This window comes from Ptychodera flava, chromosome 8 (assembly GCF_041260155.1).
Source record: "Ptychodera flava strain L36383 chromosome 8, AS_Pfla_20210202, whole genome shotgun sequence".
Classification (NCBI taxonomy): Eukaryota; Metazoa; Hemichordata; class Enteropneusta; family Ptychoderidae; genus Ptychodera; species Ptychodera flava.
The window spans coordinates 15256825-15322287 of NC_091935.1; the positions used below are offsets into that span (position 1 = coordinate 15256825).

Sequence of the window (65463 nt, forward strand, 5' to 3'; positions counted from 1 at the left end):
AAATTTGTAGCAGAGGCAAATCACAGTTGACTGGAAAATGACCGACCAAATGCAGAAACGATTAAGAATTTACGGAGCACCTTTATATAAGTTTCCAGTGCAGTGATGTCGTTGTTGTAATGGAGGACAAACTTTTTTAATTGATGACGATTCTGTGAGCGAGACTGCTTTCCTCCTGTACAGTATCGAGTGTATGAGCGATATGAGTTTGCGCGATTCCACCAAATAACCAACAAAAGCCCACCCACTAACCTCTAAAACTTCTCGAATGTTCAATAGCGACGACTACTTCGACACGGGTGAATCCAAAATGGCGAACCGTCATGAAGTTTATTACTGTATTTTTCATTGGTCTGTTCCAAGAACAGCTTCCGTTTTAGACCAATCATATGAGTGCTTATAAACTGATATATGGCATTACGTCATATTAAGAAAATGCCGCATCATGATGACGTCAGAAGGCTAACCCATCTTTACATGAATGTACGTTCGGAAGTGTCTATTACCTTCATGGGGGTAGCATCCAAAAGTATAAGACAGTACTCTGAAACAAAAGCTAATATAACCTATTATGCCGGAAATTGTCGATCCGTTCTGATTTTCATTTGTCCAATCAAGTTCGTAAGGTGTATGCAACTCAAACATCCATATACTATTGATGTACTGCGCACTCCAGCAGTATTTGCAGAGTTGCATTGTAATATTGAGATTTGTACTACGTGAAATTATTTTTTTAAATCAGACTAATGTTTTTGCCTGTGGAAAAAAAAATTGAAATTCTGATCACGAAGTTTGATGATTTTGTACAGTGAACACGACATCACATAAAATTGGCCATAACATTTTAAAGTGTTTAATGGCTGATAACAGACATATTTATAATATTGCATTTATGGCATTTGCAAGAGAGGGCTTCTGCAAAGGCAACATGAACCGTGCAACTATCCAGGAAAAAGAACAATAGTTTCGGCAACACATCCTCTTGAGGGCGCTAACAAAGTCTAGCTGAATCATTGATTACTGTACAACAAAGGTCTGTGATTAGTAGCATGTTTGCGTTTTATTATGTATATAACTTGGACTTTTAATTTTTGACTCACTGCACTCTTTAAGTGTGTTTTTGAACAAAAAGTATTGAAGTATTTGTGGGCTAATGTGCAGCGTTGAATAAGCTCTTTAAATAGAATTAAAACAATACAAATAGACTCCCTAAGTCGCTGTGAATAGTAACAATGGACCAATCAGAGAAACAGCTTATTCAACGCTGCACATCAGCAGGTATTTGTACGGTGTTGTAGGCATGAATTTGGGGGTGACTGAGCAGTTTTGTTTGCCATTGTATGGGTAATTGGGTACAAGGTTTAACCCACTGAAAATATCACTGAATTTGCACATGTTGAGCTAATATATCTGCTTTAGTTTCAGTTTTATAAACAAACGTTTTAAAAGATTGATTTCTGTCTTTTAATAAAAAATCTTATCAACCTTCTGTGGGACAAACTTTTCAGTTTTCCCATTTTGCTTTACTTTTTTTCAGCACGCTGTACACTTTCGATAAGCTGAATGATTTGTTAGCATGCTCAGATTTTCATCGCCATAAACAAGATTTTAATTTTGCTTAAAAAAACTTCCTACCCATAGTAAATATAATGAAAAGTTTAAATTAGCCACATCTTAAATTAGCGAATTGACATACTCAGCTAAATTCGCTAGAAAGGATACTAGCGAAAAAGATGTTATAAAATACTTCTAACACAATTCAGTGGTCCTTTCCATGTTTGTTGGTTCTTGTCACAAAAATATCTGAAGTTGTTACCAAAACCACAGCCCTGGAGGGACTGTGCATTAACCAGTTATCGAAGAGCACATAAACATTTCATTTTTGTGCTGCCATGCAGAGATATATAAGATGGTTTACAGCTTGAGCAGTGTGAACAATGTGTCATTATGGATGGTAATTCTAGCAAAATAATTAAATCAGATACATTGAGTCATTCCTTTCACGGGACATGTTTGTTTTTTTCTTGTTCTGTAACTCCTCTACAACAGCAGAAGAAATGAGATTACGTGAAGAATCAGCGAGGATAAAGAGGGTGCCAATCTTGACATCTACTGGTGATCAGACTGGGAATCTCCAGAAAAGATCGATGACACAAAACAACTTTCCATAATGCCCTGAACACTTTATTTAAAGGGACGATAGCTTTAACTTTTTGGTGGTATTTGCATCATTTTTGCTACAGAAAGTGAAAACATTTTTTCCTCTTTAAAGCATGTGTTGAAATATAAACTATCAACCTTGCAAAAACAATGCACTGCATGCAATCTGAGTGGATTGTCGATGAATGAATTCTAGTTTGGACTACAATTCAACTGTCCCGAAGAACATTGAACATTACATACAGACAAGTTGTGTTGAAGAGTTGAACACTAGAACTTGACATTTAAACATCATTTTGGGAGCAAGGCAAAAAACTATTATTTCATTCACCATGGAAAATTCATAAGTTCAAGCTCATAAAATCAAATTTTAAATCTTGTTGACTAAATATTCAAATAGCCCTGTTACAAGAGTAAAAGCCCTACATCATAAAGGTCTTCAAAACAACCGTCCCTACGTGACTGAAATGCATCACAGCAGTCTTTTGATATCAGTACATAACATCACTTAACCTGACTTCAGATATTCAAAATGTTTCATACCAATGCAATAAAGAGAGAGAAAGAGAGAGAGAGAGTACTTGCAAGACTGAAATATACTGGGTCTTTATTTTACAAACCAACATGATCCTTAGAGTTCACATTTAAATAAATTATGTGGGGCCTCTTAAAACCATATTCTTTTTGTAACAAAGATTGGGCCCAGGGCAGTGCTTGAATCTCAGAGTTCATAACTGACTTGCACAGCATAACATTGATTTGTGAAAAGCCATTGTACATATGAAGGTACATCCTACTTTCCAGATTTATTTGTTACAATATGGAAACTATTTCACAGAATCATTACGCAAGTCTGATTTTCTTGAAATTAAAATAATGCACTATGGAAATCACCCTGTGGTGTTGAAAGGCAGTTCTACCATGGTGGTGTCATCGGTTGTGGATTTTGAAGATATGACATTACAACAGCTGATATTGACAACCTGTAAGACAAAAAACACACATTACAAACATGATGATGGTTAGTCATTTACAATACTTATCACAGAAAAAAGCTTTCCTTGGATCGATTCAAGTGGTCAAAAATGAAAAAAGTATGTATCCAGAATTATCATTTGTTTGAAACTTTTTCCATGAGTTCCTTCACAGAGTCATTAAAAGCAAAGCTTTACACAAGAGTCTGGATAAGAAAAATATTTCAAAACAAGTTCTTCAGTCTTCAGACAGAAATTCCTCCTGCTTTTGGCCAATGGCTTGCTGATTTAAAACCAATGTCTATATTTGGTGTCCGGTTTTGCTTTCATATCAGCAACTTGGTGACCATTGTTTTGTAAATCCTACACAGTGAATACGATGGTTTTCAATCGGGCTCTAACCCACGACGCACGGTACCCAATCACCTAGCGGCAGAGGCCACAGACAAAACCGCTCGGCTAAATCCCCAATCTCAAAAAAGATTGGTTCAATAACCGAGCTAAGGATGTTATAATTCTGACTGCGCCCTCTAGTACTAGTACACACACTATCATACATCTCACACAAACTTTATCGAAGCGAAGCAATGAATACAACGCTTAAACTGGGCGGAAGATAGCCTCGGGGACAATTCTGTCCACCAGCAGAACTATCAACCCAGGGTAGAGAGTGAAGTTAGCAAATACGGAAATCCCTTTGTTTGATCTCTCATACATAAATTGTTTTGCTGTAAGTAAAAGAAAATTCACTTATCTCAATTGCAAAGCAATACCTTTTTTAGGTCTCAATGGCCTGTTAGATTAGTTTCCTTTTAGCCCTTGTTTAAAACTTAAAAACACACCAGATCTAAAAGTCTCTGTTAAAATATTTCATGAAAATTTGCTGCCCGTACATTCTCTATATAGGGAGCCTGACAATTTTTATTTGTTCTTACAAAATTTAGAATATTATCAACAGAAGCAGTTGTCTTCAATCTCACCATATTCTGTGTGATAACTTACATAAAACTGCTGAGCATTTGTTTTGTATCCTCTGATGATCTGGAATTTGCATAACTTATAAATGAACAGTAAACCGCAATCCACGCACACCATTTCATCTGTAAAACAAAATCATGAAAAAGAAACATTTCTTTTAATTTGAAATTGCTATGAATATAGCTAATACCATATGTTTTCTGAAACTTTGAGTCAATTTGGAGGATTCTACTATTTCTTTTAGATGTTTTTTGTTTATGCGTAATAGAAAAATTTCCTGCATCACAGACACATTTTACATCAGTGGTACATCATATTGCCCCGTTGGGCACACTGGTCTCAACCAAAATGACTCACCTTTAGCATTAGTCCACACATACTGAATATCATTCCAAGTAAATTCATATAATCAGAAGTTGGGTCTTCCAGTCCACTAGTTTCTGGAGGTTTGTACCTTGATTAGAACAAGTGACATAAATTAAATCATATCATAGATTTTGTCATATAATATTTTGTAGTATTCCATTTACAAACACATGTACCTGTTCATAATTATATTTAACCGCCACTGTTTGCCGTTAATAATTTGGGAACTGTCTCAGAAAGTGGATCAATGCCCCTTTATAATTGTGACTGAAAAGAAATGTTCATTATGAGCTTTTAATTGTTCAACAGGCGTTTTTCTACCCAGTCGAAAGTCTGGTCAAGCGCCTTAAGGCTATCTCCATCTGGCACAGGCAAGTGAAATTAATGATTTGATAAAAACGTATCCGATGTGTAATACAAATCAGAAAAACTACAAAGTTAAAAATTCGAAAAGAGGGTTTATGACCAGCCATGAATGTTTTTTGTACGTGACGCTGCCTTGTCATGCACTGGCCCAGCTGTGCGATCATTCACTGCAATGTGTGATAGCGGCGATACTCTTGTTCAACCTACCGCTATATCACATTGCAGGCTTGCTGCCCATATCTCACTAATGTTATCTTACCTCTGTATTTTGTTAGGTCTTCTAACATCTGTGGTTAGTGACGAAGACATATTTTGTACGCCCTGTGTCTTGCGAGATGTGATGTTTTTGTGCTTTAAATTTTAGGAGAGTGTGTTGACCCTGCCCTGACTTGGCTTCGTGGTTTGGTTGTTTGTACATTCGCTCCTCCTCGATACGAGCATTCCGAATCCTAGTGACACAGGACGCTGATCTCGTGATTAGCTAGGTGGCACACTGCTGCAGTAAATGACCGGGTTCTTTGAAATCTCTCTGGAACAGCGTCCTTGTTGATGGTTCAATGGGTCGGGTCCAAAAGAACACCTCTTGACCGCATACAGGTACTCTAGGATCCCTGTCTGATCCACGTCAAGAGTTAATTTGTCGGCATCTATTTACGCAGTCAGATCTTGAAAATGGCAGAAAACAACGTCAAAGAAGAATTTGAAGACGGGCCCGACGATACGGAGGAGGTGAGTAAAAAGAGGTTGAGAAATTCCAAAACATTAAATGTTGACAGTGTGATTGAATAAAGCATACAAGCTTTGAGAACGGTGAGTCAAGCGCTGTTTTTGAACTGCAATGTGATGCCATTGTAGGTCGACGGTAGATAACAATCATCCTGGGGGCCCATTCAGTGACAATCGAAGTGTAATACGCAATACCAATGGAAAATCGATCAAATTTGAAAACAGTCCCTCCATAGGTGCTGCTCACTAGAGACGTCTTGCGAAGAAATCGACCTCGTCTTACCCTTTCAACTTACAAGAACCCAATTTGCTCAGCCGTTCTCTGTAAATGTAATTTCCCCCTTTTACGTTACTGACAGATCGTCCATCCTTCAAAATTGACCCGTTGTGGGCGTTTCTTCAATATCTTTATCAACCTACCTCATATTCGCTTCACTGAGAAAAACCGTACTTTTTTATTCCTTTCCAGTTTCAAAATGTCATTTTTTGTCATTGCTGTTTAAAAACATTTTATCGTCTTTTGGCATATGATATTGATGAGAACTTTAGAATTATTACAATGCTCATGAGATGAAATGAAAATGATGACGATGATGATAACAACAACAAAAATAACAATAATAATAGCTGTTGTTGTTGTTGTTGTTGTTGTTTGCAGTAGCAGAGTTTGTTATTACTATTGCCATTGTTGACCTATCTCATTTATCTATTTATTTATTTATTAATTTATTTATTGCAACCCTTTTAAAGCAGGGGCTCACTGAAAACAAGAGGAGCAGCAAATTACACTTGGCACTGGAAATGCAAATAAAAACTTACAGAAGAACTTAGAACTTAATTTTCTCAAGCTCTTCCCTAAAAAGGGGAATGTCCCTTTTTGAAAGTCAAATGTAGAGATCGTATGCCCAGTGATTACCATCTATTTAGTCATTTGTCCTTCATTCATTGCAGCTATTATTGTAAAGAGGAAGTGAAAAAGCTAAATGTTTTGTCTGATTTAAGTCAGATTGATTAAATAAACTGATATTTTGGAACAGGTCAAGCAAATAATTACTAACCCTCGGCCTCTTGGCATTGCTATTGTATTTTTATCATTGATTGTCTCTCTGTTCTCCCTACCCACTTGTAGTTAGAATCTAGACGTGACAGTAGCTTTGTGTATGCTTGCAGGCAGAAACATTATATGTGTGTCATTCTATTGTCATCTGACAAAAAATGACAATTTTTATCATTAAGACTGCCCTTAAGCAGTTAATCCAGTGTCTAGCCCATGATAAGAGTTCAAAACTATAATAAAGTACATGATCCTAAATACAATTCTGAAATGATAGTGAAACTCTTGACTAAACGGAATGTTACACATGATTAAGCCGACTAATTTCCCTAAACATGGCTCAAACATATAGGGTTACATTCTCACATTTGCTCTATATTGATTTGTAGCATAGTAATTTTGTGCTTGGACTGTGTATCAAATTTTAATTCAGTCATTTGATATTTTACACATTGACAAATATTGAACATTTCAATTTTTACTTTCAGTTTGAAGATGCCTGTGATGAGATACCTGTGTGAGTATAAAATAATTACCATTGTGCTGTGAAATACTTCCTTCCCTTAATGGACTTAATGAATCCACTGCTGTGAGTTTGCTCAAGTTTTTTCCTTTTTTTGAATATTTCCTAAGGGCTTCTGTCAGCACTACTTTCACCAGAGGTTATCTTCGCAATTCTTCTTGTAACAAATTTATAAAAGTTGCTGACCAGAGTGTTTGCTCAATGAAATGCCCTGGAAAATTCACTGTTTTATAGAAGTTGTCCTCTAGACATAGATTTCAAATTTAAGCCAAGAGCGAATTATTTTTTGTGATCATGGTGATATTTATACCCTGGCTTATCCTTTCATAAAAAGAGCAGAGTATTCAATGCAAATTAAACTATCACCTCATGGTCCATAGGTGATATCAACTGTGTTAGGTTGCTCCCTCTGTTAATGCTGTGCTCAAGATCCATTGTAGGTTTCATCAAAGTTCAACAAACTTTTATGAGCATCATTCCTGTGAACCCATATAAACTGCGCCCTCTCTGGTCAAAGTGACAAGTTGAATCATTGTTATTCTGCTGCAGAAGATTGCATATTGAAACAAAATGTGAAATTTGTAAAGTCGTAAGGGTCAGGCCTTCCTTCCCACATATAAATCAACATAGTCATAGTCTTTTTTCTTTCTGTGCTCAAGACCATCATAGTTTTAATCAATGTTCAAATTTAAGAACATTCATTAGCATGAATTCCAGTGAACCCCCTATAAATTGCGCCCTCTCTGGTCAAAGTGACAAGTTGAGTCATCATAGTTAAATTTAGTTCAGCTTGCTGCAGAAGATTGCATTGAAACAAAATATGAAATTTGTAAGGGTCATATGCTCCTTCCCACATAGAAATTAACATTCACCATGTATCTTTTTGATATTTGACCAAAGTATTATTGATACATGTACATACACAAATTATTTCTGACTTAAAACTGATCTGTTGTCACCACTGTATTTGATTTGACATAAAGTCTAAGTACCACTTACAAGAGGGCACACATCAATGAAGTGACAACCTCACACATCAACTGAATATCACTTCAGAAAGACATTTGCCAGAATACTGTACCATCACCGTAGTGTTGCATATTGTTACAACAATCAACAGAAAGGACAGAGACTTACAATAGAATTGTCAAGGTACAACACAGATATGCTAAAAATTTACTAAATGACCTATTTAGCGTATTCCCTTGAAATTATTCTTGATGAACTCAATCATGTGGGTCCTCATGGCTGCCAATGCCATTGTCATGTGAATCACATGTACATTTGAACTTTGTTGTAGTTATGCAAACACACAATAAGCAAACTTGTCTTTCATGCTGGTTCTGAGTTGTTCAGCATGTGTAACAAATATGAATATTAATGAGAATCATGAATGTTAATTAGAGTCATGAATATTAATGAACCAGCATCGTTGTACCCCTGCATAGTAATTGATGACTAATGAATGAATCAAAAATTCCATTTCAAGTGATCATGAAGCATAATCATGTCTGTTGACCTTTGCTGTAGATAGGACTGGCAAATTATGATAATTTCTGAAAAAACAAATTATCTCCGCGTTTGTTTCATTAGAGGGCATACATTTCTGAAGGACTTGAATTATGTTCCACAGATTCTAAAAAAAGATTTAACTCTTCCTCATGCAGAATGATTGTAGGATGAGAAAGTTTGTTCCCAGTTTAAAGCTTCATAGCATTGTTCTCCTTGTTTTTTCATAAATAGTGATAAAATTTCAGTCTGAGCTGCCAAAGATAGATTCATTTTCATGTTCAACCATTATAGCCTGAAGTACCATTGAAAAAATGGTAAGTAATGTCTACTTGGTCAATAGATGTTTAATTTGTGTCTGATTCTCTTTAATGTGATATAACTCACTTTATCTATAACCAACATGCCTTTTAACTTGTAAGAATTCTGAGATCTTTGAATCAGTTTACGAGTTCCCTGAAATTTTGATCCCTATGTTAGGACAAGTAATATGAACAGAGAGAGAGAGAGAGAGAGAGAGAGAGAGAGAGAGAGAGAGAGAGAGAGAGAGAGAGAGAGAGAGAGAGTGAGACAGATAACTCAATGAAAGTAGGTACTATTTCCAGTGGATAACCGCCGAGACACATTAACAGATGTACTTGGCCCCATACTGTAAGGTCCAGCTTATCTATTTGAGATGATATATTTATAATCGCCAGTATTCCCACAGGAGACATAAGTGCCTTAGAAGAATTCTACTATAGTCAATCAACAGTACTTCTAGGTTAATGAGTTACCATGAGTAAAACCTGGGCGTTGTCTGTCTCCAAGGTAACAGAGTGAGTGTGTAAAATGCAAGGAGTGTCCCTATGTCCCATTTTTGATACTTTGTGTCGTGGCAATAGCTATGTTTGCTCGCATACTTTAAATTCTGTTTGGCTGATCGGTAACTGATGCAGTATGCGTGTATATTCATTGATTAAGTTCTGTGTACTTTCTTTATTTGTGTTGTTTTTTAGTGTACACCCATTAGTGTCTGAGTCATAACAATGATTTTAAACATTGACAGTCATTGCCTGCAGTCTGCAGTTAAAACAGTTAAAGTATCTTTTGTTTAGGTTTCAGTTTTACTATTTTAATATCCCTGACTTGTTTCAGTGAGTGTATTGTTTGATGGGTATCTACGTAAAATTCCACAAAATTTAATAAAGTTGGTAATTGTACCGTACAATATGCCAATCGGCCCAGTTTTTCACAAAACTTAAAAAGGAATCTATGTGTTAAAAGTCAGTATTTTTTGGCAAGTTTATTTGATATTTTTGTTTACTCATTTTTGTGTTGATTCCGTGAAATTTCAAGTTGCATTCACCGTACTACAATGGCCTGGGTATCGGCGACTGCAATTAAATCGAAAGTGTCCCCATCCCATGCTATTTCCAGATGGCCTGTCCTGGACATGGGTGTGGATACGATCGCATCAAACAGGTGGTTGTCGTTCCAATTCACGAGCTTGCCCCAAATGTGCAATATGTTTTATCACAATATTGAATCATTCCAAAAATATGTAAAAGCAGTATTCTATTACTAGTCAATGAGAAAGGATTAAAAAGACACTAAACGAAAAAAAACCAGAAATGAGGCACATCCCATACTAATGTCAAACTCTTTCAATGCCCTCGATTCTAAACAGATATGACCTTCCATGAGAACCAATTCTGATAGTACATGACAATTTATTTCACCGAACCGATAATTAGACTGGTTCCAAATACAAGATCACAGAATATCATATTATTCCTGTCTGCAAAATATCGTGTCACTATTTCAATGTCACTATGAATTATGAACCCAACAGAAAGTACAGTCCAATGCGCGTGATCCGTATGAATGAAAATTACTGTGATACAGAAACTATGTATGCAAAGGCCATCACTGTACATAAATTATACATGATATGTTGTATGTTTTTTCCCATTCATTTCGTCAAAAGTAGTTTCATTTATTGGTGCGCAGGGAAAATTAAAGTGTCACGCGTCTGACGCTATTAGTTTTATTTCTGTATGGTATTTAACTGATGAAAAAATAAATATTGATGCTAAATATGAAATGATAAAACACCCATAGCTTCATACAAAACAAACCTTTGTATATCAGTGGTTTGTCTCAACAGAGGCACACAATATTTTTTCAATGTGGAAATGAAAAAATAGAAGGAGAGGACTGACCCTCTTCAATGGGTATTTATAGTGAATATAATACCCATGATATGCACACAGATCGGTATAAAACAAGTCAGGCTGCACACCCCACATTTCGCAATGGTATGTGCTGGTGATGCAAGCACTATGGAAAAAAATTCTATTAACATATTATAAATATGTGGGTAGGCCCCGCACGGTGTGAATGGCCCTCAGTACTCATTGTGACATCTACCAACTAGGGACAGATATAGCACGGAATTCACAGAGTTACTGGTCACTGCCTGAGACAGACTGCGTCTTGTTTTAGCTGTGGGACTGTAGAATTAGCCAGAGAGCCAGCGGAAGCAGCTGTACTGAACACTCGTTTTCCTGCAGCTTTTTTTGTTGAAATTTTTCGCCGACGTTCTGAAAAAGCAGTATTGGTATTTCTACTTTTTGGGACTCATAAAAAAATAAGATGAGTGAAGATAACCAGGTTGGCGGTGGAAATGCCAGTATGAGCTCCCTCAACAACGGTGAAACTGAGTAAGTGGCAAATTGAACATTTCCCTCAACAATCAATCCAGAGAATTGAAAACTCAACTTCAGTATCTTTTTTTTCACATCGATGTACAAGAACCATGAACTGATTATTTAGGCATTACAACAGTGTAGTTTATTGAAATTCTTTGTGTCACTGTTCACATGTATATACATATAGTCACTTCAAGAAAAAAAAAATGAAAAGGTTTGTTTGATTTGGAGAAGCCACAAATCAAATCAACATATTGCAGCGTGCAAGTTGCATTCTCATCTGTTTCATGCGGTCATCAAACAAAAATGTTATAGCCACATCATCATGTAAGGAAAGCTTTTCCTATGCATATTCTGAAGACATACATGTACTACGTCACCAACTCTCCACACTGCTATTTGCATATTGGACCATTTGAATCGGCTTCATAATTGTCGTGATGATCAGAACCAGTTGATTGATACCACCATATAGAAAGGACCAAGGTCATAAATTGTCACAGCAAACACTTAAAAATGCTCATAATTTGAATTTTACCACAGCTCAGTGTCATTATCTGTCAATGAATACCAGGCTCTACACAACCCCACTGCAACATTTCCATAATTTATCACAAACTTCACTTCGTGGCAGTGCTCTAAATGCCATGTTTTTCTCTACAAATTAACTATTTATTGTAATCCTTTTCTGTTTGATTGACTCAGACATAAAGACAAGTGCCGCTAAACTTTGAAATTCCAATATGTTTCACTCAATAAAAGTATAAATTCCTTTTACACTATCCATGAATACGTGATATGTTGTTTTTTTTTCAAACAATTGGTATCTTTTCTCAAAATCTTTATATTTTTTGTCTTTTATAATTGTTTGCATCCTCTGTCTATTTTGTATTAAATTGCACAGAGTTATGTAACTGAATCGTTTTTTTCAGTTTGTGAAAAGATGTATGCATATCATGCCGGTAATGGGAATTGATCTTTTGTGTAGGTATTAAAAGATTTGAAAAACGAAATAAAGTTTTCAATTTTGGCACTGGCTTACAAAAATGTCAATTTATGGCTTGTCTGTTTCAGATCACTTTAGAGTTATATTTGCAGGGTTCTTTGACATTTAAAAATTATGTTTCTGACAATATCTACAAAATCTAGTTGGTTGATGATTTTTCTGCAGTATATTGTGGTGCTGTTTATCAGAGTAATGGATACACGATCTGTTCACCAGATCAGGAAACATTCACAAAGTATATTTAGTAGGTATATTATTCATTATTATTCATCTGTAACTGTGTTGCTCAGACTTCAGGGTATCAGATGAAAAGAAAGTCAACAACATCGTACTGATGTCAGACACCGATATTGTAGTGAGTGTTTAGCAGTGCTGAACATGAAAGAAATTTCAAATAGTTATTTTATCAAACATTTGAATTTTATTGTAAAAGCTATTTGAAATTGAATTTTGTGTTACAGCTGTTAAATATATGTCTGCCAATCCTATATTTTGAGTTTCTTGTGGCGTATTAGGCCAGCATTTCTGTCTCGTAGACATGTTCTTACATGAAAGCAATAATATTAATCTTCAGCTTTATGAAAATAGATATAAATAGCAGTGGACCATTGCATTTATTGTACAGCATTCAATAGAATCTTTGCATATCCAGGAAGGAACAATACAGCTTGTTTTCTAGTATTCTTGACAAGTGCCGTGATGAAAAATGAATTGTTTATCATATCTAAGGTGGACGATTTCAATATTTACAATTGATATTAATGCTCCACTCTGTGTAGCTATCCTATTTGCTCTCATAAATTTGACTCACTTGTATAAAATGTTGTAGTTATGATTCAAGATATTTTTGTCGCAGACAATGAGTAACTCGCCCAGAGGATAATGTGATGTTGTCGTAAATTTTGCATTTCACTGGCTGGGAAAATTTACTAACAGGTATGAATTTTGGAAATGTTGCTTTTTAACATAATCTTGTCACAATGTGTCATATAGCTCGGAGACTGAACAGCCCTGTGGATCTCATGCAGATTTTTTTTTGCGGAGGACAACAGCTTGCTATGGTTTTTGCCGACAGCTAAAGAAAATTTTTTAAACCATGAGCTGAGTTATTGAGCACCACTGTTCAGCAGTAAACATCAAATGGAAATCCGTAGTTACAATGATAGGATAATATATCTAGAGCTCAAAAAAATGAAATTTGGTGAAAAAAGTTGTCACATTTAAATGCATTCTATCTGTCTGTACATGTGACTAAAGTAAAAAATATAGCAATATTAAATTCATGCTTTTGAAGGTGGATATTAATGCATTCATGAATTTCATGTGTGCATGGATGGACGTCTTTGTCCTGTGTCCCTCAATTCTGTGTTGAATAAATAAACTAGTTCTATTTTTGTAGCACTAATGTTGGGCCTTGCAACTGCATGGTACTAAATTGAAATAGTGCGTCTTGTTACTGAATTTGCATGTTCACAAAAATTTCAACTATTGAAGTCATGTTTGAGTCTGGTTCTGTATAGTTATTTGTGCCCCCAAATTGTCAAATTACAACTGTGTGCCTGAAGTTGTACCTAGCTCCTGTCTTTAGAGTAATTAGGGATTCCGATTTACCTAGTCATTGAAATTGTCTTATTCAGGATATTGGTGGTTTGTTAGTTTGTGTTTCTGGTCTCCAGTGGTATTATTCCGTCACAGGTGACAGTCTGCAGGGAAAAAGTTACATTTTGATATTAAATGTTCACTTATGCTCAATGTCAAACTATAGTCAAATCGTTATAGAATTCAGCTTGATTTATCCATGTATATTAAGGCAGAATTTGCCTTACGGACAGATATTTAGACTAAGATCTTTTCAATGCTATTGATTACTTATGGAGCCTCGGGCTTATTTTAAAGCTTTTGAAGTAAATAAAATGTTCACCTTCTTGTTTATATGGAATTGAAAATGTATTTTGTCCATAGAGCTAATACAGGGATAATTGCCATTTTAAATTTTAAACCTTGGTAAATCTTAGATAACTTGTTTCTCTAGGATCAAAATTTACACAATGACCCTAATTTTTCTCATTGATTTTGAAATCTGGTTTAAGTGTCCTTAAGGCAAGTATGAGCTGAAGTTTTAAGTCTTTCAGTTTTGGAATGCATACTACACTCATCTAACGTCACAGTCTGGTTTATCCTTGCAGAGAATTCATTAAACTGATATAAATATTCGCCAGGAAACACAGATTTTACCACTTTGTCATGGAGTGTTCATCCACCATCTGATGATAGGACCAGGGTTTGAGATTCAAATTAGTTGCTCAATGCTTCCAATTCGTTAATGTGATATTTTTCATGTACACATCAGTGTGTGCTGATGAAATTGATCCAATTCATAATCGTAACATTTTATTAGATAGTGAATGCGTCACTAACACGTCAAGTAAATTAGACATGAATTATGGACAATATTGTTCAGAAATCACACACACCAAGTACCACTACTGTTTTTATAATCTTAGCAGACCAGTCTAAGCTTATTCTTAGCCCTTAATTTCTGTTCCATATGTGAAATATCTTAAATCAGATAAATCTAGTTTTGTGTTCTCACAGTTTAGATAAGTATAAAGCGTCCATCATTTGTTGTGTCTACATGTACCATAAAGATCATGAGGAAACATCGCATTTTCAATAGTTACGACAAACCTGGTTATACCCTGTCTCTACTCTCTTAGCCTGGAAATTCTTGGTGAAGGTTTTCTCACTCAAGTGTATCTAAACACCTCTGCACATCCGTGTCCGATCCATTTCTTTTTAAATAATCTTTATCAGACGCACTTTTCGTAGAATGCTCCTCTGCCATCATCAGTGGGCTTCCATGCAGTGAGTTCTATAAAAATAGAATTTTCGGTCACTGTAAATATATTAAATTGCACCTGTAACCATTTGATATTAAATGATTGTTACGAAAGTATAATTAGGACAAAAACTGATTTTGTGTGCCTTTTTATGATCATTTTCATTATCTTTATAAATTCAGAATGAAAAGCTTTCATCTTTCTACAGCCACTTTCTCATCGACCTTCTTTAATTTATTTCCCAATTTTAACTTCTATGGTTTTCATCGTTGCAATTGCTGTCTTTTTAGTGCAATCGTCACTTTATTTGAATACCAGCATTTCATCTCTTCAGCTACAGCCTAATTGAAATTCCTGACACAAAGCAATTTCCTAGCCAGACGTTTTGTCTTAAAATCATGCACATTTTGACTTCACCGTTGAAATCAAAGGTAACTAAAGGGAGTGACACAGTGTAGTACACATATCTTTTAAGGGCATGTACCGGAAAATCTAGAAATATTGCATTGATATATGATGTGCATGTATATCACAGCATTTCCTTAGAAAAGAGTGAGATGGGATTCAATTATAGACATTAAAATTTCTCAATGCTTCCCTACATGTTAGTTCCTATGACTCTATTATAAAAAGAATTGTATATTTATGAATATTTATCTCATAAAATTTCTGATTGATATATTTTATGGGTTGTGTTATTTGATCCATTCAAGCCAACTTTTGAACTTACCATGATATGGTGCGATGATACATGGTCGTTCATATTGCAGGGATTTGTAGAAAGATATGCGAAATCATAAACTTCTTTTGGTAAATCCGTTTACAGTTCTGTATTAAAATCAATATGACTGTAAAGCAAGCAAGTTATTGTCCTACAATTTTCCTTTTTAATTATATATCTGATAATTTCATGAACATTCCCAAATCAGCCTCAGACAAAAGAAATGACAGATCATTAGAACTCTCATCAGCTCCTTACAATGTTAACCCTTTGAGGGCTGTAATTTTTCCCACCAAAATTTCAGCACAACATTTTACCAATTTTTATGAATTTTTCTGTAATTTTTTAATAATTTTTGATCAAATGGATATCACATTTCATTGGCTCGAGTTTTTCACCAAAATTTGGCAAAAATCTGAAAAAATTTTACTGGAGCACATTTTATAAAGGTGACAAAAATTGACCTTTGCTCTCAAAGGGTCAATTAATTTGTCCCTCTTGAAACAAAGCTAATGTGATTTAATAGCTGGTTTGGTGTTCAAGTTGTCTCTCGAAAGTGTCTACCTATTCTTTGCGTAAAAGTCATTTTGAGTTCTATCATGAAGTTCAATTCTGTGTATTTGGTCTCAGTCGTTGAAGGAACAAATACATTTTAACTGGTCATTAACAATTTCTGTATCAATTATTAAATTTATGTTGTCCTTCGTGCAAATCTCTTCAACTTTGTACTTTGTGAACGTGTAATGACGGTAATACTTCTGGCTTTTTGACATGTAAAATTTATTTGAAATGCTCACAGCTGTCACCGTGGATGTTATTGAGGTATTTAAAAAGTCCCATCAAGGTAATCCTTGTTTATATTTTATATGGAGTCATTAGATAGGGTTGTTGTGCTACACCTAGAAATGATGGCCTTGAGGACAATATTGTCCATATTCCCTGCATTACATCATGTTATTCAATTGTCATACAACCGGCCGGATGAATATTCTTTTATCTTTCCTGTGTCAATCTTCTGTCATTATTACAGCCATGTATGTGTTGGCGTATTTACAATTGGACTGTTCCAACTCATGAATGCGTCATGTACAGCAATGATAATACACATTTGTGTTCAAGCATACCATGCCTGCAAAGCTAAATGTGGTTACTGCCCAATCATGTCTTTCACAATGTGGATGGATCAGAAGATTGAGAAGATCAGGTACCGACACACAGTCAGTTGAAAGAAAAATTCAGTTTTGTAGTTAATTGCAAAGAACCAGTGTTCAGATACAATAATTGACTGTCACTATTCCTAATTCTTTGACAAGTACAAAGTAATTATCAGAAAAATTTCTATATATGGACATGTTCTTTTACGATGTTAAAATTCCACTGTCTGACAATTTAGCATCAGGAGGGATCTAGTATATCTGTAGAGTCAATAAAGGTGAGAAAGTGACTTGGGTTTTGAAGAAAACAGCATGACAGGTAGACGGGGTAGAGGTGAATTGACAAGAAATTTCTATCCAGCTCCATCCATCCCTCCCCAATCCACCCACTCACCCCCCCCCCCTCCAAAAAGAGAGGAGCTCTATACAATAAGATATTTCAAAGTTATGAATGATTAATTTTGTTCTCACTCATTAAATCATCTCATCAAACCTGTGATAATGATTGCTGTCAGCAGCAACAATGCCAGCCTGTCTGTCTGTCACATTTTGATTAAACTTTTCATTGATGAAACATTTACCATAGAGATTTTATTATTCAAGAGCAGATTGTACTCGGTAAAATTGATCTACAAAAGTCAACACTTCAGTTTAATTCCAAAAAAACCAACACAGGGCATGTGAACCTAAATGACCTTCTTCTTGTCTTTCATCTCCAGCTTCCTCCCACTTTCTTCCTCTCAGTGACGCAGAAGAATCATTGTCATCAAACTCACTACACCCACGCTGCCACTGCAATAACTTCATTCCCTGATCTCTGTTTAAAATAGACTTTTACGGTTTCCCATTCTTCAACCGTAATTGATTATTTTGTTTCTCTCATGGGGATTGAAATCAGGGCATATGTCCCCGTCTGACATTTTCCCTTAATTTCATTTTCTCAGACTGTGAGTCTCAAGACAAGTGCTCTCATTTCACAGTGTGCAAGCAAACAGGGAATCTCGTTAGTCAAAGTTTGAACATTACGATGCTTGATACATTTTCGGCCTTCATGTATCTCCTGAACACATATGTTTCATCTATCTTAAAAGTTTGATTAGTTGTGTAAATTTTCAAGAACTTTTACGCTCATTCACGAATTTATTTATACCATTTAACAATAATTAATCACCCAATATCAATATTATAAATTATGTTCACTTTGTTTCAATCAATTTGTACATAGTTGTCATGTCTTTTTTGTTGGTTTGAAAGAAATCAAAGAGAGTAATCAGATATTCCTAATAGGAGTTTGAAATTAAGCGTTGGCCGGAAACTTTCTCATTTTCAATTGATTATTTGGAAATAGATGGAAATGTGGATATCATGATGCCTGAATTCATACAGGAAGTCATTTTTAATGTCAATTAAATGTCATAACCATGACAACCCAGGCAATATTGGGTGGGTGTAAGTGTGGAGTGAAATTTTAATACTACTTGGATGGGTATAGTTCCAGAACTGTATAGCCATTGCGGCTATTTAGCTGTGGGTGTATTATGGCAGCCATAGTCAAAAGCTAATTCAGGCTGGGAATTTTAATTTTACACGACATCACAGCCAGCCAGTCTCCCAGAAAAGCGGTTTCATCGAATGCAAAGTTTGCTGACGTCAATGTGGGTATCTTCTGAATGCTAAGTTTTTTTCCCCACAGTGTAATCCATTGACTTTCAGGAAAGTACCAGGTGCTGATGGGAAGTGGAATTTTAACAAGAAATACTGTAGCTATTGGCATTGTTATTGGCTATCAGGTTTTAGCCAATTAGTAAAGAACATACAGCGTATCCTCATAAAGCTGACGTGTATATACTTGAACATATGCATATTTTGGCATTTAGCAGCTGTAAATTTTGAAATGGCAGTAGAACTGACAAGCTGGTGAAGTGTTGACTGTTAAACAGTGAATATGCACCTGTCAATGAGGTGAAATCTATTCCAAATATAGAATCAGTCATGAGTTCAAAAGCTGATGTTTCCATTACATATCGTATTTGACATTTTGACTGACAAATTTTAAGGAAAAATCCCTGAATACATCTCATGAACAAAAAGTACAGTGATGTTGAGCTAGTACAACAACAGAAACTTACAATTTGAACTAATTAATATGTATTGAGTATCATTTGATCTTTAATTTGCTAAGCTAATAGCTTAGATTGAGCTACATTTAACCAGAGCAAAGTTAAATTATTATCGTAAAATCATAATCTAAATTGTAAGTAAAACAAAATCACTACTCTGTAGAGAGAATGAAGTAGTAAAATACTCATGCTTTATTGCTTTGATCGTTTTCAATGGACAGTCCTTGTGGAAGGTGACCATTCAGTGTTCTTGACAGCTTGGAAAAAGAGGAGGGTAGCTACTTTACATAACAATATATAATTTGCATACTCTTTTGTTGTTAAAATGTATTCTCTTGTGTGGTTATTCACATAAAAATAGATTGCTGAAAAAGAAAACAAAGGGATGGCCTACCAATTTAAATTCCCTTATGGAGAACCCTGATCATTACATGAGATACATGACAAAAAAAAACTCAAATGTTATTTAATGTTGTCTTTACTATAATAGGAAACAGTTTGAATGTGATATAAGAAAATCTGGCAAATTTATAAGAAAAATGCCCTGTAGATAGAAATTTGGCAAATCAAGAAATTCTTTGGTGACTATAGGCTTTGAAAATCAAGCTGACTTCACATTCCAGCGTTGTTGCATTGTGATATATAGACATTGTGATGCCCCCAGCATGCATTGTTAAAACCAGTTGAAAAAAATTAATATAACTTGTTAATTATAGATTATCTGTCAGTGATGATTTCCAATTTGCTGATTTAGGAAATTCCTGCAGATATCTATTCCTGGCATGTTTTCAATGGAAGCGGAATTGAGTTATCCTTTGTTTCAATGATCAGTAAAGTTATAAATCTGTGCGTTAAGTTGCTCATGTTTTTTCATTCACATTCCAAAAAAAAAACTATTTTGATTCATGGATTTGATAGGTGTACAGGAAGTGGTATATAATTACACATGCAGGCGAAAGCAGTCATGACAGAACTGCCGTCCATTGTCACTGTTCTCATCTACATTTACTTGACATTGAAAGGAATAAAAACCCTTATGTCATCGCTGGACAATGCTGGTTCCTCACAGTGGCATCGCATTGTTGTTACATGGTAATAACCATCTGCGTTGAAACTTGTTCACACATTTCTCATCAAGGGAGGGCTGCGGCCTTTGTAGACTTTTGAATCCACTGAAACGCTGGGTTTTTCGACACTGAATGGTATAGTGACAGTAGCACTGCTGTAATATTCTTCCTGGCTTGTTTTGCTGTGAACTTCACTCACAAAGTCCCTGTGATCTGACTTCTGATAAAATAGCAATACAGTAAGTTGATAATAGTTTGTGATCTTTATTATCTTACATAGTTAAATAATGATTGTCTCTCACCATTGGCTGGTTATTCTAAGTGTTTAGTTAATCTGTTTGGCACAAAGATCAGTGCCAAATTCCATTTTGAAATATTTCATTTTTCAGGTTCTCTTCCTGACAAGATACGTGTGTAGTTTCAAGCTTGCTGCTGGAATAGATAGTGAATCTATGGGATTTCTTTGAGTGTTATTATCAATTTCAATGTTGATATGGAACAAATTCATATTAACTCAATTTGCTGATCATAATCCTATCACAGAGGTAGAATATCTCCAACCTCTTTGATCATGATCATGTCGTACTGTTCGTGCTTATAGTCAATTGAAACAAAGTGGGCCCGGACTGTGGTCCAAACATGGAGGTACATGTGTAAGCACCTTACATCCATGATCCAAGCATATATAGGATTACCAATCATCCTTTTCAATTGACCATGTTGCTCTATAAGCCCCATTTTGGCTGACAACATTGCTGCTAAATCCAAAGTTTATCCTCAATTTTAAGCATGCGATGAAGTTCATTGACCTGATGTGAAGGCCAAAAATGCGTGAACACCCTCGTGTACCTGTGCATGCATTTATGTAACATGTGTTTTTGTCATCGTGTCTCTATGCAAATGAGTTGTCAATTTCAATTACTGGTATATGTGAAGTCATTTACGTGGTTGTGGAGGTGGCCATGCTTTGTGGTGAAAAGATTCTCTTTGAGTTAGTCAATGGCAAACGATTTGTTTTCACTGTCGTATCTTGCTATAATCCATGGTCATTGGAATTTCTCATTGGAATTGATAACAGAATATTAAAATTATACCCTACTTTTAACCCTTTCACCCCCATGTCCCTCTCTAGAGGTCCAACTTTACCATAGAAAACGATGACATTGGTTCAAACCATTGTGGTGAAAGGGGTAAAGGACAGATGAGATCAGATATTACCTTGGGTATGGTATCTTACTTAGGCTATGAATGCAAGTATGTTTCAAAAATTACATGATCTTCATTCTATATCTTAGGATGTCTAAATATTATCCTAGTTTCACGGTTTGTAGCAACAATGTAGTCTCAAAATGAAATTCTTAAACTCATGCCCACATTTTGCACTGGTGCAGAAGACTGATGGTCTCCTTTCCCTTTCAAATCAAGAAAATAAGTTAGCTTTTACAGCTGACTGCAGTCATCTTTCCAGTCCAGGGGGAATTCAAAATGTATTCAGTGGAATCATCTCTGTGTACTTTTGTCAGGCTCTAAGATTGTGTTTTCAGATGGCTTGAAATCAGCCTCAAAGAACTGTTACGTTGCATTTTTCTTGGCAATCATGTTTTTTGTTTATTTGTGGTAAACATAATTCACTTGTTGTCCCAATATCACAGAGTAACCTAACTACTGTAAAATTTACTCAAGGAAATTTACTGATTCTTGAAAAAGAAATGAATTCACTGTGATATGCATCTGTTGTTTGACTCACCTGGCTTTTCATCAAGATTTAATTGATAGAAAATGCAATGGTTCATAGAATCCTTTGACAATAAATGAACGCAATTTTAATGTGCAATTCGAAAGTGTTTACTGGATCAAATGTGCCTTAAAACACCACAGAGATGAAAAAGGGTCTGGCAATGTGATTAGGACTGTGAAGCATTTCATCATGAGAATTGAAAGATAATTTGTCAGTTGTGGATGATAGAATACATATCATCCTTTGATTAATCTTTACAATGTGTGACGGTGTGGTTTCTATACAAGTAATAAGTGTGATATGCATTGATCCATGTAGAAGGGATACAGATTTAATTGTGACTATAAGAAAAGCTTTATTTCAATAACAACAATGTGTCATAGTTGTTTGTTTATAATGACATTAAAAAGTCTTATACTACAGGTGTGTAATCTTGTTAATGGAATCATGTTTTACCATTATACCAATCCTTTCATCTTATTGAAGATTACAAGTCATTTTAAATCCAATCAGAGTAATACACTATACTGCCATGCATTAAATTCACAGTTGTAACAACCAGAATGTATTGTAACACACCTCATCAAAGGTATCTGTTGTGATTGGTTGATTCATGGTCACAAGCACAAAACAGAATCTGTCCAAAATCCTGTCTGCAGACACATTACAATAATCAGTGCTCCATCCTATATATGTACAAATGATCTGTTCACAATCTTTTACTGATTTGATTCAGAAATATTCCATGGATGTACTCTGCATCCAGGCCTGTAAGGCTTGGTTGTGCTTGACACACAGAGATTTCAGACAGTTTTCCAATGATATATTATCCACCTTCGGTAGAAGCTCGCGTCTCATCCCATTAAAATCTGGAGGAGGGATTGTGACCAAGCAGATTATTATCAGATGTATAGCGATGGCATACAGCGGTACGTTTGATGAGAGCGGTGATGCACAGCTGGTTAGAAATAAGCCAAGCCAGGAAAGGTCAAAACGTGATTCTACTCAAATTGAAGATGTTTTTTTCATCTTTTATAGTACTTCACTTTCATCAAAGGTGACTGCCCTTTCACATCTGTTTTCCTGCTTCTCTCAAAGCAATTAGATGATGGAATTGAAGTGCATTAACCTAGCGCAGTATACACATTGAAAGCTAATTTCTACACATGGTTTTCGGTCTGGTTAATCTGACTGGCAATGTAATGAATTATAAAAGACCTTGCTATTAAAGGTAATTAAAACTGATGATGTACTTTTCCTGTTGTTTTTAACCTTTGCACCCAGACCCCTGCTACTCTATGACGTCATCGGACATTTATGTCCGAGCCGGGTTCAAAGGGTTAATTACAATTATTCTGGCTGAGCAAAATTACCTATTCTCAGTACATTCAAAATTTTTATACCTTTTACCGCAAAATTTGATACAATTCTGATAACACTTATGGATATAAAAGCTGTACAGATGAATTGAAAGAACAAATATGTCATCCAGAACAAAGTACACTTTTTAGACCAAAAGAGATTTTAAAAAATTTGTAGTTATACCTCTTTTTTTTTCAGCTTCCAAGATACAATCAGTAATTTCCTATTTTTTATAATCAGTTCATAATTTCATAAAAATCTGTAGTCGTCATATGTACTATCCGTTTCATATATCAATGATGATATTGAAAATTACAATGGTTGATGCAAGAAGAACAAAAAAGAAATTCTTCAAGCACTTATCGCATACCTTAGGCTGTAAAATATTACATTCCTCACTTTGCATGGATATGTCGCCGATTTTTTTTTTACGATCACATGTCCCTTAGTATGCCAGCAAGTCATTTGTTTGGTGTCTGGGTTCTTCACAAGGTGATTTTAAGGGCTGGGCCACCCCTCTGTTTTTGGAGCGATCTTTTCATATTTTAATACTATACAAAAAAGACATTTTCATAACAAAAGAATATGCAAATTAAACATTGTTATGTAGATTGGCCAGTTGTTTTCCCAAGTTGTGGAGAACACTCAGAGGTGTGCCGCCGTATTTGTAATGCCATATTTGTAATAGATCTGCGACATCGCATCAGAGTTGAAAACAGACAGCTGATGATCTGTGCTGTGACCTCAAACACATCAGAGGTCAATCAGTCAGTATTCATTTATTTATAGTCAATCTACATCTCATAGCATAGGGGTGATGTTCAGTTTACAGGCTGCTGTTTGTGAAAGTGCATCTGGTACATCCTGTTTTTGTCCATTTTGCAGTTTATTTTGATGATTCAAAGTCTGAAAATTAGTGTAAAATCTTAGGTACATGACCTTACAGGTTATTTTGCTATTCTATATTGCTGTAAAAAAAATACTGCATACATTATTTGTCGTTGATTTTCATACAAGGAGTTTCTGGGTTTCGCCTGGGCTCTTTGAGGTTGGCAGCCATCTATTCATATTTCAATAACTATATTAAAGAATACATTTCAACAACAAAAGAATATGTATATTATGTATTGTTATGTAAATTGAGAACACTGAGTTTAATTTGCTACTGAACTGACCTCTGACCTCTTGTAAGCTTACTTGTTAACATTTGCTCTTGTGTTTACGCTCCAAATTCTGTTACTTCTCCCATCACTTGCAAGAACACTATACACCATTCTTAAATATCATTCAACCATAATTTTCACATCAGCTTCTCGCAAACATTATTATTTTGACCCCTTTAAATTCCCAGTGATATTAAAAAACCTAGATCTTGCCTTTAAATTTAAATTGGATCAACTCTCATTCCTGACAAAAAATGTGCATCTCCTCTTACAATTATCACCCTATTATAATAACTACGGTACACTATCTGGTTAAAGACCAAATTAGTAATCCTTCTTTCTTGTCTTTAAAGGCCAAATTTTCAATCTCATTACATTTTTATAACTCACAAATTACCCCATACTTTGTTGTGCCATTAATTTTTCATATTCGGTAAATCAATTTCTGAGAACTTTATACATTTTTTAATCCTCAACTGGCTCTTTAAAAGACCCAGTTCCTCATTCAAGACACTTGCCCCAGAATCCAAATATTCAATCTTTTGGTCTTGTGTCATTCAATTATCATATTGCTCATAAACACTTATTCGATAATTCACTGTATTCTTGGCAATTAAAGATTGAAATCTTATGATACTCTGACATTTTCTATGCTATTTTTTATTACCTTGTGAAGTTCTTTAAGCACGGCATGTGTGAGTTACAATATTATTTTGAGTGTCAGAGTCATTTGCTCAACAGAAGATCCTTAATTGTACTTTCAATTAATTCTTGATTTCTAAATATCATGATTATTCTTGTGTGAAGTGAAAAAACACGTAAGTATATGAAAGTATAAATTATATCCTTTCTTTATTGATTGAAATGATAAAGTACGTCACAACTCTCTTTAGCCCATATATTATTCTATACCTCACTGATAAACGCAGTAATTTATAGTTCATATCCACTGATCTCAGATGAAATGAAAGTAACATAGTCGCCCGGGGACGTGATAGATATCACTTTAATGACTGTTGTTATTGACCGATACAATTATTTTCCGTCTTTCTCCTCTCAAATTAGATCGTCCACAATGGATCTGGACACGGCCCTCGAAGAAAGTCACGTTGCAATTAACTTATTTCTCAATAACCACTTCAATGAAGCCAAGAAACGAATGGAACCATGGTAAGGAATGTTGAGTTCATTATTAATTTTGCATGAAGTAGCGTATGTAAATATGTCAGTGTATATAAATAGAACATTACAATACTCTGCATGTTTTTCTTTATACAAATGAGATGGTATATTTTTGGCTGTTTGTTGCATTTAAATTGCTTCATAGACTGAAACCTGAGTTCTGAAGGTCATGTGCACCTCAAAACTGAAAAGTAAACTTTTGCTCAAACTTTCCTCAAGGTAACTTTCAACCAATTCTCTTTCAAAATCAAGAATAAAAATCCTGGTCATTGGCAACATGGAAACACCTCAAAGTTTTTGATCATTGAAATTCAAAATGTCTACCATCGCTGTGTTCATTCTGTGAAATTTCGATTTTCATAAAAATTAGATGGCAAAAAACTTCATTTATTCCAAGAGCTTCAAGATGAGTGCACACATAAGCAGTAGATCAGAAAGTATTATAGAAATTTGAGGGTCCAAATATCTGTCCCTGAATCTGTCCTTAATGTCTGTTGTGTATTTAGGTTCAATTTGGATGCTTTCTGCCTTAGTTTGGTTTGTCTTCGTGGTAACAGAGGAAGTCCTGTGTTGTTTCAGCATTTCACAATGGCGTGAGAGTTCTTGAAAATTCTAATAATAAGCATGCATTTTATTACGCAAACATAAGATGGACAGTAGAAGTATCAGTGTAATTCTTATATTTTACTCGGTAAAGTACCCCAGTTCAATAACCTGTCTGAATGCGTCAGAGGAAAGATTAGTGTGTGTTTTGTAGAAGGCAAAATATTATTGTGTCATTTCAGTGGAAAACGTGTACTTTCAGTGGAAAAGTGTGCTTTCAATGTATTTGACAAAGTCTAGAATATTATTTCCAGCATTCAGATCTGCCAGTGTATTTATAAACGCTTGTAATGTTGACAATCAGACATGCAAGGTGCTTCATTGTGTAGGATCTGGACTCTTTATTTTGGCCGGAGTATGAATGAAGGCCAAAAGACAGAGTCAAGATCCCAGACAAGGTGGTTGACTGACATGTACCATAGGTCGTCTTGTCATGAAAGAGAGTTTTTTGAGCAAGTCACTTCTGCCAAGCAGTGGTGTTGATTGTCAAAGCAATTGTCTATACGCTGTAAGAACCAGGACATCATGCCTGGTGGCGTTACATCACAAGTCATTTCAAGTGTCATTTCAGTTTTGACCGATGGCTAGAAAACTCTACTCCGTAGCTTCAGTAGTAGATCTTAAAATGCAGCAGTGTTCACACAGGCTACCGTCTGAATCAGCAAATGCCATGTGTATTGAACCCACTGTATCATTGAAAGATTTTTTCGTGACAAGCTTAAAAGCTTTACAGGCAAAAGTAAGTGAAATTCCTTGAAGGTGCAAATCCAAAATGACAACTTGCACTGTAAAGTTGGAAATGCAAGAGAGGATATGTGATACATTGCGTGTTTTTATATCACTCAAAACAATGTTAGCATATTAGTGGAAGTAAAATAATATTATGAATTTTCAATGAAATGTAAATCTGATATAATTTATTCTAAGTTATTTATTTCTAAGTCTTTGTTTGGTCTTGTAACAGATAAATTACCATGACTAGATATTGTCACACACGATTAAAGATTAAAAAAGTGAATATTTGTATAATTTCTAAAACAGTGCCAAACCGTCAGTTGTAAGTCCTGTTTTGAGAAAGTTTAGATGTCACAGCTACCTTGAGAATAGACAATGAAGCAGCAGACCATTGTCTATGCCTTGACTATGAAATCTGTGACTGTCACCAAATTACCAAGCTCTTATACTTGTTATTTTAACACCGATGGTTAATATATTTGACAGCTGTGCATGGATTATACAAAATGAGAAAAACTTTAGTGTCTTAGAGAAATTTGTATTTTCTAAATCCCAGTGGATTTGAGCTCAGGCAAATGAACTTTTGTCACTAGTATTCTTGTAAACTCATGAAGGAGGATGAACACATTGTAAAACTAGCCAGTGTGGTATGGTTGCATGTATCTTGCTTTGTTTGGACTCCCTAGACTAGTGTTAAACAGCACAATTGCAAAGCCATGGATTGTTTCAGAGCAGAATCAGAAACAGAAACCATGAATTTTTTTCTTGATTATTCCCCCTCTTATAATTGCAAGCTCAAATATTTTCCATTGGCATTGAAATAAATTTCCTGGAATATATTACAATAAGAGAATGCTACTGTAAACCATAGAGGTGCATTCAGTACTTCAGGTAGACTGTATAGCCATCAACACATTATTTACCAGCCTATGGAATATTAGGAAATAAAGAAATACTCAGTTAATTTTATCACCACTTTATGCAGGTAGTCAACTCATTTGAATTCGTCTATTTTTATAAAAAATTTTATTGATAGCAGGTGAATTGCATTATGACTAATGTTCAGTGCATTGCATGTTGTATCCAAGGTCAGATAACATCCAGTAAATGTAAACAGCTAACTCTAAAAACTTAAAATTTTACTACTATATATGATTGCATCATGTCAAATATATTCACCAATACTGATTTTTTTAACTTCTATTTATTCTGTTGTGTTATGCGTCATAATGTTTCACCGTGATATGGAAATATATCTCAACAACAATATGGAACATATTTTCATTTAATATTTTGGATTTTTATGATGTGCCGTCAGCAGATTTTAGCTCATTTAGTGTTGCCATATTTACAAAAATTGCTAAATGTTCGTGTGGCTTGATCGGAGAATAAAAATGTCATGTTGGTCATCGAAGCCAGTGTGGTAAAGTTGACTTGACAAAAGTGCACAAGTGGGGGAGTGTACCCCCAAAAAATCTCTGTAAACAATGAGTAATATTTTATTATCCCTTATGTGAGTCATACAACTGTGTTCACTGTCTTAAAGTGGCACTCCCATTTGGTAACATTTTTAAAACACATTTTTTTAATGCCAACAGTCGATATTTGACTTGGCGATGCGCGTGGATCACGGGATATGGATAAAAACATGTTCTCAAAAAAGAAAAAGTTTGAATTCTGGTGGTCCACCTAAATTCAGCTTCCGAACATGAACGTTCGGCACTGGGGCCATTGTCAACTAAGCCATGGAGTACGAGTCTACGCTTACGCTGCTGTACGCCACGTCAATATCGACCGTTGGCATTAAAAAAATGTCTTTTAAAAATGTTACCAAGTGGGAGTGCCTCTTTAAAGGACCAGTAGCTGTATTAAACTTGACGACATTTCCACCATTTTTGTTTTTAATGTCAACTACAGTTTCTTGTTATACGTACCAAAGCATGTTGAGATACACAGTATTCAGCTTGTCAGCTCAGCCCATACTTGTTTAAACTGCATTGTTATTGTTGACAAGTTAATTCTGGTCGGCCTAGAATTCAAATGTACGCAATAACAGTGTATTTTACACGTATAGATACTGTATTGACAAGCTATAGTTTGTGTTTCAACATGCTTCAGAGAGTGGAACAAGAACTTGCATTTTGCCATAAAGAACAAAAATAGTAAAAAAAAACATCAAAAGTTACAGCTACAGTGTCCTTTAAGCAACCATGTCAGTTTCTCTGAAAGAAACCAAATGTACTGAAATGCTGTTCCAATTTTTCCCCAGCACTGACAATGTAACGCTACTCATCTCAGCCTGTCACCACAAGACTTGGTTCATTCCATTTCTTTCAATAGGGTGGGAGGACCTATTAACAGTGACATTGGGGTGAAAGGATGAAATTCCTTTTCAGTTTCCTTTGTGAATATAAGTCAATAACATACATGAAAGAAAAGATAAACAAGCACACTTTTGGCTGCTACAGCCAATCTGTGACATATATCAAGTAATTATTTCAGATGCACAGCTGTTACTGTGAATAACAATATTGAAACCTATCTATTGAGGACACTGTTATAAGGACACCATGAGTTATCTATATATATATATATGAAGTACAAGAAGTTTCACATTCACAAGTTCATCAGGTCTGATGGTCTTTTAATCACTTTGATGCGTGAAACCTTGACATGACTAATGGAGTTATTAGTTTATACTTGAAGTAATTTTAAATGCACGTCCTTTGAATATTTTTAAAGTGTACTTTATTTCCTGAGAAGACACCCGCAAGTTTAGTATGTGTTCTGTACGTGTATGTATGTATGTACCGAGGGTATGTATGCATAGTCGTCATGTGTTGTGCATTCATATAAATGGCATTATACTTGTTTCTGGTATGATCATGATGTGTATGTGCAAGGAATACTGCATTATTGTACTTTTTCAGGGGGGCACCATTTTATGAGTGTGGCAACCGTTTATTTAACCTGTCAAAATGCGCAGGCATGGTCCAAATCAGCGAGCAGTGATACTTCTGAACATGTCCTTCAGTTAGCACTTTTACACAAACCAACGTTGGTTTGAAAATAAAATCATGAAAATAATGCATAAAATTTGCAGCTATTGGGGCTTTGACATATTTAATGCATTATATTGTTTGTGTTCAGTGGTTGTCATAATGAACACGTTACCATCATGAGAGTATTGACAACCTTGTGACCCCTTGTTTTGTCCATTTCAGGGCAGACACCAGTTTCTACCATGCTTTGTGCCGTGGCACCATCATGTACATCCAGGCAGCCATGACCTTTGAACCGAGACACATCGAGAGCGCCGTGGAGGCAGTGAAGAAATCCGTAGACATATGCAACAAACACAGAAAGAAGCATTCCAAATTGAAATGGACCAAGATAGACTACAGCATATACACAGATGGTAAATACGATTGCAAATTTATTTTTATCTTCTCGACTGATCATAAATTTGAAAAATCTGACATGGTTCATGGATTCTGCTGAAAGGGGCGAGAAATACTGGAGGTAGTCCTGTCAGTGTGTTGTTTGTTTGAATCATGTGTTTACTCACATGATAATAATCATTTTGTAGAAATACTTGACAAATTAACATGTCATGAATATAAATTCTGTAAATTTTAGTGAAGATATTGTACACCACAAACTGCATTCTACATGTTATGCCAGATTTAGTTGTGATGAACTGTGTTGAGCACCTGCTTTCCTCTTGTGCGTTATTTATTTGACTGATCATTTTAGTACTCATTCCATTGAACCTTCCAATTTTTATGGATCCCGTGTTCATGATAGATTCCTGAACTGTTATATTATAGTAATTTCCCATTCAAACACTCCAACGTAAATGAATGCATTCATTTACAGGTAGAATTATCATAAAAGGCAGCTGGTCCATTTAATCATAGGTGTTGCACACTTAATCATAGCTTCCTACGCCAAAATGTTTTTCACATCATAGGAATATTTTGAATTTCCATTTTCAGTTGAAGCCCACGCAGAGCTATGTTATGCAGAATGTCTCCTACAGAGGGCGCTGTTAATGTTCATACAAGACGAGAGCCTAGTGAATTTTGTGCAAGGGGGACTGAAGATCAGATCATGTTATCACTCATACAAGTAAGTTACACAGTTCATAAAAAAGGAAAGGCAAGAGCTGCTATGAAAGGCATGTGTAGCTGTTTGACATCCATTTACTGGATGTATGGCGTGATTAAGGTAGTATGCGCCTCGAAAGTGAACGACTCAAACTTTTGCTCAAACTTTTTTTCAATGAACTTTCAATCATTCTCTTACCAAAGAAAGAATGAAAAATTGGGGTCAAGATGCAAAATTTGATATTAGAAAAAAAATTACCCGAGATTTCCCAATATTTAAAATTCAAAATGGCCTCCATCCCTGTGTTTACTCTAAAGGGAAAAATAATATTTTCAATTTTTGAAAAACTAAGGCGGTGAAATATTTGCTTATACAAGAACTTTAAAATGAACCCCCAAAAGTTGTTGATCAGAAGAGGGTTATAAAATTTGAAGCCAGAATTTCGTCCCCGAGGCCCGTTCTACTTTCAATAATGAGTCATAACAGACAAATTTCGAAAATACTCTGACCAAATCGATTTGTCACTGCCCTATGGTGATGTAAACCTGATATCAAGATTTAACACAATGACAAGCTAGCAGAGAACACTCAGTGTACGGTACTGTATTCTTTGATATGTAGAAAATTTTGAAGGTTTTCTGTTGATTGCTTATGGCAAATTTTGAAACGGCTACTGGTGATGACATTTCTCTCCTCAACTTTTAGCTTGACAAATGACAAATTAATCTGCAAGTTTTGCAAGCTGTAAAAATACAGAAATGCACCCAAATAACAAAAAAAAGAAACTTCAAATTCAGTCAGGTTTGTAGGTTTTAACTGGTTTTATATCTTTGTCCACAGGGAATGTCGTCACATGTTAGAAAAGCGTTCTTGGAACAACGAGAAATCCAGATTGCAGTTTGAAAGTGGAGTTAGGTTAGGTATCGGCACATTCAATCTGGTAAGCAAAATCTTCTTTGAAAAAAAAATAAATCAGATATTTTGCTGGACAAGGATGAGTACTCTAAATATATATTTACTTGATCTAAGTTTCAGAAATCTTGTTTAATTTTTCTCTGTAAAATTCCAACAGTAAAAGTGATGTTTCTACAGATAAAAGGAAACACAAAAAATAAGTGGGTTCCAAATGTGCCAAGTTCATGTCCAATTTGATTTCATCTTGAATATTCTTCAGTATATTCTGATTCATGAATGCAAATTTGACATTATCTCATTTCACTTGATTTTTAAAGCAGTGTTCCACGAGATAAAACCAACTTCAGATTCATTTTTGTACCTTGTAACTCACAGCAGTGAAAATGTGATATTTACAGATATTTTTTCATAAGATGTGTTGTTTATAGATTTAAAATCTGTAAATCTACAGTGACAGAAAGGATTCATGCATGACCTTTATGTTGCTGCCTTCTGATTTCCTGTATCATGATCCAGAAACAAGCGCCCTCTATGTCAATATGATGCACATACTGACTCACAGGTGTCCCAACTTTTCTTGTCTACAGATGATATCAATGCTACCAGCCAAGATCCTCAAACTCTTAGAATTTGTCGGGTTTTCAGGAAATAGAGTGAGTAACTTCACGGGTTCCTTGTTAATCATGCACTCATTGGTATCAAGAGATGAGCTTAGTATGGTAACTTTCAGACAACATACTGCATAAGACATGTGAAATCTCCCCACCGATTCAATTTTAGATTTAAACAATTTTGAATCACATGAAAATCTATTCATCTCATTGCTCTGGAAGAAAGTCATCATTTCCTGTGTTTAGACAGGATCTGCCTTCTTTGATATAAAGGTGAATCAATATCTTGTATACATGAAACAGCTTCTTGAATTTCAAAATGGCTAACTGATGGTAAATGAATGCTGCTGAGATTTGGTACATCTCAGTGTAAAGATTGTAATGACCTTTGTTTTTCTGAGACCAGTCAAGGTTTAACCCTTTCACCACCATGGTTTAGCCCAAACCCATTTTTAGCAATGGTGATTGTGGACCTGTTTACCAAGAATTGGGGGTGAACAGGTTAAGATACAACCTGTATTTCTGTGTCTACATCTGTGTACTTTAGTCTTCAAAGTCCACCTCATTGCCTGTCAAAGTGTACGGTATTTTAATCTAGCCATCAATCCATGGTTTTCAACTCTTTTTGGTTTTATCACGTTGCAGGAACTAGGTTTATCAGAATTGGATAAAGGGCGTGAAATAGACAACACTCTACGCAGTCCACTGTGTACCACAGTCTTAGTTGGGTATCATAGTATTATCAGCTATGCTATAGGTAAGCTAACGGTATCATGTCGTAGTGTTATCAGCTTAATCTGAAAGATCCGTCCCTTGATGGCGCTCTCTATACGCTCCCCCTCTGGACTTTAAGCGACTGATCTTTCAGTCTATTATCAGCTATATATAGATAAGCTATCATGGGTGATTTTGAAGAAACCGCTCATCTTAGAAAATATATGAATACTTTATTAAGTCTCTGTGTCATATTGATTAGAATGGCATACAAGTATGGCGAAATATCCTACCTATATTTTAAAGCCATGTATGTGTGTATGCATGTATGTATGGTACCGTATGTATATACCAATTGTGGATAGATGAGTAGAGAGGTACAGGATAGATAGCTATAGTGTCTATGTATCCACGTGTGTGTTTATGTGAGAAAAAATGGAATATGTTTATTTCAATATAAAACATAGTTTGCGTGATAAATATACGGTTACTCTATTTTATCCCTTGTCTGGTCTGCAGTCGGAAAATGCTTATTTAATAATACAATATTTATGTGTGATTGCAGATTATATTTACATGTTTATGCATAAATTAGTTAATTCACAAGCATCCAGTCTCAAAAACAAAAAATATTTTGACAGTTTTGTAAAGCATTTATTTTTTTCGTGTTTTTGTTATTTCACAGGTACAGGGGATGGTGACATTGATTATAGTCAAAGGATATTGAAGCCATGTCTTGAAAAGTACCCCAATGGTGCTATATTCTTATTCTTTGAAGGTAGACTACAAGAAATCCAATCAAACACAGTAGATGTAAGTCAGTTTGTAAATATTACAACGTTTTATGATGTAATATACTGGCCATCATTTTCAAAGTCTCACAGATAATCATTACCGTTACACGACATTTTTACCTGTGAAAACAATTCAAATTTCAAAGGGCTGTTAATTTTACATTACTTGTCCAACCAAGTATCTCTGACATAAATGATGTTGATGTTTAAAATTAATATGAAGAATTGATTTATTTATCAACCTGTATAAGCAAATTCTATCAGCTTGCATTTGGCATTGATACAGTTATTTTATTTGAATGTAGCCTCTGCTCTTGTTTCATCACAGACAAGGCGACGTGTCTCTGTTGTATTCCCTATGCAAGTAAATGGAGTTTTCAATGATTTTTGTGTTGTTTCATCAGGCTATTTATAAGTTGGAAGAGTCCATCAACAGTCAAGAAGAATGGAAACAGTTCCATCACATCTGCTACTGGGAATTGATGTGGTGCTACGCGTTCCGCATGGACTGGTTGATGGCGTGTAGGTATGCGGAAATCCTCTACAAGGACAGCAGGTGGTCAAAGGTCAGTTCAGTCATGCTGTCCACCCCTTTTCAATGTAGAATGGTCCAACTTTGCCATAATTAACAATTATCCTCTACCAGCATTTAGATTGTGAGATGATTAAAGGCCTGTGTGCATAACCGTGGGATGTGGTTTAAGGGTTAAAGTAGTGTTTAGAGAGTATTGAATTGGTGGTGTAGCCTTTTATTATCCACTGAAAGACAATTCTGTGGACAGATTTGCTTGTCAATCAATCCAATACCCCAAATTAGAATTTTAGAAATGAATATTCTACATTTGATGTAGTTTCATTTTTGCACATGTAACAGCTTAAACAGCTTATACCACAACAGCTATTGTGGGCCTTCAAATTTATATCATCTCCAGCTGATACAAAACACTGTCCCGTGAAAGTAATAAAATGACTACTCCATCTGATGAACAACATTAAACTTTGAAGCACTTATATTGTTCATTGTACCATCACTTTCAAGAATTCTTTCCATAGGTATTTCCTTCTCCAGTGATACATTTAGTTATTTACAAAATACACCCCCTATAGCAGTAACTCATTCACTTGCATATTTTTTTCTTTCTTTCTTTCAAACCAGTTCCAACTCTCACATCATATTCTCTTTTTCATAACCAGGCTACCTATGCCTACCTGAAGGCAGCTTTTCTGTGCATGATGCCTGACCCTACAGCCGAGACCATCCTCAAGCTCCAGAAACTCTTCTCAGAAATCCCGGAACTCAAGCAACGGATCGCTGGCAAATCCATACCTTTTGAGAAGTGGGCCATCCACAAATCTAAGTTCTTTCTCGAGAAAGGAAACAGATTGACCATACCGGGACTGGTAAGATTACAATAATGTCAATCTCAGATGTGAAACAGTACCGGTGTATTCAGCTTCTTTATTGCTGCTGATCTTATCAGTAATGAAACATGTGAGGGCGCTCTTCATTTCACCTTTTAGATTTGATGTCACAAAAAGGATTGAAAGGAATCATTCAAATTTCAATTACAGATTCGTTCACTTACACTTCAAAGTCATATGACATGATTTGGTTGTTTTTCCCGCAATTCAGGAACTGATCTATGTATGGAATGGTTTCAATATAATCGGACAAAATCCAGATTTAGTGGCACCTATGCTGGCAGAGATTGAAAAGACGCTGAATGTCATCAACAAAACGAGAGGTAACATCTTCATTCCATATCCATTTCAATTCAATTCTTTGGTACATTTAAGGAATTAGTTATGCCATGTCATGATGATCAGTTGCAAACTTTTAACCTCCTCCTTTTTGCAAAAGCTTGTGTTCACTCACTTTGAAGCCTGTGGATTACATAAAGTTCTGACATTCTTGTTTTTGTCAAAATCCAAAATTTAATTTTTTTGCATAGAGTTAACACAGTGATGGCCGCCATTTTTAATTTCAATATTTGTAAATTTCAGACAATTTGTTTCTCTCTTCCAAATATTTTCACTCTCATCCCAGATTTTTATTCTTTGTTATGAAAGAGAATAGAAGTTTCCTTAATGAGAGTTGTGAACAAAAGTTGAAAACCATTTTTTTAAAGCAGAAATTCCAACACTTAAGATTGTTATATTTGTTATATTTTAAACAGTAATGAATTCTCACTATGGGGATGACTTTGCCCTGATCATGCTACTCAAGGGAATGTGTTTGAAGTATCTGGGAAAACCACTTCAGGCGGAAATATCCTTCAAAGATGTTCTTCAGAGGTAAGAATTGACTCAACCGTTCAGACAACACAGCCCTTGTAACATTCACTCAAGACTGTTATTCTTTTCCTGTGATGTGTGAAATGACTGATTTCCCCTTTCATTTTGGAAGCATTGTGCGGTTCTCTCAGTCACATCAGGCTTCATACCTCAGTGTCTTTGACTTCTTTCACATCTGAGTTGAATCATCAATTCTTCTGAGAAACTTTGCTTGTATCCAAAATTTGTTATTTTTGCTAACTTGTCACCCATGTCATACCGCATTTAATAGGACAAAGTCACCCTTTTTTGAGTTTTTTCATGATTTTGTGATTTTGTTTGATATGAAAATTAGTTTGTGTTGTTTGACTTCTTGAAACATGCTGAAATACTGGTCAACTGTGCACAACCTCAACTCTGCTTGCAGCCAGAAAAATTAAAAATTCCATGAAACATTGTACGGTCTGTACTAAAAATATCAAATTCAAAGATTCAAGTGTACAACTCTCAGCATGCATGGTTTAACATGCACTGTTACATAAAGTTTGGATCTCATGCGAGTTTTTATAACGGAGTCTTAAACACCTTTCGTATAGACAAGGATAGCTGCTATCCCTTACATTGTGGCAGTGACTATTTGTCATGTTAAAGTAAGTCAGAATAGGAAAAGTCCATTTTTCAGGAGGTTGCCCAAAAAATTATCTGTTTACATTCAGTAAGGGGTAATTTTCAACACTTTTGCAGTTATGTACCACCGTCATTTTGCACACTGAGTGACTTCTGTAAAGTATTCCATGTTTTCTTGATATCATAAAAAAGTGTAAAAAAGAGAGACTTCGTCCGTTTAACCCCAAAATAAACACACCTTGACCCTCGATAAAACTTAATATACTTCTATATTTTGGATGTGTACAAAGTCCGGGGGGTGGGATATGTTGTCTCTTGTGAAAAACATCGATACATCGATGGAAATCTGGGCTTTGTTTTCAAGATGCAAATGTGGAATTATATTTTTTGACCTTTGACCCATGATTGACAGTGAGAAACAGATCCAGTCAGAGCTGTACTTGGTGCCGTTTGCAATGGCTGAACTTGGCATTATGTGTATGGAACATGATAAGTTGGAAGAAGCCAAAGATTACCTCCTACAAGCTAAGTAAGTCTTTGTTTATTGTGGTCTTTAACCGTTGACCTGTCTGTCCATATCCATGAAGCAAGTCTGTGATGTGACAGAGATTTTTTATTTCATATTCAGAAACTGCTGATCCATCATTTTCTGCCATTCATCATTATTGAAATCTGTCACAGCACAGTCAGTCAGTATCACATTGGTCTATACAGTTGCTCATCACTTCATTTGCCAGTTTGGCAACCATTTATCACTCTCAAAAAAACAGCGTACTGATTTTGAAATATTGGAAGGAGTTCAGACATAATTTTGGAAAATTTTCAACTGATTTTGTTGATATTTTACCTTTTTTTCTCAATGTTAGAAAACAAAAGTTTACTTTAATAGAATATGTTGCTGCTAGTCGAGAAATTTTGTCCCTAAATGAAAATTTTGATGAAAATTGACAAAATTGAGGTACTTCCGAATGTCATAAAAAATTGAAATTAGTTGAGACAAACTATATGGAATGTTAAGTAACAGTAAAACCTGCTGTGTTTGTAAATTTTGAAATTCAGTAAAGAAACAAAAGAAGGTTATAGTTCTGGTTTGAAAAACTAATTCTCAAATCATCTTTGTCTCAAAATACAGGATAGGAAAAATTGTCACAACTTGAGAACATTTGTTATAAAAATGATCACTTTTAGCCCATGATTTTTCAGTATTCCAAAGCCAAGAAAGCTGTTGAGGGGACAATGATGTTGATTAACACAACAAAAAGCAATGTTTGAGTTAATTGATATGACAGGTCAATGCTTCCCATATGTTGTGTATATTTGTATTACTGAAATCTTTGTGTTATTATTATTACCATGGTTTCAGTAAACAGCAATTCTGTACAGGTAACACAATGTAAAAGACACATTGTTGTGTCCATTACATTGTGTCTGCATTGTCTAAACCAGAATCAATTTCGATATGTCAGCAGAACTTTCAGCAATTTTTTGAAAGTTATGTGTGTTTATAGTAATAGGGTTAATATTTTTTCATTCATGATACAGGAACTACAAGAAGACACGGCAGCTGCAGTCGCGACTTCACTTCCGGGTCCACGCTGCAATGAACAACATCAAAGCAAGGTTGAAGGCCAAGGGTGACACATCGGCGGCAGCAGCCCTGGACATTTCGCTTGATAGTGAAGATTTATCAGATCAAGGTTTTGGAATAGATGGAGACACTGTTCCATCTGACTAAGATGTGCTACCTCGCATAGTTTGGTTGAGCGCCCTCACAGTTTGGATTTGCTGCATAATTGGTTGAGCGCCCTCACATGTTTGATCAATGCACTCCTAGTTGGCAGAAGTGAAATGTGTTTGTATTTTGTTTTTGTGCTAGTTTTCTGCTGCTTTTTGAAAAACCTGTCATCAGCCACATAAAGGCTTTATTTCCCCAGAAAGTTGATACGATCATTAGTATACACAGATGGTGAGAAAACAGAATACAAAAATAAGCTATTTTTTGACGAAAATTGTACTGTAACAATTATTTTTCAGGATGAAATTTCACTCCCTTGAGTGAAGGTGAATTCATTTACACTTCCACATAAATTATTATGACGCAGATGGCAAATTTTTATTGAGACAGACTAGCAACAGAATTTTTTGATTGTGATTTTATGAGGCCAGTTTTCCAAATTATCATGAAATGTGCTATTTAAATGTGTGTGATTTTTATACTCTGCTGATTCTTCGACTTCTTCATCTTAAATATTTTCCAAATCACTTTTAGATGTGCTTGTAGAATTTTTCTCAAGTTTATGCCCAACAAAGTGTTGGAATTATGTGTTGCCATGAACATCATCATTTTAAGTATAGTTTTGGTCTTCTCACAAATGTGGCATTTGTAACAGTATTTGCGTCTGTAAATTTTATTCCTTTTTAAAATTTACTCTGCCTCCATGATGTGTGTTTATCTTCCAACTTGTCTGAGTTGTTCCCTTCTCAAAATGACCGACAAAATCTTTGCGGTATCAATACAGGTTTACCTGACCATGATTTGCCAGATAAATATCAGCGGTTGGCAGGGCAAGAGGCTGTTTTGACAGCAGTCATCAGGATGCTCAAAAGTTGAAACTTTTGAAGCTACTCTCTATCGGAAGCGTAATCTGAAAGAGCCATGCCTTGTAATATTTTTTTTGTTTCTTTTGTTAAAACACAATTTTTCTACAAAATGCAACATATTGACAAGAATAATATGATGACAGAACAATGATCGCAAAATTTCAGCTTTTTTGTTTTTAGAGTGAGTTTATTTTTTGCGTTGATTTGCTTAGTATAATTTGTAGTGTGTACGAGATAAACTTTATCGATGTTCCACCAACATAATGTAATGTCTAACTGAGAGACTTTATGTACACGTGTCAGATATTGTATACCATACTGATGGTATACTGCACATCAAACCATCAACTGCATTCAGGCATGGCGCATAATCCAAACACTGATCAGTAAAACATGCTCAGACTGTGGCTAGTAAAAACAGTGTGCTGGATTAGTTTTTGGGTCATTATAAAGTCTTTCCAGGGAAAAAGTACATATTCTTTGCCACACAATGTCGTTCCAGTTTCTTGTTCTATGTGTTCAACCACGCCAGTGCCACAATCAACAGAATTCTACCAAGGTGTTTGTGCGGTTGGGTGGGGGGGGGGGGGTGTAAGGGGTAGAATCCCGATTCAGGAAGGAAGGCAAATAATCTTCCATGAAATTATCAGCAACGTCAGAGCTGCTGTAAGTGTTTTGTGCAATAATGTAAATCACCTTGTGTTTGTCTGTTGAGAGATCCTGTTATAAATATTGGAAAGGTCAAGGCACCTCATCCGGATACTTGACATAACTTTTGACCTCGGTTAAATTCAGATACAATAGCTGTTTAAGCCTCTTTAAAAAGTGACTGAAGTCTCATTAAGTGTGCTATTCTCATATTTAAAATTTTTGTAGACTTGCCACATTTTCTTTTCAGCGTGACCATTTTGTGGTCTTTCAAGCAAAACCGGTCATGCTTTGTATCAACTTTGTACATTTCCTTTGTCTTTTAAATTTCAAACTTCCAGTTTTTTCTCCAGGTTTCCAGCAAGTTCATAATCTTTCAAAAATTCTTACAATGGCACTGTATTACAATAGCTTTTCACCTTTATGCAATTATTTTCTGCTCTGCGTTGTGAAATTTTAACTACAAATGGTAAATTTTACAACGTTTTTTTTATATCCAAAGACCAGGGTAATACAATTCAATAACAGTAACAGCTTGTGGGTGCATCTCTGTATTCTATCACATTGATCTGATGCAAAAACCATGTTATCAGGGTAATTGTTTTTCATGAATTTCAGAAGTAATATTCAGGTGCAATATTCCCAATGAATTCACAACACTAGGCATCCCTTTTGCCTGTGCAGTGGGTTCAGTAATTTCATAGACACTGAGAATTCTCAATTTCACTTCTTTTAAATATCAGAAATTTTCACCGATGTTCTGAGATTATCAGAATAAAAAAACTGTAAAAATTCCATGTTTGCTCTCACATTAAATTCTTTCCCAAGTACCAAAAGTATTGACAGGGAGACATGAAGTCACCCTTGAACCCTTTCACAACAATGATTTGGCTCAACCTAAGTTTTAGCCATGGTAATTATAGACTAGTTTACAGAGAAGGGGATGGGGTGGGGGGTTGGAAAGATATCAAAGGAGGGCAGGCATTGTTTCAAGTGTAAGTTAATCTCAGATCTTTAAAAGAATTGAGGAAAAAAATTCAAAATTCAAAAGTGAACATGAAATTTAATTTGAATCAGTTGGTTATTCCAGAAGAAAGAATGTGTCTCTGGACAGTGGAAAATAAATTGTTGAAAGGCAAAAAATATTTCCTACTCACAGCTTTGTCCCTTTGTGACATGTTCATTTGAGTCATTAGCCAATGACCGTCAGTGCTGGTGTTTTATTTTGCCTTCCAAAGATCAAACCAGACTTTGAACAGTTTTTGGTATACTTCCATGGTGACCAAAGATAAAAAAAAATCTGCAACTTTATGGTGTTTTTCTATTTTATTTACAAAGTCTTCTATGTTGGAACAAAATGGCAATTAGGTTTCAATTTTTTGCAAACAAATCTAAATAATGTTTTTTTTTATCTCCTTTAATTATTCCCAATCCCGTCATGCTCTCTGTGTACAGGGTTTTACATTTTCAAGGCAACAGTGCAGTTTGGCTGTAGTAGATTATTTATGTGTGCTGTGCAAGTATAGCCAACTGCGTCCAGAATGGGTGATATTAAAAGTTTAATGACTATTTTGATCGTTTCAGATTGAACCATATTGTTCAACTAATATATATATGATAAGCTGTTTCAAATTATGATCAACGTATTTGAAAGTAATAAAATAACGATATTTTAGTGAACTGAAATCATGTCACAGTGTTTGTTTATCAATCGTGTCAGTGCTTTGTGTTTAGGGACCAATCATTAGATTAGATGCATTAAGGTGGTACACGCTTTGAAATTGAAAGACTTATTAAAGTTTTGCTTAAACTTTCCTCAAGGAATATTTCAATCATTCTCTTTTCAAAATCAATAAAAATCGAGCGGCACCGTACTAATTTTGGTACTGGGAAACAAATGTCTCAAGATTTACCGATATTTGAAATTCAAAATGGCCGTTCCCTGTGTTAACTCTATATAGGAAGATAAAATCTTCAATTTTCGAAAAAACTGAGACTGTGAAAATTTTTCTTACATCAAGAGCTTTAAATTGAGTTCCCGCAAGTGGTAGATCAGAAAAGAATTGTAAAAGTTTGAGGGAACAAATATCTGTCCCCGAGGCACATTCTACCCGGAGGGTCCTGAAATTGTCAAAGTGAGTGTGTAGAGCACCTTGTGCAAAATCGGCACAGTGAGCGTCAGACTGAGCCTGATGGCACCTTGATGACGTATGTTGAGTGTTACATCGCAGACTGTCATGCTGATTGTAAAGGGACTGCTCAAAACACGACTCAATGTAAATAAAGAATTATTTAAGGCCACGCATTAAATATTATATACCCTGTTTTTCATATATGAACACACTAAACCTTGTACTTTGTTGCCTCGTGAACTAAATAAAACAATGTTGTTAGATCTTGGGGGTTGTCAAGATTGAAAAGAACCAAACAAATTGATGAAAGGAAAGTTTGAAGCTGTCACAAAAATATCACCTGATTCAAAACTTTATGAGGGAATATGCTTGTCAGACCTATCTCATCAAAACCATCAAATCTTTGAATGCTCAAAATAAAGCATATTCTGACTCAACAGGTCCGACTCTTGAGGAACAGTGCTGTCAAAAGCACGATTGGAACCAATTTGGGAGAATTGGATCTTTATATTTCACAAATTTCTCAAAAGTGTGGTGTAACCTATAGCTGAATGTTGCAATACTACAAATTACTTGCACTGCTTAAAGGGACATAAGCTGTAACTTGTGGCAAGTTTTTCAGTATTCTGCTTCTGTACATCAACTACCGTGTCTGACCCTAATCCGTTTGTCATGCTGAAATTTCGAGTATTCTTTTTGTCAACACACCTTGTATGTGTGTAGTGATCATTGTTTATTGTTTACAAATGAATTCTAGTCCGGACTTGAATACAATTTTCAACAATAACAATATAAATCATACTCATATAGGTTGTGTTGATATGCTAAATACTTGGCATTAAATTACAGTTTAGGGATTCAATGCAGAAAGTGTAGGGAAACCACAAAACAAAATTTCTGAAAAAAAAATAGCCAAAAGATACAGCTTCTGGAGCTTTAAAGAGAAAAGCAGATGAGCTTACATTTGCGACATTAGTTCACTATCCAATTATCCCAAATTAGTTCTAATCGTGTTCACAGTGAGTATTGATTAAGGGATCTACCATTGGATCTTGGGGGTGGAAGTCAAAGTGAAAAAACTGTAGAAGGTAAAAGAGAAACTTTTCAGACCTAGTGCTTTTGAAAAAAACTATCCCATGATCGAATGATCCGTCTTAATCTGTGGATGGATTTTTGCAACAAATATTGCAATACGAGACTCCCGTTAAAAACTTTACCATGAGTTGAAACGATAAAGAAACATTTATCTATGATAGTAGCAAAATACAGACATTAATGGCACAGATGAGCTTACATTGCAGCTTAATAGACGTATTTTATACAACCCAACAGAAAATATTGTTGTATCTAAGCAACAGCTGCAAAGAGAGCAGTTCTAGTAACAATGGCAAGAGTTTCCGATAGATGATCTAGTTAACTTGATTTCCCAGTCTCTGCTTTCAAATGATATGTTCTAATGTTTCTGGCATGTTCAGTAGTTTCTGCGGGATTCCAGGGAGTTCCTGAACAGCCACGCTCTTCTTGTGTTGGCTGTCCCGACGTGACTCTACAAAAAGAGACCAGTTCGATGTCCTTGTACCGATGAACAGCGCTGACTCTGAATTTTAAAATAAAAATAATACTAAATGTGATGCCGTGTCATGTTATTTATTGGTTCGCCCCGCTTTCATTCCATATTGTAACCTGAGATAACATGATTCGGGAGATTTGCTCACTTCCCGCAATTTTGCTGCAACAGGTGTCACGTAATTTTTGGATTATTTTCATCGTCAAAGCGACACAACGTGTTCAAATATGATCCCCACCTGGGTTTCAAACTCATGTTTCTTCTCTCTCTCTCTCTCTCTCTCTCTCTCTCTCTCTCTCTCTCTCTCTCTCTTATGATTTGACAATCTGAAACCCCTTTCTACGTCATTTTAAACCCATAAACTCATACCCTTCGAGGAAAAATAGTTGCTGTGCTACTTCAAACCATGAAAAACTCTCTTGCGACTCAAAAATGTTTGACAGATCATAGACCGGCCCAAGATCTGCTATCACTTTGATCTAATAGATGTATCGAGCACAACAACTTGTGGTCGGTGAAAATCCAAATTGGACGAAGGGAGTGCGGCTTACCCTCAGCAATGTACTGTTCTAACAACGATAAAACGTAGTTGTCATCACAGTGTTGACGAACACGATCTGAGAACGCACAAAGGCTACTTATTGTGTGTACTTTTACTCTTTTCGTGTCGTTTAACAAAGATATGATGGCCTGAAAATAGAGGATGAAAGAGGATGGTAAGTACAGGGTATGCTTTTTCTTTTTCACGCCATATTTTGAAATAGGTAAAGTACTGTCCCATAATTTCTTCACTTTTAGTGATATGTCAACTTGCATTTTGCAAAAAAGAAGAAAGCTTGAGTTTCCAGTCTCCTCCCTTACCGCGTGTTGTATTTTTAATGTATTTTATTTCATTTTTTTACAACCATAATACCTGCTACCTCCCACGCTAAACCTTGATGATTGCAAAGGTCAGGTGTATTTTCATTTCTTGGCATTGTTTGCTCCCGTAATATTCTCATGGTCTGAATAAAGGTTGCAAATTGATTTTAGGCCGAACCAACATGAATCGACTAGTTAACTATAATACATGTTCTGGGTCCGCATGCTGAATGACGCCTTACAATCAAAACTTAATAAGTTCATTTAGGATTGTATCAAAATTTTACATGCCATTCCTAGTCACATGGCGAACCATCATAGCTGTGCTGATAAACCCAACTAGTATCTATAATGAGAGTATCTGAGAGAGACAAAACAAAGTACTGAAAGTAGTCCAATTCCGCAATAAAAACTACGAGTATAATTATCGAATTCACGAGGCAAATGACAATATAAATGCCGAGTTCAAGGGACAAAGTTGTTGCACACCATCACTCTTTCAAAGATGAACGACTAAAGATCACTAGGTTTTTGGACTTTAAGTAGTTTAAGTTAAGCACTGCTCAATAAATAAAAACAAAACAAAACAGAAAAGCCAGCAGGAAGTCCGTGGTAAAATCATACATGTAGTGAATCCGAAGAGGGTCAATGGGTTGTCGAAAACTTGTACCAGAAAATATCACATCGACCATATGTTCCTACTTATGCATTGCATCTGCATTAATTTTAGATCAAATTATAGTTCTGAACAAAAGTAAATGATGAAACGATGTCACTGAGAAGAAACTGACTACTCTACATACTTTTGGTTTTTCCGTTAGACAAAGTCTATGCCTTAACCACCCCTCAATTAAATATTAATTCTGTCTATTTTAAAGACAATCGCAGACATATCTGGGATACAGCTTTCAGAGAAGCTAAGGAACCTTCTCCATACTTATGTAAATCTAAACTTAAAGTTTGTACAAAATTCCAGCCTTCAAACTGGGCCGATTCTTTAATAGTGATGTCACAGTTACATTGTCGATATGCCAGAGTAGATGATTCGTCAAAAAATTTCTGATTTGACTTTCGAAAATTGCGCTTATGAAGAAAGGCGCAACAGGGACTGGTAAACCACCGAGGTAGGGCTCCGATCACGTGATACTGACGCAAAAAAGACATCAAAGTCTACAGCACCATATGTTGTGTACGCCATGCTGCATTAGTAACGAACCTACTGTCTAGATCGACATTATCGTTCGCCTAATTTAGCACCCGGATACGTGACCAAATTTAGCTATCAAACCGCGTATCGATTCTAAATTCCAGGTATAGGCGTAAAGCGTCACTCACCTGTTCATATGGTGGCGTGGCAACATACAGGCAGCTGATATCATTTTTCAATATGAAGTTTACCACGCTATGAACGATGTCCGGTGATGCAGTCTTCAAGATTTCAAGATTGTTTTTCACCTCGTCGGTACACAAACTTCTGTGTCTTGGGTTAAGTGGCGAACACCTGTTTGGAAGAGATTCCAATACATTTTTGTCGTCGATGAAGATGTGCCATGGTCCCTCCACCACATCTAATGTGCAACTGTCGATGGGTATATTGGTGAGCTCACAGCTCACAAACAGTGATGTACTACACCTATATGCCCTTCAGGCTCCCCACCCCTCTCGCTACCTATATAAACACCCCCCTCTCTCTCTCTCTCTCTCTCTCTCTCTCTCTCTCTCTCTCTCTCTCTCTCTCTCTCTCTCTCTCTCTCAAATATACTATAGCATATGTATATATATATCTTTGAAATATTTGTTTTAAAGACATCGTAAGTATATAGACGATCTCCACATTACCTCTCACCAGTTTTATTTCTCCAGTGCATCACAGCATAGTCTCCCATGCATAGTTTATCATGAAGTTCTTCTGCCAATTTTCGTACATACGGCGCGAATTTCCAGTATTTGTCGACCCGTTCAGACAAGCTTGCTTCTTTAGGAAGAGGCAATTCTCTAGAAGGCAATAAACCGATGCATTCTCCTCTTGCCGTTTGCGCGTTCTGAACTGATTGGAACTTTGGCAACTTAATTCCTAAGAACTGCTTATATATGTCAACTGTCTGACCATAAAAATCTAGCAAGTATTTTCTGTCTAGAGATTTCAGTTTGGAGTATTTTGTGATGGCTGTATTATTTTCAACGTTGACTGAATTTCCGTCGGTCACGGGTATGATCATGTCCTCGGGTTTAATTTCGCTGTTGCATTTCTCCCTGAAGGTCCTGAGATCTGCTACGGGAAGGAGTTTTCTCAGTCGGTCGATGTCAAACGTCTCTTCAAATGACCTCTGGACGCCCAGTCCGCCTTTCTGGGTCTGGGCGTGGTTGTGGAACGGCAGGGACACGATGGTGTAGTCGTTGTGTAATGAAAACATGATTGCACGCTTGTACGGATTGTACAGCGACGAGGACCCCGCAGACCACAAGAAGACGGGCAATACGAGCGAAGTTTGAGGACTAACGCTGGCGTTTGCTTTAGGCATCCGTGAAGAGTGTTTATCGAACTTTACCTCAGTGTCATTGAAACGTGCGATGATCCGTTTAGAATAATTCCTGTTGGTAAAACTACCGGTGTGTGGGGTCACATCATCTGCGATTTTCTGTGGAAACATTTAATATTCAGTACTTGCTATATTTCAAGTCATTGAGTTGTTTTTCTCTGAAATATGCTGGCTTCGTACGTCCCCGGCATGATTCTCTCTGATGGAGAGATCAACTACTTTAATTTTTTTAGTTTTGTATTATTAAGACGTTATGACCATTTATATCATTAAGCTACTGGAAAAATGCCGAAGTTAAGAATTAGCCGGGGGGGGGGATGGGCTCGGAATTGAAATAATTAAACTTTTGCCAAAACTTAAGCCATTTCCTTTCGATCAGGGTTCACAGTGCAAAATTTGGCACAAGAGAAACAGCTTACCCAATACAGTATTTTCCGACACTTGAAATTCAAAATGGCCGCCATCCCTGTGTTAACCCTTTGGGGAAATATATAATTTTCGATTTTCGAAAAAACAAACCAGTGACAGCTTTATTTACTCCAAAGGCTTCAAAATGAGCCCCTACAAGTGGTCGACTAAAAATGTCTCATTGTGCAAGTTTGAGAGTCAGAATATCTGTCCCCGAGAGGCATTCTACCTTAAAGGCAGGGTTGATGAAGGTAGGAAGGTTGTTTTCCATAAATGTGTGTTGATGGATAGCGACAACCTCACTCTCCATGTATGGGGTTTCGGTTAAACTTCAATTTATAGAAATGCAACGAACACAGTGCAGGATAACTTAGAGTACATTGCAATGAATATCCTTTAAAATGCATCGTCAGATCTTTATTTTGGAACGGGATTGAAATTTGGTAAAACATGGTGGTATTGCATTGAAAAACGGTTGGCGATTTAATTTTTTCATAATCAACAAGGGAGCGTACAATGAGAGTTGGTCTTCATTTGCTTGTGTCAGACCGCGCCAAGGTGCACGACTAAAGGTTGTGGGCATACTCTATCCCTGTTTGAGACTCATGTAATCTTTTGACTATCATGGATGATGGTGGGCGGGTAGATGGGTGGGTGGATGGGTAGATAGGTAGGTACAGAACGCTTTATAAAACGAAAGGATGCAAAGAAAACCATTGACCAGACGTCAACAAAAGTAAAACATGTGAGCAAGTGACCGAGGACAACAAATATTCCGGGAAATGTTAGATATTCACAGAGTACACTACTATGATGTGTACCTAATATGGCATCCTGCTCGAGTAGTTGCCAACCCACCTGTTGAGCGAGTCCTAATATTGAGCGGACTGGGTTTATTGGTACCTGAATTGGGAAGAAAAAATTGCCAATAAACGACGCACAAACAACCATAGCAACGCAGCCGGTGGCTATGGTAACTGCACTCTTCATTTTGAGAAGACGAAAGACCATGAGGGATGCTTTTCAGCGAACGCTCAGCCTTTCACTTTCACAGAGACCTCCTCTCTGAAACGATGTTTTCCAAAATCGAATCTGAAACAAAAAAACATAAACCCACTTGGTGAATGCGATGGTTCCAAATTTTGGCATGATTTTGGGGAGTAGAGCAGGAACATATAAGTTAACTGATGGAGTATAATACCGCCGAAGATACGCCATAAAATTACATGTAATGGAGGTTACGGATTGTCAGTCATTCTGTGTTGTATGCAGATATTAATCTGTAGATACAGAAATATTTAATTTTGATAATGCAAGAGTCACTAATTAGCTTAGAGTCAGTAATCTGCTTCTCTCAATCCACGTTCCCTCCAAAAACTCTAAACTCTGAAACTGTTGGAAGAGTGATGATGATGATGGATGGCTATGCCGGTGTGCGTAACTTTGACCTATCTTGGGGACGATTCAGAATTTACTTCCAGGGGAGGGTGGAGGATTTTCTATTTTCTCGGTGATTTTTTTCCATGGCCCCCCCTAGTAAATTATAGAAAAAATCTATGGCCCCCCCTCATCTTTCCTGTTTTTTTTCCATGGCCCCCCCCCCTAATATATACATGCATGCTTATACGGTACATTATAGACATATCTAGTCTAACAAGTTGCAGGAACTGTAGGGCCTAGTGGACATTAATCGATGATATAACAAATCATTTCAGGGTTATGTGACTATAAAAGAATGATTTGCAGGGACTGCAAGTGGCACACTTTTTGAAAAGGGTAGCAATAAACATATCTGGTTGTAAATTTCTGAAGAAAAGTTAATTACTAAATATGAATACTTTTTTCGTTATGTCTCACTGATACATATGATGCACACAAAGACAAGCAAAGATGTCAGTTAGAAATGGTGAACAGAAAATCAGAGGAGCAGATAATTGGCAAAGTGATATATATCTTGAAGTTTAATGGTACATCTCATTTGCAGATATCCAGATATTTCTGGAAAGTGAGATGTACATGTACATGCACACGTTCAGCATACATTTTCATTTGATGATGCTGAATATTTGCAGACTCACGGTGAAAGTTTTAAACATTAGGAATTAAAATTGGTGAAAGCCAATTGTTTTTAATTTCTCTTTTTTTCTAATTTGGTTGTCATAAAACCAAGTTGCTGCCACTGAAAGCAACAATGCTGAGGAATATTTTAGAACATTTCTTGAACAAAACACCTTATCCAAAACATGAATTCACATGTTATTCTGCTCATCCATTCACAATCCAATGTTCATATTAAAATGCAGATAACCCTGTGTAAGTCAAAATTCACATTTTGTCAGCAGTATTTTTCAAAATTGACAGAGCATTCATATTTCAAATTTTTTTAACAAACTTTAATTTTAGAATAGTCATGATGCGCATGTTTTCAGATGACACGAAACAATACATGTTAATTTGTTTTTTTGCCTTTTCTGCCAGCCGCCACTGTGAAATCTTTGATTATACATATCAGAATGAATGGGACACAAAAGTATTAGCATCAATACACAATGTGTAAGCCTATCCACATTTCTCCTATAGCTCATACACACTGAGATCACTTCTTGGACTACAGCAAATTTCTTGTGTACACAATATTTCAACAATCCGACACCATAGCATTGGTGCAGTGCCACATGATCTTCTGGATGCACATACAGGATTATTGGAAAATCAACCTTTTTGTAAATTTTTCACCATATATTTTTGACAGTAATACATAATATTTTTATTTTCAACATTAAAACCTATTCGTTGAAAAGCACCTTGAAGATGAGACGGCCATAAATTTATTTCAAAAAAGTTTATAGTAAATGTAAGCACTGTAAAAAGTTATGTAGAACATTTAAAAAATTTAGAAAGGGTAAAATTGATGAGAATGAAACATAAAAAAAGGAGCAGAAAGAAGAGAGCAGTAGCAGTAGTTTACTCAAAGGATGAAGTGGGTGTATATTTGGGGTAAAAAACCTCAATTTTGTATTAATGATAAAAATTAATTTAAGTCAAAACTAGACAGTATTTTCTGAAATGTAATATTTCACTTGAAAGGATAGTATTCATGTAGAAAAAAACAACTATTTTACTTGGCATTATCCATCTTCATTTTAAAATTGTAGGGGTTTAAAGACTGACACTCTAATAATTGATTAAAATCATGATCAGCAAAATTAAAATGCCTCTTATTCAAAATGCCTCTTTTTAAAAATGTAAGAGCTTTATTGCCAAACAAAACCAATTGATAGTTGTTGTGTTATATAGCATTTAAAAAACATAATGTGAAATTTCAGAAAATTTGACCCAGCCGGAGTGGAGTTAAATTCGTTGGAAATTTTGAAATTGGGAGGCAAAAGAAGCCAAGAAATCAGGTGATTTGCATACATTTGCATAAATTAACACTTCTTTATCATGCAACTTTCAACTGCTTTACAAGCTACAAGGTAAACCAAACCTTAATAAGACATTTGCTGTAATTTTTAGCATTTGTTCAATGTTCATCTCTGTGTATCAGCATTTGTTTGTTATTCTATCACTACATAGAACACCCAATGCTGTATTTAGCAACATACCAGTGTGAACATAAATGACCTTGTTATTGTTGATAAATGAATTCTAGTCTGGACTTGATCTGAGATCTCTTTTCAACAAAAACAACCCTGACTGTTCACTGTATGGTTTGTATTGACACGCTAAATACTGGACATTTCATAACGCTTCAGGGAGGAGAACAAGATACTGCAGTAGATGCATAAAACAAACCACTATGAATATTACCGAATTTGGCAGCTAAAGGAGTTTAACTAAACATGTTGAGTTTATCTGTCACCCAGGTAGCGTCTACGGTGCTCTTTTGTAGAGATCAGAAATTCTGGGCAAATATTGAATTGATGTTTTTTTTTCCTTGGCCCCCCCTAAAAGATTGTGGTATTTTTGTCTGGCCCCCCTAAATTTTCTTGGGAAAAATGGGTGGCCCCCCTGAAAATCCTCCACCCCCCCTGGAAGTAAATTCTGAATCGTCCCTTGGACTCCACTGTTTAAGTTCCCTTGCTCTTTGTAACCCTTTGATGTATCTTCTAGTTTCTAGTATTTTTGTCTTTCTCTTCGTTCCACTCCCCAAATCATGTAAAAAAGCTTGATGTTCAACTTGTCAACTGTCTTTTTGTGATTTATGTCTAAAGTATTGTCGAATCCTGAATTCCAGTCCAGGCTAGAATTCAATCGTCAATGATATAAAATAGCATATTACACACAATGCACTCTGTCAGCAAGGATATTACTTATATACAAAGTATTTCAAAGTATTTTGTGAAAAGAATAAGAATATGAATTTGTTTTTCAATAGCATCATCGAAAGTCACAGCTATTGACCCAATAAGCCAGTTATGCTTCAACAGGGCGCAGAGAATCGGTTGATTTTGAGAAATTGTAACAAGAACGTGTAATGAATATAAATATGTACACTGGTATGTTAAACAGAATATTTCAAAATCGAGGAAATGTGTAAGATGTTCGCAAAAGCCTGTCAATGACGATTTGAAAAGTTTGTCTTGTCCACATTTTCCATTTTCCAAACAAAATCTCCCTGTAGTATAGTACTAGTCATTTGCCTATTACAAACACCCATTATCCTTTTTTCTTCACAAATCACACATTGGCCCCTACCCGCCACATTACTTCACTCTCCCTCACGGCGATTCTCACAATCTGCTGAAGCATAGACCCCCCCCCAACACATACAAACAAACAAACAAACAAACAAACAAACACCTACCTCCGCTGGTGACAAATAGCCCGCCCCCTGTTTGTCTCCGGTCGCTGAGAACAAATTAAATTGCCTATTCGCCAAGGTAGCACTGGCACACACCAATTACCTGCCCAGATGTACGGATCTCTTGTCTGCTCTGAGCTTAGAATATTTCAAACTTTTCAGTGTGACTAAACACTCCAAGTAGGCTAGTAATGCGAAGATGTGGACCGTTAGCTCTTGGAATGGGGTGGTCAGGATTCCGGAACATGTACTTTTTCCGCTTTCCAAAATTTACGACTTTGTTTTTTTCCCCTGATGTTGCAGGTTTTATTTACACTTCTTTCGGCAGACCAACATGTGAACGTTTACGTGCACGACCGCACTTGTTTGTTGGAATTTTCGGTCTACAGAATTTTGCAAATGTCGACCATTTCCTCATAAGAACCATAGAAACGGTCGATAACAGATGTCACAGTTCAGTTTGTTCGTATGATTGATCGCCGATTTGTCTCAAATATGATTACTTAGCAACGTCGACGAAACAATGTATGTATGTATGTATGTATGTATGTATGTATGTATGTATGTATGTATGTATGTATGTATGTATGTATGTATGTATGTATGTATGTATGTATGTACATTGTATGTATGTATGTATGTATGTATGTATGTATGTATGTATGTATGTATGTATGTATGTATGTATGTATGTATGTATGTATGTATGTATGTATGTTTTTATTTCTACATACAATTCTCTCTGTGTTCATCGTTGGAAATGATCGAAAAATGACCCAATTTTCCCGCGTACTTGGCAAATATTACACATCGATCCCCAGTACGTTGTCTATTTAGCTCGTATAAAGTTTCATTGTTGAGAAGAACCACATATATTGCGCACGGTGATCAACGAGTCATGGGTTTGACAGGTGAACGAGCGTAATTGATTTGTTTTCGTATTGATATCAAGTAACAGTTGTGAGAAACCCTCTCTGTAACTGACTATACGACAACGGCAGTTTAGCCAAGGAATTTACCAGCCCAATTTTTTTTTTTTTTTTTTTTTTTGGGGGGGGGGGTTGGGATGGGGATTGGAGATGTGTAGGATTTTGTCGATACACACACTGACGGTACTGTGGTCGAATAGTCAGCCGATCGACCGCTTGTGTATTCGCTACCCGCAGTTCTGCACATTAACATGCGAAGGTACCATAATTACATAAAATAAAGCCAATTTCCCTCGACCTTGCCTTGACACTTCCTGTCCCTTGCTCATTATTAATTACGTGTAACATTTATGATAGGCAAGCAACCTCGTTGAATTTCATTGTAAATTTGAAAAAAAAAACATATTTTGTTGAGCATTGTGAAGAATATTATGTACAGTTTGCACCCGGTCCAGTAAAAGTAGTAAGCTTACTTGCTATGATTTCCAGAAATGAACGAAATGTTGTAGTCTAAATCCGCTTTTTTCTATTGCCTCGACAAAATGTTTCTTTAAACTTCATAAATAAGTGTATCAAAGAAAATCGACCGGGTGGTATGAATAGTCGTCACGTACAAAAATCAATTTTCACTTAAAAAATCACTCCAATTTAGCATGTTTCATTCATTGAGAACACAAATAAAGACATCTGAAACTATAGCTATGCACGGTGGATATATATATATATATATATATATATATATATATATAATATATATATATATATATATATATATATATATATTATATTTGTGTGTGTGTGTGTTGTGTGTGTGTGTGTGTGTGTGTGTGTATATATATGTGCCATTAATAGTAAACAAATTTATGTATTAAACCTAAGAGATGTAATGTATGTACTCAGCCAATGGGACAGGTTCTACAATTCTCCTTATAGGATTACTGTGAAAAGCTTTTAAATTCTGCAGACAACACATTGAAAATTTGTATTCGTTAAAAATTTGGTAAATGCAAAATATGACCCTCCCCAAACGCTAAATTTGCAAAATGTGACCCTTCCCAAAGGACAGTTTAGTAAAAACTGACCCTCCCCAAATTTCCCAGGCCCACCCCCTGTAATTACTGAAGGCGCCATTACCTAACATAACACAAACAACAAAGTCTTATAAAAGTGAAGTGAAAATGTAATTATGTGAAAACAAGTAAAAAAGGATGGAATTAGTAAAAAGAGGATAACAATCAATAGTACTTGCCAGTGACCATGATCTAGCTATGCTGTTAAAGCGTAGTTGTTCGTGGCGTTGAGAGTATACTGTCGAAAAAGGTCACCCGTACTGCAGCTAACAGTGATCTGCACGGCCGGCTGTTTACAGCTGATCGTATAAACACATCCATTCTATTAATACATGTGCTACCACCACGAAAATTTTGAACAAATGACACAATTTTGGGAACAAGGAGTCCAGTTGTCAAATGCGACTGGGTCTTGTGCTGTCAAATGTTTAAGTCTAAAATTTGATTTATTTATAATTACGGGCCACAATTTTGAATCTATCTCTGCGGGAGTCTTCCGGTCCCATCACATATTTACCGATTAGTGGTCAAATTAGGTGATTGCGGTAATTTTTATGAACACGATCGTCATTGCTGCAGCTTTGCATCCGACCAATTAAATAAACTGTACTTTCCGTTGGTGGGTCGCTTTTTCTCGTCGCACCTCAATAGATTTGTACCATGCTTGACGGGTATGCGGTCATGCTTTGCATAATTTGGCCACTTTGTACTCGACTTCTCAAGTTGAATGTGTCAAGTCATCCTTGGACTGAAGTGTTGTTATGGATGTTTTGTGAGGCTTTTGATTACACAGATTAATGTCTTGAAATGGAAAACAGTAAAGTTAAAGGCACTGTTCGCGATCCCTGGGATCGCCTTTGTTCTAGTCTGTAAGAGGATTAATGAGGTGTGATAGTCTTTTGTTTTCCTTTGAAATTGTAATCTAGTGGGTAAATTTTCTGATGAGACACTCTGGTGCCAACACAGGCCTTTAATGTGGCATCATTTGAGAGAGAGAGAGAGAGAGAGAGAGAGAGAGAGAGAGAGAGAGAGAGAGAGAGAGAGAGAGAGAGAGAGAGAGAGAGAGAGAGAGAGACAGACAGACAGACAGACAGACAGGCGGATGGATGGATGGATGTACAGTGTCAATATTTGATTGTAAGTTTCACTAATACCAGCATATTTTACAGTAGTGATGGAAATGTTTTAATATTGAGTACCTTCATCTCATATGACTGAAAATGTTTCATTAGAAGATGTTAAATCCTAAATTTTGTTATGAATGTATCTTATTTTAGTAGGGAGAGAGAGAGAGAGAGAGAGAGAGAGAGAGAGAGAGAGAGAGAGAGAGAGAGAGAGAGAGATTGTCATAATGCCACTATTACTTCAATCAATATGGTCAGTGTTCAGATTACTTACACGTATGTGTGCGCGCACAGGCGCTGATAGTCTTGTCGACCGATCGTTCGAGCACTCGGTGCTCTGCACTGTTGAACATGAATAAATCAGCAAAAGTGTGAACAACAAGGAAATTCTGGATTTGCACGGAATATTTCGACAATGTCTTCCGTATAAATTATTCCAGGAAGCGACGAGCTTTTGAGAAAAACTACTTACCAAAGTACTAGTACCCTGCAGATACGGCTTTTTCATGTCTAGCGGTAATTTACCATACTGAGCTGATCAGTGAAACGAGCAAGTCAGACCATCCGTGTTTTTATGAGTGAAAACACGCACATCGAAGCACCTGCAGAACTGGTTAGCGCCCTCGTATGACCTTTTGCGAGGCGTATAACGTTTCCTTTATCTTGTCAAATTTTCCAAGAAAAAACCGGAGCTGTCGCTTATAATATGTCAGCTTTAAGCTTATTACCATTTTTAACTACCATACTGAAGAGTGTTATCCTAGCAACGAGTGACAAGAGTTGCTTAAATTTTAAATCTATATCAATGTTTTTAAATTAACAAGTGGTTGCTATTCAATGCTGTAACGTCGTGGAAAAAAAAACAGTTTTGTCCTTCACAACTAGTGAGACTTTATTGCAAACTAGTTTTCAAAATAATCATCATTAAATCTTGTGTGAGAATCAATTGTAATTTACTGAATATTTCAACTGCCCGGTCGGAGTTCGACAGGGATGTATGCTCAGCCCATTCTGTTTTCCTTTTTCATAAATGAATTGACACATGATGTACAGAATAGTGGTCAGCGTGGTATACAACTTTCTCCTGCTTTAACTGAAATATTATGTTTATTATTCGCAGATAACGTTGTACTCTTTTCTGACACTGTAATTGGTCTGCAGCGCCTTTTGAATTGTTTGCATTCCTATTGTAAAAATGGAAAATGACGGTAAACTTACAAAGACTAAAATAGTTGTATTTAAAGCTGGTGGTTACCTTGCAAAAACAGAAAAATGTTTTTTTTACGGAGAAAAAGTTAACGTTATATTGTATTATAAGTATTTGGGTGTTCTGTTTGCCTGTAGGTTGCAGTGGACAATGTCCACAAAAACGTTTGCACAACAAGTAAGAAAAGTACTTATGAGTATTATTAGAGCGAGTAACAAGACAGGTCGTGTTACATATGATACTTTTTTCAAGATTTCTGATTCAATGGTGTTGCCAATACTGACGTATGGCTCAGAAGTATGGGGATATGCAAAATATGATTATCTTGAAAGAATCCAGTATTTGGCATGTAAGAGTTTTCTTGGTGTTTCAAGTAATACCCCAAATGTTGCAGTGTTGGGCGAGTGTGGCAGATTTCCAGTTTACTTGTATACAGCCAAAAATGTGTTAAATATTGGTGTAAACTTTTAAAATGCCAGAAAAACCGCTTTTTTATTTCTCTGACACATCTGATGATCCAAATATAATGCAACGTCTAGCCGCTTTCACTTTTCACGCTATGAAAGTGAGAAAGGAGATAAATGATAATCAATTATTGTGAGTGTGTGTAATTATTATTTTCCTGTCAATTTTTGTATATTGATGCTAACTATGTTAAGTATGCTGGGCCGATGGCCTAGAACTACTGAATAAAGACCCACAATAGGAATAGGAATAGGAAAAATAATCATCTATTCCTCCAACACAACGAATGGGGGCTTCTACTATCGAAATCCTGGCACGGGAGAACATCCCATCGATACTGGGCATTTGCTAAATGTTATCTACATTGCAACTTGCTGGTCAAGACGTTAACGATGACACTTTCAATCCCGGGGATTCGTCCCTTCTGCACTGGCACCATTTTGAAGTCGATGGAAAGCACTGCGCCGTTCTTAGTTTTTGGGATCAAAGGATTTCACTTTGCTTCGAGACACACATGTCATGCTACGGTAGAGAACCCAATCACTAAATGATATTCTCACAGTCACCTGCGGTCTATTCCGCTCTGCGTCTATGCGCCCCATAGACGTGTGCACATATGCTTCTTCTCAGACATATGTACACACGTCTATGGGGCACGCAGAGCGGAATAGACCACAGGGGACTGTGATGAGATCCTTAGATTTTACGTATAGAGATTGGTTTTTGATGAAATGAGCGCTGAAATCAGTAACATTGCCGATGTAACGCCTAAATCTTAGCGCGTGACCTCTTTTTGAAAAAAAAAACAGTCCGTCAAATGATTGCTAGCTCAGTCTGACAAATATAAAAATGATGAGAATTGCTACTGACGAATAAAATTTCCTTGCTTTGTTGATAGGATGATCACGTGAAGACAGTCTCACACATTTTAAGATATGTTCTACTTTCCATGTTCAAGAAGGTTGCTGTACTGATTGATTGATTATTTGCCTTATTTCTCTACCAGTATTAGCTTTGATACGATACCACTGATAATTGTTACCTCCATTTTCGGTAATCTTTTTGGGGAAAATGCTATTGAACATTGGAAATTTGCCGATTGAAAAAGCGACCAATAGGCCTATGTGACTGCAATCTCGTTTGTCAGACCTCGCAACGACCGTGGATGAATATCAACAGGTTACACACAAAACGAAACACTGATGGTAAGATGTATACAGATGTGTGTATTTACGTATTATTTGCTAAGCGTCACCCGAAGCAACGCGACTGCTGCAGTATCACTGAGTATCATGTGAGTCAGCAGTCTGTGGTTTCCTTCAGCTCCTTTCGCGCACTGATGGGGGCGCACTTCGTACGATAGTTGGTACATGCCAAACGGACGCACTGATCTGTTGTGATAGCGAGTGAATGGAAGGTAAAGTTTGTTCACTTCTACAGCCTTTCTTTGGATGGCCAAAGGATATCATGGATCAACCTAATATTAAAGTCGCTGAAGTTATGTACTATGGAACAACAACCTCTCCGTCAGTGATGATGGCACATTAACAGACAAGATCGCACTTTATTGCAAATTTTATCTTTGAAAAATTGCCTTAAAGTTTTGTATCTTGAGGATGCTTCCTTCAAGTAGCATAGTCATATCGAACGACATCAAACTGTGTTCCATCTATACTTACAAACGTACGGACGCTCATTGGTAAATTGGTCAACGCTGCAAACACTACATCTCAAATTGACTACCAAAAATTATCCTTCGAGAAAAGAGCTCAAAAGTCTCGGATTATAATACCATGGTTGAATGGTTAAATATTTGCATCTGACACGTAGTAGTCAGTGGGCTAGAGGGGGTCTACGTGCACCCCCCCCCCCACAGGATAACAAACCTGTATTTTTCAGAAGCCTTGGGATCCCTAGAATACGAAATGGAATTTTAACAGAAAAAATATAGGGATGGAATAGCTGTTATGGTCATGTTTTGAAGGGTACCGCAAAATCACGATTTTGCAACCCAATTGCATTTTCGTCAAATCTGTCTTCTTGTAAGTCATCTGCTGAGCTTATTTTTTAACATAACCTCACTTGTTTGGTATCATTAGAAAGGCAATTTATTCTTCTTTAAGATGACATATTGCAACATGCAATATATTTTACAGTTTTTGTGAAATATGACCAAAACTTATCCCATACCCTAAAGTTTAACATTGCAAATTACAGTAAATCTCAAATTCTACCAATTTTTTAGCTGGGCAGAATAAAAAAAATGCAATTCTTTGTATGAAATTGGTTTTATTTGGTACAGGGACATGTCAGAAATATAAAAAAATAGACTTTTAACAGGAAAAATATTGGGTCTCTACAGCTGTAACAGTCATATTTTGAAGGGTACCGCAATATTACAGTGTTGCAGATTTGCATGCATTTTTGTTAAAGCTGTCTTCATATCAGTCACCTGCTGAGCTTGTTTTTGAATATAATCTAATTTGTTAGGTATCATTAGAAAGATAATTAACTAGTCTTTAAAATGACATATTGTAACATGCACTATCTTGTATAGTATTCATGAAATATGACCAAAACTTACCCCATACCCCAAAGTTTACATTGACAATTGTAGTCATAGCTAAAATCGAAATTCTATCAATTTTTTAGCTAGACACAAAAAATCTGACCATTTTTGCTATTAAATCATTTTTATTTGATACAGGGACATGTCAGAAATATGAAATAGACTTTTAACAGAAAAAATATTGGGTCTCTACAGCTGTAACAGTCATATTTTGAAGGGTACTGCAATATCACAGTGTTGCAGATTTGCATACATTTTTGTTAAACCTGTCTTCTTATAAGTCATCTGCTGAGCTTGTTTTTGAACATAACTACATTTGCAAGGTGTTATTAGAAAGATAATGTACTAATCTTTAAAATGACATATTGTAACATGCACTATCTTGTATAGTATTCATGAAATATGACCAAAACTTACCCCATACCCCAAAGTTTACATTGACAATTGTAGTCATAGCTAAAATCGAATTCTACCAATTTTTTAGCTAGACACAAAAAAGCTGCCCATTTTTGCTATTAAATCTGTTTTATTTGATACAGGGACATGTCAGAAATATGAAATAGACTTTTAACAGAAAAAATATTGGGTCTCTACAGCTGTAACAGTCATATTTTGAAGGGTACCGCAATATTACAGTGTCGCAGATTTGCATGTATTTTTGTTAAAGCTGTCTTCATATCAGTCACCTGCTGAGCTTGTTTCTGAATATAATCTAACGTGTTAGGTATCATCAGAAAGATAATTTACTAGTTTTTAAAATGACATATTGTAACATACACTATCTTGTATAATATTCATGAAATATGACCAAAACTTACCCCATACCCCAAAGTTTACATTGACAATTGCAGTCATAGCTAAAATCAAATTCTACCAATTTTTTAGCTAGACACAAAAAAGTCTGCCAATTTTTGCTATTAATTGTGTTTTATTTAGTACAACAACATGTCAGAAATATGAAATAACTTTTAACAGAAAAAATATTGGGACTCTACAGCTGTAACAGTCATATTTTGGAGGGTACCGCAATATCACAGTGTTGCAGATTTGCATGCATTTTTGTTAAATCTGTCTTCTTATAAGTCATCTGCTGAGCTTGTTTTTGAATATAATCTAACTTGTTAGGTACCATTGAAAAGGTAATTCATTCTTCTTTAAGATAACATATTGCAACATGCAATATCTTGTATAGTTTTCATGAAATATGACCAAAACTTACCCCATACCCCAAAGTTTACATTGAAAATTGCAGTCATAGCTAAAATCAAATTCTACCAATTTTATAGCTAGACACAAAAAGTCTGCCCATTTTTGCCATAAATCTGTTTTATTTGATACGGACATGTCAGAAATATGAAATAGACTTTTAACAGAAAAAATATGGGATCTACAGCTGTAACAGTCATATTTTGAATGGTACCGCAATATCACAGTGTTGCAGATTTGCATACATTTTTGTTAAACCTGTCTTCTTTTAAGACATCTGCTGAGCTTTTTTTGGATATAATCTAACGTGTTAGGTACCATTGAAAAGGTAATCATTCTTCTTTACGATAACATATTGCAACATGCACTATCTTGTACAGTATTCATGAAATGTGACCAAAACTTACCCAATACCCAAAGTTTACGTTGAAAATTACAAAGCAAATTACAGCGAATCTGAAACTCTACCATTTGTTTACAATTTATAACTTTGTATACAAAGGGCAATGCCTGTATGCAACCTATGAAATCTGTGATTTTGTTAAAAAGTATGTCACAAATATGAAATTAACCTTTAAACAGGAATATAATATGATTTTGAAGCCTTTTGGATCATATTTGGAAGGTTACCCAGGTATCATGGCAAATTTGCCGAAACACATACATTTCCTATATATGGTTTTCCCCCTCCAAAAATGATCCAAATGGCTACTAAATAGTATCCTCTTCCCGTTAAAAGTTTATTTCATACTTGTGACATACTTTTATAACAAACAAATCAGATTTCATATAAGAATTGCCTTTTGTATTATGTGTAGCAAAAAATGGTAGAATTTAAGATAATTTGCGATTTGAACTTTGGGGTACGGGGTAAAATTTGACCATATTTCAGGAAAACTGTGAAGGCCATTGCATATTACAATATGTCATCTTGAAGACGAATAATTTGCCCTACTAATGATACCCCACAAGCCAATTATGTTACAAAATAAGCTCGGCAGATGACTTACAAGAAGAATAATTTAACAAAAAAGGTGCCAGTCTGCGGTACTGCAATTTTGCGTCACCCTTCAAAATATGGCTGTTACAACTATACAATCCAAATATTTTTTTTGTTAAGTCTATTTCACATTTCTGACATAACCCAGTACCAAATACAACAGATTTAATACTAAAGCAGTGCCCTCTTTATCATGTCTAGCTAAAAATTTGCGGAATTTGATCACGTTAGCTATGACAGTACTTTCTATAAAACCATGGGGTATGGGTAAGTTTTGGTCATATGTCATGAAAATTATACAGGATATTGCATGTTACTATATTTCATTTTAAAGGCGAGTAAATTACCTTTTTAATGATACCTAACATACCATGTTGTATTCAAAAACAAGCTCAGCAGACAACTTACAAGAAGACAGGTTGAACAAAAACTCATGCGAGTCAACTATATTGTGATTTTGTAGTATACTTCAAAAAATGACCGTTACAGCCATAACATCCCAATATTTTTTCTGTTAAAATATTATTTTATATTTCTAACATGTTTCAGTACCAAGTAAAACAGATTTAATACAAAACATTGCTGTTTTTATGTGTGTAGTAAAAACTCAGTAGAATTTGACGTTAGCTATCACAGCTCAGCAGACGACTTATAAGAAGACAGATTTAACAAAAACGCATGCGGGTCAGTAATACTGAGATTTTGCTGTAACCTTAAAAATATGACTGTTACAGCTATAGAATCCCTGTATTTTTTTCTGTTAAAAGTCTATTTCATATTCTTAACATGTCCCCATACCAAATAAAACAGATTTAATACAAAACATTGCCCAATTTTTTATGTCTGCGTAAAAAAATTGGTAGAATTTGATTTTAGCTATGACTGCAATTTTAGATGTAAACTTTGGGGTATGGGGTAAGTTTCGGTCATATTTCATACAAACTATACAAGATATTGCATGTTACAATACGTCATTTTAAAGACTAGTAAATTATCTTTTTCAATGGTACCTAACAACTTACATTATATTCAACAAAAACCTCAGCAGATGACTTATAAGAAGAGAGTTTCAACACAAATGCATGCAAGTCAGGAATACGGAGATTTTGCCGTAGCTTTCAAAATCTGACGTTACAACTACAGAATTCCAATATTTTTTTCTGTTAAAAGTCTATTTCATATTTTTGACATATTCCTGTTCCAAATAGAACAGATTTAATAGCATAAATAGGCAGATTTTTTGTGTCTAGCTAAAAGATTGGTAGAATTTGATTTTAGCTATGACTGCAATTGTCAATGTAAACTTTGGGGTATGGGGTAAGTTTTGGTCATATTTCATGAATACTATACAAGATAGTGCATGTTACAATATGTCATTTAAAGATTAGTACATTATCTTTCTAATGACACCTAACAAGTGTAGTTATGTTCAAAAACAAGCTCAGCAGATGACTTATAAGAAGACAGGTTTAACAAAAATGTATGCAAATCTGCAACACTGTGATATTGCAGTACCCTTCAAAATATGACTGTTACAGCTGTAGAGACCCAATATTTTTTCTGTTAAAAGTCTATTTCATATTTCTGACATGTCCCTGTATCAAATAAAACAGATTTAATAGCAAAAATGGGCAGATTTTTTGTGTCTAGCTAAAAAATTGGTAGAATTCGATTTTAGCTATGACTACAATTGTCAATGTAAACTTTGGGGTATGGGGTAAGTTTTGGTCATATTTCATGAATACTATACAAGATAGTGCATGTTACAATATGTCATTTTAAAGACTAGTAAATTATCTTTCTAATGATACCTAACAAATTAGATTATATTCAAAAACAAGCTCAGCAGGTGACTGATATGAAGACAGCTTTAACAAAAATACATGCAAATCTGCAACACTGTAATATTGCGGTACCCTTCAAAATATGACTGTTACAGCTGTAGAGACCCAATATTTTTCCTGTTAAAAGTCTATTTCATATTTCTGACATGTCCCTGTACCAAATAAAACCAATTTCATACAAAGAATTGCATTTTTTATTCTGTCTAGCTAAAACATTGGTAGAATTTGAGATTTACTGTAATTTGCAATGTTAAACTTTGGGGGTATGGGGTAATTTTGGTCTCATTTCACAAAAACTGTAAAATATATTGCATGTTGCAATATGTCATCTTAAAGAAGAATAAATTGCCTTTCTAATGATACCAAACAAGTGAGGTTATGTTAAAAAATAAGCTCAGCAGATGACTTACAAGGAGACAGATTTGACGAAAATGCAATTGGGTTGCAAAATGGTGATTTTGCGGTACCCTTCAAAACATGACCATAACAGCTATTCCATCCCTATATTTTTTCTGTTAAAATTCCATTTCGTATTCTAGGGATCCCAAGGCTTCTGAAAAATACAGGTTTGTTATCCTGTGGGGGTGCACGTAGACCCCCTCTAGCCCACGGCCTATAGTGAACATACTGATGATGAATTTCAGAAGCGGATTCGCGTCTCCGTGTCACACAAATTTACATATGGGTCTACCCATCTGTGCTACAAGAGGCGTGTGAAGCATATCTATCAAACTTCGGCGGCACTAGTTTTCACGTACCACTTTTAGAGTGGCTACCTTGTAATACTGCAAAGATAGGTTAGGCCAAGAAAAATAAAAAGTTTGTTTCTCATCCTCGCGCGCGTCAATTCAGACCCGCCGCGTCAACCTTTTTTTCTGCTCATCAGGAAATAAAAAAAACCCGCAAAAATACGCGACGATAGTGCATAACACAGTGCTGTAAAAAAACAGAACCGTAAACAAAATAACTGATACTATAGTAACATTCCATTCAGAACTGTACATATGTGTCCTTGTTATATTACGCTGTCAAAACCGTGCATTGCTGCACTAAAAGTCAAACCGCAGAACTGTTGTTTACAAAAATATATAAAGCAACACTTCCGTGCATTTATCTTTGTGTGCATTCCTATGTTGTTTTCATGTTTTTTTCCGCTTTCTTGTCGAGGAATAAAAAATTGAGAGTAAAAAACGCGTCATCGCATCATTTTTGAAATATGTCTGGGATGAGAAACAAACTTTTTGTTTTTCTTGGCCTTACCTGAGACAGTACGGAGAACGCGAGCGTTACCGAGAAAGAAAATAGTGCCATGGAGGTCCTCCTTATTTGGCATTATGACGTACGTGACTGTGTAGGCCTACATAAAACGGTATGATCCAAACAGAACAATTTTTTGATATTTC

At 35.8% G+C, this 65463-nt stretch overlaps 4 protein-coding genes across 10 annotated transcripts in view; 1 reads left to right on the plus strand and 3 right to left on the minus strand.

Annotated features, from left to right (window-relative positions):
* The window catches only part of LOC139138597 (ubiquitin-protein ligase E3C-like), a 32674-nt gene extending 32348 nt beyond the window's left edge, over positions 1–326 (minus strand). The window contains exons 1-2 of one of the 2 annotated variants that reach the window (XM_070707034.1): positions 253–326; positions 1–30 (exon numbers count right to left, since the gene is read on the minus strand). The exon at positions 1–30 is cut by the window's left edge and continues 121 nt beyond it. The gene's annotated coding sequence lies outside the window, so the exon portion shown is untranslated. The other variant, XM_070707033.1, reaches the window with a different exon arrangement.
* A 1836-nt stretch (positions 327–2162) lies between these two features.
* LOC139138605 (PAT complex subunit Asterix-like) lies at positions 2163–5263 on the minus strand. Its single transcript, XM_070707045.1, has 4 exons — positions 5104–5263; positions 4470–4566; positions 4137–4234; positions 2163–3143 (listed from the first exon to the last, which is right to left on the minus strand). The coding sequence occupies exons 1-4, from the start codon at positions 5151–5153 to the stop codon at positions 3077–3079; spliced, it is 312 nt and encodes a 103-aa protein (XP_070563146.1). The 5' UTR covers positions 5154–5263; the 3' UTR covers positions 2163–3076.
* Positions 5264–5276: 13 nt separating this feature from the next.
* Positions 5277–42020, plus strand: LOC139138602 (tetratricopeptide repeat protein 39B-like). 5 transcript variants are annotated; one of them, XM_070707039.1, is made up of 15 exons: positions 5277–5573; positions 7113–7141; positions 25586–25690; positions 30265–30458; positions 31039–31171; positions 31991–32090; positions 32653–32718; positions 33322–33433; positions 34076–34203; positions 34589–34750; positions 35379–35585; positions 35818–35929; positions 36362–36479; positions 37498–37614; positions 38628–42020. In XM_070707039.1, exons 1-15 carry the CDS (start codon positions 5517–5519, stop codon positions 38818–38820), a joined length of 1833 nt encoding a protein of 610 aa, XP_070563140.1. In that variant the 5' UTR covers positions 5277–5516; the 3' UTR covers positions 38821–42020. The 5 variants fall into 5 exon arrangements, with proteins under 5 accessions (XP_070563140.1, XP_070563143.1, XP_070563141.1 ...); XM_070707042.1 differs by lacking the exons at positions 5277–5573; positions 7113–7141 and adding an exon at positions 8955–8973; XM_070707040.1 differs by lacking the exons at positions 5277–5573; positions 7113–7141 and adding an exon at positions 11043–11361.
* Positions 41093–56324, minus strand: LOC139138603 (uncharacterized). Of its 2 annotated transcripts, none has more exons than XM_070707044.1 (6): positions 56242–56324; positions 48746–48934; positions 46734–47533; positions 46230–46395; positions 44585–44723; positions 41093–44063 (listed from the first exon to the last, which is right to left on the minus strand). In XM_070707044.1, the coding sequence occupies exons 2-6, from the start codon at positions 48851–48853 to the stop codon at positions 43906–43908; spliced, it is 1371 nt and encodes a 456-aa protein (XP_070563145.1). In that variant the 5' UTR covers positions 48854–48934; positions 56242–56324; the 3' UTR covers positions 41093–43905. The 2 variants fall into 2 exon arrangements, with proteins under 2 accessions (XP_070563145.1, XP_070563144.1); XM_070707043.1 differs by having other exon boundaries at positions 48701–48934.
* Between the last annotated feature and the right edge of the window lie 9139 nt (positions 56325–65463).

Coding starts and splice junctions, on each gene's coding strand:
- LOC139138602 (XM_070707039.1), top strand. CDS start 5,517: ATGGCAGAAAACAACGTCAAAGAAGAATTTGAAGACGGGCCCGACGAT. Junction 25,691..30,264: donor AAGAAACGAATGGAACCATG/GTAAGGAATGTT, acceptor TGTCCATTTCAG/GGCAGACACCAGTTTCTACC. Junction 37,615..38,627: donor GATTACCTCCTACAAGCTAA/GTAAGTCTTTGT, acceptor TTCATGATACAG/GAACTACAAGAAGACACGGC.
- LOC139138605 (XM_070707045.1), bottom strand. CDS start 5,153: ATGTCTTCGTCACTAACCACAGATGTTAGAAGACCTAACAAAATACAG. Junction 4,567..5,103: donor AGACCTAACAAAATACAGAG/GTAAGATAACAT, acceptor GTTCTAATCAAG/GTACAAACCTCCAGAAACTA. Junction 4,235..4,469: donor TGTGTGGACTAATGCTAAAG/GTGAGTCATTTT, acceptor TTTGTTTTACAG/ATGAAATGGTGTGCGTGGAT.
- LOC139138603 (XM_070707043.1), bottom strand. CDS start 48,853: ATGGTCTTTCGTCTTCTCAAAATGAAGAGTGCAGTTACCATAGCCACC. Junction 46,396..46,733: donor AGAAATAAAACTGGTGAGAG/GTAATGTGGAGA, acceptor TCTTCCAAACAG/GTGTTCGCCACTTAACCCAA. Junction 44,724..46,229: donor CCACGCCACCATATGAACAG/GTGAGTGACGCT, acceptor CTCTATTTTCAG/GCCATCATATCTTTGTTAAA.